Source organism: Rhinopithecus bieti, unplaced genomic scaffold (assembly GCF_001698545.2).
Source record: "Rhinopithecus bieti isolate Rb0 unplaced genomic scaffold, ASM169854v2 scaffold_6933, whole genome shotgun sequence".
In the NCBI taxonomy this organism is placed as follows: domain Eukaryota; kingdom Metazoa; phylum Chordata; class Mammalia; order Primates; family Cercopithecidae; genus Rhinopithecus; species Rhinopithecus bieti.
In genome coordinates, this window is record NW_016805426.1 from 1,677,335 (window position 1) to 1,741,438 (window position 64,104).

The 64,104-nt window shown below is 41.8% G+C and overlaps 1 long non-coding RNA gene across 1 annotated transcript; it reads left to right on the top strand.

Moving 5' to 3' along the window:
• The first annotated feature begins 30,530 nt into the window (after positions 1 to 30,530).
• On the top strand, positions 30,531 to 50,290 carry LOC108529911 (uncharacterized). Its single transcript, XR_001885714.1, has 4 exons — positions 30,531 to 30,610; positions 30,695 to 31,055; positions 48,445 to 48,676; positions 49,075 to 50,290. It is a non-coding gene; the product is annotated as an uncharacterized LOC108529911 (long non-coding RNA).
• Positions 50,291 to 64,104: the final 13,814 nt, after the last annotated feature.

A 64,104-nucleotide genomic window follows, 5' to 3' on the forward strand; every position in this document is an offset into this window, starting at 1 on the left:
CCGTCTCTACAAAAAATATGAAAATTAGCCAGGCGTGGTGGCGGCCGCCTGTAGTCCCAGCTACTAGGGAGGCTGAGGCAGGAGAATGGCGTGAACCCGGGAGGCGGAGGTTGTCGTGAGCTGAGACCGCGCCACTGCACTCCAGCCTGGCGACAGAGGAGACTCCATCTAAAAAAAAACAAAACAAAACAAACAAAACAAAAAAACCACACACGGCTCATGGCAACCACATTAGGTAGTGTGCAGCTAGACATTTTCCCAATTTTCATTTGTATTTCTCCTTTTATCCAAGAATTACCCAAGAGATGGGGCTTTTTTTTTTTTTAAGCATGTCACTGATTAGGAGACAGAGTTTATATATATATGAAAGGTTGAAAGAACTTTTAGTTATCCAATTTCATTAACTATTACAGAACGCTGCCTGTATTCTTGTTTTTGTTTTTTTTTGAGACGGAGTCTCGCTCTGTCGCCCGGGCTGGAGTGCAGTGGCGCCATCTTGCCTCACTGCAAGCTCCGCCTCCCGGGTTCCCGCCATTCTCCTGCCTCAGCCTCCCGAGTAGCTGGGACTACAGGCGCCACCACCACGCCTGGCTAATTTTTTGTATTTTTGGAAGAGACGGGGTTTCACCGTGGTCTCGATCTCCTGACCTCGTGATCTGCCTGCCTCGGCCTCCCAAAGTGCTGGGATTACAGGCGTGAGCCACCGCGCCCGGTCGCCTGTACTCTTTGTGGTTTGGGGGCATTATTTAGGATATCTCTGTGACCCAATGTATACTGTATGTGGGTGTACAATGTGTACTGAGAGTGCTGGGACCACTTTGAAAAGGCTTATTCAGTATCTTCAGGATAGAATGTTAGATGCAGATCCATCAATCATGTAATGTTATTTAGAACTACTGTATCCATATATTTTTTTGTACTTGATCTGTCATGACTGACAGAGATAAATTAAGATTTCCTGCTACCAGTTCGCTTCGATTTCTTGTGTCTCCTTTAATCCCTGCTTCATGACTGTGGCTGTTATTTTATATTTAGCGCAGGGCTAATGTGTTTTCATTATGACTCACACAAGTTGGCATTACAAAGCGCCCTTGTCCGTCTTGTTCTGGCCTGAACTCCACGTTGACTGATATTAAAGTTTGTGATCGTTTTCTTTAATTGCATTTGACTAGCATATCTCTATCTGTTATTTTATATTTATATACTTGTATTTCCATGATTTTTGAAGCTCTGTTTTAGGACTGCTGCTTTCATTTAGCAACGAGTTGTGTTTGGTTTTGATTCAACCTGAAGTCTGTTTGTATTAATAGATAAGTTAAACTCATTTAACTTGTTAGTGTGATAGATATGTCAAGCTTCAGTTCTACCTATTGTTTTATGTTTATGTGTTCATGATATCTTAAAGGTCTTTTACTATGCACTCCATGAATAGTACTTTCATCACAGAGTTAAAAAAATATTTTTGTTTAATGGTTGATTACCCTTATAATTGCAAATTTATGCATTATCACCAGCACCCTCTTTAGTTCATAGCAATTATCTCCTCCTCCCTACTCTCCATGACTCATTTTCATTTAATAATATTACCTTTTTTGGTACCTAACTATGTAGTATTAAATATACTACTGCTTCTATTTACTGGTTTGTGAGTTTAAAATGATACCTTTGATATCTAACTTTATAGATGAAGCAATTAGCAAACCTATCTACTTACACGCTTTCTCTCTTCCTCTCCCACTTTTGTCACTCATAGCATTTATATCTTGTTTGGGCATATACCATTTATATTTTATCCTGTCCCACTGATCCCCCACCATTTCAATCTTATTTGTACAATTGAAATATTCATGCACTACTATTAGTCCTTTTGCTATACTTTTCTCAGTCATCTCTTAGTTGAATAAAGCCCATTCTTTAGCAATTACCCCAACATAGGCTTATAGGAACAATATAATTTGAGTTTTGCAGGATCAAAACTGTTTTTCTGCATTGCCGCCTAAGGAGAGCTTGGCCTCATGAAAATCCTTGGGCCACAATTTATTTCCATCTATGTCTTATAAGCATTGTTTCCCGGTCTTCATGTTACTCTGGAAACATCTAAAGCCAGCCCTATTTGTTCCCTTATTTTAGTGACAGTATTTTTACCTGGCTTCCCAAAGATGTCTCCTTTCATTTTTCTAGTTCAACAATTTCACAAAATTATATTTTGATACTGACAATTTGTGGTGAGTATTTTCTGGCTCACAGTATGCCCATTCAGCATGCAGATTTGTTTCATTTTATTTAATTTATGCCTTTGCCTATTTGTTCTATTTCACTCATCTTTGAAAATTCTGGCCGGGGCAGTGGCTCACACTTGTAATCTCAGCAATTTGGGGGGCCAAGGAGGGCAGATCACTTGAAGTCGGGCATTTCAGACCAGCCTGGCCAACATGTCAAAACCCCATCTCTACTAAAAATATAAAAATTAGCTGGGTGTGGTGGCACGCACCTGTAATCCCAGCTACTTAGGAGGCTGAGTCAGGAGAATCACTTGAACCCAGGGGGCAGAGGTTGCAGTGAGCTAAGATGGCGCCACTGTACTCCAGCCTGGGTGACAGACCAAGACTCTGTGTCAAAAAAAAAAAAGAGAGAAAATTCCAGTGACATTTATTTTACAGCTATCATTTTCTTTCTGGGGCTTTTTCACTATGTGTTACTATATTACTTTATTTGATTTTTCTCATTTCTATCCTTCAGGACCCTTCGTCTTTTAATCCCACCGTCGATTCTCTCTTATGACCACTGGATTTCCTTTCCGTTTCTATGATGGTTTTGCTTTTTCTTCCATTGATTTTCTGAGTTCTCCTCACTCCTGTCTTCTAACCTGCAGTTGCCTCTCGGCATTCTCCTGGAATTATTACATTTCCACTTTGTGGCATTCTTTCTTAGAAGCAACTGCTCCATTACACTCCTTAAAATCATGGCAAACTGTTTGGTCGCAGTTCATCTTTTCTCAGTGACACTGTTTTTAGGAGAATAATCTGTATCCATTGGAAAGCTTTGCAGATCTTTTCCACATACTTATTCACAATAAATTTTCTTACTGTTTATCATTGAAAACTTGGTTTTTCATGACCCAGCTGTTAGCAGACAAGTCCTATAGACAGAGACGAAGGAGGGCAGCCCTGGCTTCACAGCAAAGGGCTTGTTCCTTCACTGCCACAGAACCAGAATGCTCACTGTGAATATTGCTCTTCTGTGTGAGACTGGATTTCCATTTCTGGGGCCGTCGTAACTTCTGCCACCAACTTTCCTTGTCCTGGCACAAGACATCCACTGTTGCAAACAAGAAATACAGCTCTTGTACTGCCCGACCATCAATACTTGCATGTTTATGGATCTTCCTGAATTTTCCTTCTTATGATTCCACTCATTACTCTCTGAGCTTCTGATTTTTCCTACTCTTTCCTACTGCTCTTCCTCCCATCTGCTTCTGCCTTGTTTGGGGTTTTTGAACGTCCCTACAGGTATTTTGAAGTCAGCATATCATCTGATTTCTAAATTTCATGGACAGTTGAATTTGCAGGACTTAGCAAATTCTTCTAGTTTTTTGTTTGTTTGTTTGTCTGCTTGCTTCTTCTTCAGAAGAAGAAGAAGATACAGTCATGTTCATAAGAAGATCTCTTCCAAGTGTTTGATGGAACCTCTGCTTCCACCATCCCATCTTCTCCTTCTGAAAACCACTGTCATTTGTGCACACCAATTTCATTATCAAACTTGAAAATGTATCCCTCTTATCCATTTCCTTACTTTATCAAAAACTTTGGAAATGCATAACATAATGGAATGTACATTAACTTAGTTACCATCATTTTAGTTGTCCATTACCAGTACCTAATCATGATGGTTAGTTCAGGGATAAATTTTCAACAGATACTCCTGCAGCAATGCTAGGGGTGTCAATGATGGTTCCTTGACTTAAAGGAAGCGTATGATCTACTTAAATCACCTGCCTTTTTCTATCATCGACTAATTTAAATTTAAAAATGAAATAAAAAATAATAGCAGGGAGCCTTGATGGTAGGTTGAAAACTGTCTACCAAGTGAGTAGCTATTTTTATCCAAACAGACAAGAAGACAGCAAGCCCCTCGACTTGTGATTTCCGTTCTCTCGTTTCCTGTGTGCACCCACATGAACCATCTGCCCTCCCTGACTCCCTGCCTCCACGTCTAGAGAAGGAGGGGCGGATCTTCTCCAATTCCCCTGGTGTGCTTGACTTGTTCCCCACCACCCAAGGGCTGAGGCTTAGGCACTGTGTTGAAAACTTCAGCACAGCAGGGAACCTCAGCCACTCTGTCTTCTATCCGTCCTCCTTCATGTCTTCTCTGCACTCCTGTCTCTATCTGTTGGCACCTGGGCCTCTGCCTGCCTTCACCTCCTTGTGTCCATCCTTGCAATGAATGCCATAGTAAGGCCACCTCTCCTTCTCCAGTGTAACTTCACTCTGGCACTATTTTCTGAAATTTGTGGACCCTCCATGCTGCAGCTACCCTAAACCCACTCTCCTGAGAAGCCCTAGTTCCCAGAACTGAAGTCCAGGGCAGCCCTCGGTCCCCACACTTCTCTACTTAAACAGCAGCTGCCTAAGAGTCTGTGAACCTGCACAATTTTCACTAGCAGTGTCTCAACAATTAGCCAGTGCCTCACAAGTGTGGCAGATGGTATAGCCAGGAATGAGAATTTCATGTTTCTTCTGATTCAAATGCATTCCTATCTAAAGGCTGTTTCCTTTTAGAGACAAACTAATTTCTTCTCTTTCGTCCTTTGCCTGGGTTTTATGTTTACTTCTACAGACTGGCACTTCCAGTGGTTTCTAGAGAGCTCATTGGTGCGCGCGCTCTCTCTCTCTCTCTCTCTCTCACACACACACACACACACACACACACACACTATGTACACACCTCACAGGAAATGGAAACTTGTTTCCATTATGGGTCCTGAAACAAAGCTCTGTGGATATGCATGTGCTACTCAGATTTTCTATCCCAGGAAATGAGTGTAAATATCTACCTCCCCAAGAAATTTTCTTTTCAGAGATGACAGACCTTGGAAGTGGAAGTCAAAACCCTCCTTGAATGTGGTTCTTGGGAGTTGGAAATCTCCATTGCTGTTGCTTCCCCATGGAAGGCTTTGCAGTGCTAAGTGGCTTATCTCCATGACAACCAGAAGAGCTGTTTTTTTTTTTTTTTTTTTCTGCTGGACATTTTCTTCTAGATTTTACTTCATATTTAAAATAATTAAAAGTGTTTATCTCAGTACACCACAACCAGTCATTTACTGGGCCAATGTCAGGAGGCAGCTCACATCTGTTTGGGGGCCACTCATGCTGTCGGTCCTCAAAGTTTCCAAGAGGTTTGGTTTCTTTTTGAAATCTGGCTTCTCACTTGCTCACTGTATAACTTTTAAACAGATTAATTTTTTTAGTTCCTTATATATGTTTTTTGCATGTAAAAATTTGAGATAATTTTATGTCAAGAAGAGCAGAGAAGATGTATTAGATAATGTGTGAGAGACTGCCTGACAGAGCTGAACACATGGGAAGCATACAAACTATTCATCTCTCTGCTTATTCTTTTCCTTAGCAGAATATCTGGCTACAGCTTGCTGCAGCCATCCCGTCATCAGTTCCCAAATGGGAGGAATGCCATGGTCTCTTGACAGAGGCTCTCTTGCATTGTTGGTGGCAAGGGTCTGCTGTCCTGTCAAGTTGGCCCATTTATCCAGTTACTCGTGAAATATCTCATTCTCTCAGAGAATCAACTGGCGGCTGTGTGCTGACTTCACAAAGAAAAATCCATTCTTTCACCAAGTAGTTGTCAAGCATAATAAAGAAAAACTGGCAGAATAATTGTGGTGGTTGCTGAGTCTAACTCAACATCGTGTGAAATAAAATATATGGAACAATAGTCTTTAAAGAGAACTGCACACCTCTGTTTGTACGACAGGCTCAAACACAGCCAATCAGACGTATGTAGAGTCAAAGTGAGGAAGTGGAGGTCATTCAGACTACTAGTAGACCCAGAATTCGAGCCAAAACAGAAGTAGAAAACAGAAATAGATGCTTGAGGATCTGCCCCTCTGCCAAGCCAACCCAGCAATTCTCATCAGAAACCCCAACAAACAATTGGAACAGAAACAGGTAGAAATTGTGGTTCAATTTTAAGGTATCATTGTGTTTATTTCGAAACATTTTTTTCTTCAAAATGGAAATCATTTTATTGTCTTATTTATAAACGTGATGAATGCTTGTTGCAAAAACAATCAGAGGAAACAGTTTTATTGTTTTATTTAGTTAAAATATGATGCAAAAACAGAGGCTACAAAAAATAGAAAAAAGAAAAGAGAAAAAAGATGAAAGAAGGAAAAGAATGAAAGAAAGGAAGAAAAAGATGAGAAGAAAACACGTGAAAGGGATCAGAGTATGCCACCCCAAAATATATTATTTTGAGATATTGACTATTTTGAGCTGAAGACAATTGAGAAAGAGCAGATCCAGGAAGATTATTTTGAGCTCAAGATGATTGAGAAACAGCAGATCCAGGAAGAGCTGTCTTCCCACTTTCTATGTATATAAAAGCAGGGCATACATTTTCTGTAAGAAAAGTACCCTCCAGGTACCAGGAAGAGGAGAGAATTTTTGTTGTCAGAGATGGGGAGTCGAAGCTGAGATGAATCCATACAAACAAGCCTACTAAAATTATATTTGCCTTCCATGAATTTTCCCTATGTATTTCTTAGTCACTGTCCCATAATTTGCCTCCCCAAACCGAAATCCCTTTCTCCCTTGACTATCCATGTCTCCACAACTTATTATTTTCTGTTAAAATGATATATAGGTTCTTGGGCCTTTTCACCTCTTTGAATTCTCATTTCTTACATATGAAAGGCCCCATATACACATAAACACATTAGTATCAAATAATATTCGTATGCTTTTCCTCCTATTAACCTGTCTTTTGTCTATTTAATTCTCAGGACCAGCCACAGAACCTAACAGGATAGAGAAAAAGTCTTTCCTTCCCTATGGAAGGAAGCAAGGAGAATAAAAATAAAGCATGATTGGTAATACAGCCACCCAAGATAAACACTGTCCATTGGCTTTTGATTACTGACCACAGTAATTTATATTCTCAAAAAAAAAAAAAAAAAAAAAAAACTAGTGAATTTGGTCAGCAATTAGCATTTTGGTGAGGGCATGGAGAGTCATGAGAGCTTGCTGTTTGTACGAAACAGTCTTTAAGTAGAACTACTGCATAGCATATAAAAGGAAAATTGTTCCTAGAAGTTAGGTCAGAAGATAGAAGTGAAGGGACAAGATAATAAAGGAATTTATCATCCTAAAGCTTTTTATTTTCTTTCCTCATCTGCTGGATGACACATAATGTAGAACTGGAATGTTCTAGAATGTTCAGAATTTAGAATGGTTCCAAGTTGTCAACCCAATTCTATAAAGACATGTGAGATACATAAGGGTACAGGAATAGATACCTGTTTTCACTGGCACTGTATTATGTTAAAGTGTGGAAGAAGCTCCAGTTTTTGTACTTGAGTCACTGTTCAGATAGACCTGTCCATTGATATTCTGAGGAAAATGTTACCAATGTGGGAGAAGGGGCTCTGCTATAACAGAAGGAGACAACATGGCATGATGGTTAAGAATTGGACCTGGGCGGGGCGTGGTAGTTCACACCTGTAATCCCAGCACCTTGGGGGCCAAGGGGGGCAGATCACCTGAGGCCGGGAGTTTGAGACCAGCCTGGCCAACATGGTGAAAACTCGTCTCTACTAAAAACACAAAAAATTAGCCGAGCGTGGTGGCGGGTGCCTATAGTCCCAGCTACTTGGGAAGCTGAGCCATGAGAATCGCTTGAACCTGGGAGGTGGAGGTTGCAGTGAGCCAAGATCATGCCACGGCACCCCCGTCTGGGCAACAAGAGCGAGACTCCATCTCGACGACGACGACAACAACAACAACAACAGCAACAACAACAACAACAGAGAATTAAACTCGAGCCAGATTGCTCAGGTTTATCCTAGCTCTGCCACAACAACAACAACAACAACAACAACAACAACAGAGAATTAAACTGGAGCCAGATTGCTCAGGTTTATCCTACCTCTGCCACAACAACAACAACAACAACAACAACAACAGAGAATTAAACTCGAGCCAGATTGCTCAGGTTTATCCTAGCTCTGCCACTAGGCTCTGTGACCTTCAGGAAAAGATAGCCTTCTAATTTATCAGTTTGGGCAAACGTAAAATAGGGAAAATCGCAATCCATCCCTTTTAATATTAGAAGGTGGTGGCTGTGCAGTGGCTCACACCTGTAATCCCAGCACTTTAGGAGGCTGAGATGGGAGGGCTGCTTGAGCTCAGGAGTTCAAGACCAGCCTGGACAACAAAGTGAGACCTTGTCTCTACAAAAAAAATTTAAAAATTAACCAGGTGTGGTGGTACATGCCTGTGGTCCCAGCTACATGGGAGGCTGAGACAGGAGGATTGCTTGAGCCCTAAAGGTCAAGGCTGCAGGGAGCCATGATCAAGCCATTGCACTCTAGCTTGGGCAACAGAGTGAGACCCTGTCTTTTAAAAAAAAAGAATATGGTGTAAGTAAATTAACATAAAACACTCAAAACCATGCCTGGCACATGTTAAGTTCCATATAAATGTTAGTTATTCTTAACTCTCTCCTCACCATCTTTGCATCAAGGTTGGAAGAATTCTTAACCACTTTCTGTCTCACTAAGCACATTTTACATGCTGGCATGCAAGGATATGGTAAATATCCATTCGTCTGGAATAATTTAGAACTAGATGCAACTTTGCTTATAAAATCAAATTGCGCTGGGCATGGTGGCTCACGCTTGTAATGTTAGCACTTTGGAGGCCGAGGTGGGTGGGTCACCTGAGGTGAGGAGTTCAACACCAGCCTTTCCAACATGGTGAAACCCCATCTCTACTAAAAATACAACAACAACAACAACAACAACAATTCGCTGGGTGTGGTGGTGCATGCCTGTAATCCCAGCTACTCTGAAGCCTGAGGCAGGTGAATTGCTTGAACCCGGAAAGTGGAGGTTGCAGTGAGGTGAGATTGCGCCATTGCACCCCAGCCTGGGCGACAGAGCGAGACTCCGTCTCAAAAAAAAAAAAAAAAAAAAAAAATCAGAAATTGGTCAAATATCTTCAGAGTTCCTAAAATTGAATGATGCCATTGCATTTATTCCTACAGATGCTTATACTCTAAACTCAATATTTTTCTCTTTGCTAATGTTTAGAAACAATAGTTCTCTCTCAGGCATTCCTCAGCTATCCCAGTGTTTTCTCCATTTTGAATTTTTTTTTTTTTTCCCAGATGGAGTCTGGCTCTGTCACCAGGCTGGAGTGCAGCGTCGCAATCTCGGCTCCCTGCAACCTCCGCCTCCTGGGTTCAAGTGATTCTCCTGCCTCAGCCTCCTGAGTAGCTGGGGACTACAGACGCGTGCCACCACACCCGGCTAATTTTTGTATTTTTAGCACAGACGGGGTTTCACCATGTTGGCCAGGATGGTCTTGATCTCTTGACCTCGTGATCCACCCGCCTTGGCCTCTCAAAGTGTTGGGATTATAGGCATGAGACACCGCGCCCAGCCGTGAAGCACTTTTACAGAAGATAGCTCCATGGCTCCAGGACCCCTTTTATAAACTCTGACTGCATCCCCTTTCATCCATGAAGTGCTTGCTCCATGTTTCCTCTTGTCCAGTCCCTTGCAACCATAGTATGCAAGGTAGAAACTGTCCGCGTTAAATCTCACCTGCCGTGTGTCAGCCTACTTAGATTAATTGCTGATCTGAATCTTTGTTCACTTGTGCCTGAGCAACACAGCATATTTTTCTCTTTTTTTATTATGTTTCTTTTTTTAAAAAATGCAGAATCTATGAACATTAAAATAGATTTGTAATAGCCATAGCCATGCACTGACCATTGCTACAAAAGTGTACTTTGCGCCGGGCGCGGTGGCTCAAGCCTGTAATCCCAGCACTTTGGGAGGCCGAGACGGGTGGATCACGAGGTCAGGAGATCAAGACCATCCTGGCTAACACGGTGAAACCCCGTCTCTACTAAAAAAAATACAAAAACACTAGCCGGGCGACCTGGCGGGCGCTCTGTAGTCCCAGCTACTAGGGAGGCTGGAGGCAGGAGAATGGCTGTGAACCCGGGAGGCGGAAGCTTGCAGTGGCCGAGATCTGGCCACTGCACTCCAGCCTTTTGTGGGCGACAAAGCGCAGACTCCGTCTCAAAAAAAAAAACAAAAAAAAAAGTGTACTTTGCACCCTCAGGCTCTTCACACTGAAGAGTCTTTCTCGTGACTCTTATGCTGGGTCTTCCTAATGCTCTTCCCTACCCCAGCCCCCGTAGTGTTCAGATCAAATCATGCTTTATTAGGTGAAACTCTATTGGACTGTGAAACTTTCAAGCCCATTTAGCGTCCTTTACCACACCTCGTCTGTGTCTGAGGTTACCGAGAAAATTGTCTTTTCCTTTCTCATGGCTATGTTGCTTTTTCTTAAGTGTTTTTTTCCCAAAATTTGAGAGCCAAAATTTGAGAGCCACACTATATCCTAAATTTGTATCAACAAAGAAACTACTGCTGAACTATCAATTAAAGTTAATAAAAACAGCCATGCAATTTAAAAAAAAAAATCAAAATTGCCAGTAACATTTCTTTTTTAATACCTCTTTCAGGTAAAAATGTGGCAATCTCTTTATTTGAATTCCATAGCAAGTCTCAGTTCAGATGCTCCTCCACTCACCATGGGACTTCGAGATGGTTTGGATCGTCTGTCCTGTCCAAATCTCATGTTGAAATGTGACTCCCAGCATTGGAAGTGGGACCTGGTAAGAAAGGTTTCTGACATGGAGGTGGATCCCTCATGGTGCCATCCTCATGCTAATGAGTAAGTTCTTACTGTGTTAGTTAATGTGAGAGCTGATTGTTACAAAGAGCCTGGCACCTCCTCTTCCCTCTCTGGCTCCCTCTCTAACCATGTGATAGGCTGGCTCCCTGTTTACCTTCTGCTATGATTGGAAGCTTCCTGAGGCTTCACCAGGAGCAGATGCTGGTGCCATGCTTCCTGTACATCCTGCAGAGCCATGAGCCAAAATAAACTTCTATTCTTTATAAATTGCCCAGCATCAGATATTACTTTATAGCAATACAAATGGACAAAGAAAGGCTATGTCCCAATGAACCCATCTGAAGTTGAAAATATCATCACTTGAAAATGCACTTAATATGTCTACCCTATCAAATATCATAGCTTAACCTAACTTACCTTAAATGTGCTTGGCACATTTACATTAGCCTACAGTTCAGCAAAATCATCCAACATAATGCCTATTTTTATAATAAAGCATTGAATATTTCATGTTATTTATTAAACACTGTAGCAAAACTGAAAAACAAAATGATCACCTGGGTACTCACCATTAACATACACAGCTGAAAGCACACTTGGCCTGAAGAATGTTTGAAGCACTGAACTAAGATGCAGGATGATGGGATACTGCAGCTACAGGGTTGCCAATCTCTCTTTTCTAATGAGGCTTGAGAATGGCTCATGGAAGGCACTGGGGCATCCACACTGGATGGTTTAGCAGGCATGATGTTCTTTAAGAAGATGTCAAGTATCAGTATTTTACCCTCATGATCCAGTGGTTGACTGGGAGCTGCAGCTCAGCATTGAGAGAACGCACAGTGCTACAGCTACATATCACTACCCTGAAAAAAGACCAAAATTCAAAGTTTTAAATATGTTTTCTACTGAATGGTCTTTTTCATACCATCATAAAGTCAAAAAATCTAAGTTGAACCATTATTAGTCAGGGGTCATCTGTGTGTTCAGCTGACCCTCAGTGTCCATGGGTTCCACATTCATGGATTCAACCAACTGTGGATGGAAAATATTCAAAACCTCCAAAACAGTAAAAAACAACAATAAAACAATAATACAAACAAAATACAGTATAACAACATATCTATAGTATTTACATTGTATCAGATACTATAAGTAACCTAGAGATGATTTAAAATGTGCAGGAGGATGTGCATAGATTATATGCATTTTCTTTTTTTTTTTTTTTTTTTTGAGACAGAGTCTTGCTCTGTCACCCAGGCTGGAGTGCAGTGGCCGGATCTCAGCTCACTGCAACCTCCGCCTCCCGGGTTCACGCCATTCTCCCGCCTCAGCCTCCTGAGTAGCTGGGACCACAGGCGCCCGCCACCTCGCCCGGCTAACTTTTTGTATTTTTAGTAGAGACGGGGTTTCACCGTGTTAGCAGGATGGTCTCGATCTCCTGACCTCGTGATCCGCCCGTCTCAGCCTCCCAAAGTGCTGGGATTACAGGCTTGAGCCACCGCGCCCGGCTTGATTATATGCATTTTCTACACAAAATTTTATTTCAGGGATTTGAGCAACCACAGATTTTAGTGTTCACAGGAGTCCTGGAACCAATTCTCCACTGATACTGAAGGATGACTGTATCTGTTCAGTGGGTAAATATTACTCAACTCAATTCTTTTCTTGTGGCTTTGCAGAATGACAAATATAATAAAATGCATTCTTTGTCCCTTCTGCAGTGGGCATGCTTAAATTTTTGTGCTATTATGCACAACATACATTTTTATCCATCAGCTAGAGAATCAAGCTTCACAATTTTTAGAAGACCATAATCAATGCCAACTTCCACTCATCTTTTAAATTTCAGCTTACTATGTCACTTTTTCAGCAAAACTTCCCTAACCCAAGGTTAGGTTATGTCGCTTAATTGCAATCCTACAAAACCCCACCTTTCTTCTTTGTGCATAATTAAATTTTTAATTAAATACTTCAAGTCTTTACTTGTCTAGCTCTCTTCTAGATGGTAAGCTCCATGAATGCACAGTCCCACTCATCAGTGCTTAGTAGAGGGCAAAGTCTTTTTAGGTCATCTTTAAGCCTTGGTTGAAAAGACACAGGCATTCATGAATGAATAGATGGATGAATGAATGGTAACAACAGATCTGCAGTAGAATTTTCAGAATCATCCCTGGATCATTATTTGGAAAGCATAATGGCTACAGTTTGAATGTTTGTCCCCTCTGAAACTTAATGCCCAATGTAATAGTACTAAGAGGCAGGGCCTTTAAGAGGTAGTTAATAGATTAATCTATTCATGGATTAATAGGTTATCACAGGACTGGGTTCGTTGTCACCAGAGTGAGTCTGTTGTCTGTTATAAAAGCCAGTTTTGCTCCCTCTCCTGCATGCCCTATTGCCCTGTGATGCCTTCTGCCATGTTATGATGCAGCCTGAAACCCTCACCAGAATGTGCTGCCTGACCTTGGACTTCCCAGCCTTCAGAACTGAAAGAAATACATTTATTTTCTTTATAAATTACCCAGTCTGTGATATTCTGTTATAGCAACAGTAATGGGCAAATACAATAACTGATTATCTTCTCAGAGAGATGCATTATCAATCTTTAAACTCTTCTAGTTTTCAGAGTTCCTAATTAGGATGAAGAATTTTGAACTTCTAGCTCAATTAATTAAACAGTTCCACATACCTTTCTCTCTCTTCCCAGAGAAGGATTAAAGGGGAACACACAAATGGCGCCTGAGGAATTCTCTTCTAGTATCACGTTCCCAAAACAGTATCCTTCCCACTAAGCCAGCAGAAGTCTTGTAGAATGTAACATACTTTTGAAAAATGCTGTAAGCCTCCTGAGAATTGACTTTATTGACTTAATTGGCTCCACTGACTTAGAATGACAAACTCAGAAGTCTCACGTCAATCAGATCCTAACCGACTCCCAGGAAGCCTAGGTTCTTATTCTTCAGGATACAAATGATAATGACAGCAATAACACTACTCTCTCAGGCCCTGGTAAACACAGCTATTCATACTCCAGGCACTTTCTATTTAGAGAGAGAGAGAGAGAGAGAGAGAGAGAGAGATAGTGTGTGTGTCTGTGTGAGAGAGAAATATGCCACATGGTAACAAATGTGATGGAGATATATGAGGGTGACCAGGGAGGTTATATTGATAAGTGACACGTAGAGACTTGAAGAACCTGGAAGAAGGAACCATGCAGATACCTAACTAAAAGAATTATGTAAACAGCCCAAGCCTGGTCTCCTTGAAACAGCAATAGGGGGAAGAGCATGGCTGTTCCCAAATAGTGCTGGAGGTATCCCACTAAACTCTGCCTTATCTCCCAGAAGATCAAAAAGGTTAATTCCGTTTCTCCATCTTTTGGGTTTATACCCTAGGGACTGTAGAAAGAGGCCCATCTTCTTGGCTCTAGGGAAGGGCAGGGCAGTGCAGATCTGTACATTTGCTGCACACTGGAATATTCTGCAAGCCTTTAAAACTCTGATGCCCAGGTTGCACCCCATACTAATTAAGGCAGTTAATCACCCTCTGAGGGTGAGACCCAGAAATCAGTGTTTTTGAAACGTTACCGGAAGAATCCAAAGTCAAGTGGACATGCTGGAGCCAACTTACACCAGCTCCCGAGGGCAAATAATGTGCACTCCTTCAGGGGTAGAATAAGGATACCTGGTTCCTGACACACAGCTTCAAAAACAATTGGAATTTCCTGAGTGACAGGCAAGTCTTTTGTTATTCATAATAAGCCCCTTTAGACCATACCTGAGTTTATGCTAACGAGGCAACTCCTGGTGGGTTCTTACACGGTTGGGAGGCAAGGGGGCAGTTGGGGGGTAGGGGAGTTGTGAGGGGCAAACCAGAAAGACCTCAAATGTGATTGGAGGGTTGGAACTTTCAGCCAAACCTATGACTTCTGGTGAGGGGAGAGGAACTGGAAATTGCATTTCATCAAATGGCTAATGATGTAATCAGTCATGCATATGTAATGACACCCCATATGAAAACTCTGGATACCAAAGACCAGGGGGGCTTTCTGACGGGTGAACATATATCTAGGGAGAGCAGCACACTTCAACTGCATGGGAGCAGAAACTTCAGCGCTTGGGATCGTCCTTGACTTTGGGCTTTGTACCTGTTTACCTGGCTGTTCATTTGTGCTCTCCATAATAAAACAGCGGTCATCAGTACAGAGCTTTCCTCAGTTATGCAGGTCATTCTCATAAATTATCACACCTGGGAAGGAATGAAAAGTTCCACATTTGCAGTCAGCTGAGCAGAAATGCAAGTGGTTTGGAGATGGCTGAAATGTACATCTGCCTTCTGAAGTGGGGCACTTGTGAAGTGAAGTGAAGAACTTTGTGAAGAACCTTGTGAAGAACTTTGCCCTCAACACGTGGGGTTTGCATGAACTCCAGGAAGTCAGTGTCAGAACCGAATCAAATTTCAAGACACTCAGTACTAGAGAGTTGGCTCTGGAATATGCTTCCCAGCTCTGTGTTCAGTGATCTCATGTTAGCAGTTGAAGTCAGCCAGGGTGAGAATATGTACACCATGGAAATTGGCAAATGCTACAAATCAAGGCTTCTTGTCCTTCTGCCCCAAGAACTGGTTATTAAACGTTTAGCAACACACTGCTATTTTAGAACCAATGGCCTATGCCATTAGGTGCTGATTAGGAAAGGCTAGAAAGATCTCAGGAGGGACAGTCTGAACACACTGAGAACTCCTTCTATTGCATACCCACGCAGAGTAGGCTGAGCCCATCCTGTGAGTGAGTGGAACTCCTTCCCTTCTGAAATCCCTCCACACATTCCCACTTCCACATAAGCCGTGTCCAACCTATATATTGCAGTAACCTGCCACTAGGTAAAATTCTTCTTAAGGAAGAAGACAACCTGGTCACTTAACGAATCAGGGGGAAGCCATGCCTACTTCTTTATGTTAATTCCTTGTGTTCATTTTTCATAGGCCTCTCTTGTTCCTCTTGAATTATTAAATTTATTGCATATTTTTAGTAATAGATGGGTACTCTTCACATATTAGCCTCAGGTTGAGTCAAATCCCTTTCTGGGAACTCACAGAGAAGTTCCTGTTTCTTCAGTCTTCAGGAAATTCACTTAAATGTTATGAGTTTTCTGAGATAATTAATCCACCAGTACAATTCCCACCTGAAACTCTCTCCTTCCCCTCTATCCCCTCTTCAAATTTGGTTCTAATTTGGTTAATATTTCTGCCTTCCTGACCCATAATTCACATAAGAGTGTGAACACACATGCGTTATCCCAGGAAACCACTGTGTGGGAATTCACTGACCCTTTCAAATCCATGTTTTCACTCTTCATTTAAAATGGAGGTTCAGCTGTTCCCCTGCTGTTAGAATTTAGGATTTAGTTGCGTGCTTAAGGGATGTAGTTGAAATCCTTGCAATATATTTGCAGGAATTGACTCGCCTGAAATAATGAATCACACTAAGCATTTAATTAGGACCTTGAGGATGGAGAATCAGGAACAGGAGTGAGAGACATGCAGGCTTAGAAAGTCAGTTCAGGCCAGGCACGGTGGCTCATGCCTGTAATCTCAGCACTTTGGGAGGCCGAGGTGGGTGGATCACAAGGTCAGGAGATCGAGACCATCCTGGCTAACACGACGAAACCCCGTCTCTACTAAAAATACAAAAAATTAGCCGGGTGAGGTGGCGGCACCTGTAGTCTCGGCTACTCGGGAGACTGAGGCAGGAGAATGGCGTGAACCCAGGAGGCGGAGGTTGCAGTGAGCCGAGATCGCGCCACTGCACTGCAGCCTGGGCGACAGAGCGACGCTCCGTCTCAAAAAAAAAAAAAAAAAGAAAAAAAGAAAGTCAGTTCAAATCAGGCACTGTGGCACATGCTTGTGGTCCCTGTGACTCGGGCAGCTGAGGTGGGAGGATCACTTGAGCCCAAGAGTTCAAGGCTGCAGGGAGCTCTGACTGCACCACTGAACTCTGGCCTGGGCGACAGAGCAAGACCCTGTTTCTAAAAAACAATTTTAAAAAGTTTACTTGAAGGTAACATGTGACAAAGGAATATCCCCCTTATACACATACACACACACAGACACACACACATGCACATATTCTCTCTCTCTCCCTCTCTCTCTCTCTCTCTCCTCTTCTTGCAATTCATTGTGGGAGTAAGCTCAACTATACCTAGCACATAACCCTCCCAGTCCATGTCTTAAAATTTTACTCCATATTCAATTTGGTTCTAGCCTCTGCATCTTCTTCCTCTTTGAGTTTCACTGTGAGAGTAAATCAAATCTAACCTTAAGTAACATCATCCAATAGTACTTTCTGTGAAGATGGGAATGTTCTAAATCTGTGCTGTCCAGTGGAGTAGCCACTAGCCACATGGGGCTACTGAGTCTATTCCATATAACTAGTGCAACTGAATTTCTAATTTTACTTAATGCTAATTAACTTAAATTTACATAGTGTAATTGATGGCTACTGTATTAGACAGCTCAGCTGCAGATTAACAAACATGAATAAGGATTCAAGGGAAAAAAGCTGAGAATTGGCACCTGTATTAATTGGCCAAGGCTGCCCTAACAAACTGCCACAGACTGGGTGGCTTAAACAGCTGACGTTTATAGTCTCACAATTGTGGAGGCTGGAAGTCCAAGATGAAGGTGTCAACAGGGTGGGTTCCTTCAGAAGCACCTCTCATTGGCTTGTGGATGTCTGTCTTCTCCCTGTATCTTCCTGCTGTCTTCCCTCTGGAGGTGTCTGTGCCCACATGTCCTGTTCTCATAAGGACACCAGTCATTTTGGATTAGAGTCCACCCTAATAATCTCATTTTAATTTAATTACCTCTGTAAATACACTATGTCCAAATAGACACATCTTAGGGTACTAGAGGTTAGGGCTTCAATGTGTGACCGTAGATGAGTCAGGTGACACATCTCACTCCATAACAGCTCTTTCACTGACCTCCAGCAGGACTGCTTTCCGATTACACACCGAGACGAGCCATACCAGCATGATTATCTCTTTCAGAGATTCAAATGCAATTGAAAGACAAGGACAATTTCGTATCTTTAAAACTCCTTAATGAAGACAAGCTAGTCATGTTGTTACTGTTGTATTATGTTCCTTCCTGATTCCTCCTCTCGGAATGTAACAGGAGATCCACCTGAAGGTCTGTCTCACACAACTCCCAAGCCTCTTGCAGACATTGGTGATTCTGACCCCTTTTGTTTCCTTTTCCAGGAACCTGTTCTGAGAGCCTGCTTTCCCTTTCTCAACCTTTCATCAGCCAGGGGTAAAATGACACGTTTACAGCTATGGCTAAATTTAAAGACTCCATTCTGGGAGCCAGTGCAGGAGGTGCCTGGTGAGACCATCACGTTTCATCCTTTTTTTTTTTTGAGACGGAGTCTCACTCTACTGCCCAGGCTGGAGTGCAGTGGTGCTATCTCGGCTCACTGCAACCTCTGCCTCCTGGGTTCAAGTGATTCTCGTGTCTCAGCCTCCCAAGTAGCTGGGATTACAGGCACATGCCACCACACCTGGCTAATTTTTGTATTTTTAGTAGAGACAGGGTTTTGCCATGTTGGCCAGGCTGGTCTCAAACTACTGACCTCAGGTGATCTGCCCGCCTCAGCCTCCCAAAGTGCTGCGATTACAGGCATGAGCCACCGTGCCCAGCCCCATCCTTTTTATTGGTGAATTTGGAACCAACCTTTTGGGCTCAGTTGTTTTATAACCCTGCTGAGCTTGATTCCTATGTTGCCCCCTCTCTGTTAAATTCCCATCACGTTTGTTGAAATTGTTTAACAGAAAAACTAAAATTAAATTAATTAGATGAGAGAACACATCAGGTAGTCATGTGACTCAGACGCTGGAATCAGACATATGCCCACCTATCACTTCCCTACAGGTATGAAACTCTGTGCAACTGACACTTTATCTACAACACAAAGATAAAAAAGAGACTTCTTTTGCATATTTGCTAAGATAAGGCATGTAAGATGCTCAGCCCAGTGCCTGGCACATAAAGCACTATTTACATGTTAGCTACAGTTATTATTTGTATTAGAAATATTATTGTCAAGCACAGTTTGTGGAGGGAAACAGCATAGCAGAGTTGGATGCACCCAGAGAGAAATGGAAACAGATCGTCTCTAAGATCTCTTCCCATTGTAAAGTTCTATAAGGCATGACGTCTTTTTTAAAAAAAGAACAAAATTGTTTCACCTCACCGTTGGCTGGGTTATGATAGAATAATGGCACCGAACTACCTTGCCCATTTGAAGTACGGGAACTCCTAAACACATTTAATTTCTAAGTAGGCATGTTTTCAAGGAGAACTCTCAAAGCACCTGTAGTATTAAGCACTTCTCTTTCAGGAGAGCAGCATGGCACATCCTTTGGCATCACACATTGCCATGGTGATTTCTCCCTGATCCCAACATGTGTTCTTACATCGTGTTTAATTTAGGAAGATTAGAACCGGTGATCAACCCCAGCTCCCACCTGGATTCCTTCTCATCTGCATTGCTGCATCAACCTTTTGATGTTTTTGTACTTTAGATTTTAAAAAGTATTTCTGAATACCATGTATGGTTCACAGAGGTCGAGGATCACTCACTTTCAAAATCTTCCTCTTATCCTAAATTGTACCTAACCTCCCATGAAATTACTTTTAACATCTATTTCCCTAATAGACATAAGCTATGCAAAGTCAAATTTGAGTTTGTGTTGTTTGCCACTGTTCCCCCAGCAGCCAACACAAGCCCACCTAGCTCAGACCAGGCACTTGCTGTTTGTTAAATGGTTTGTTTTTTTCCTACGCCATTGACTAAAACCTGAGTTAAAAATCACAGGGCCTGGGCACTGTGGCTCACACCTGTAATCCCAGCACTTTCCGGAGCTGACACGGGCAGATCACTTGAGGTCAGGAGTTCGAGACCAGCCTGGCCAACATGATGAAAACCCATCTCTACTAAAAATACAAAAATCAGCTGGGCGTGGTGGCACATGCCTGTAATTCCATCTACTTGGGAGGCTGAGGTAGGAGAATTGCTTGAACCTGAGTGGCAGATGTTGCTGTGAGCCAACATTGCACCACTGTACCCCAGCCTGGGTAACAGAGCGAGACTCTGTCAAAAATAAAAATTTAAAAAAGTCACAGGGGCCAGACGCAGTGGCTCACACCTGTAATCCCAACATTTTGGGATGCTGACATGGGCAGACCACTTAGGGTCAGGAGTTCGAGACCAGCGTGGCCAACACGGTGAAACCCCATCTCTACTAAAAACACAAAAATTAGCCGGGTGTGGTGGCAGATGCCTGTAATTCCAGCTACTCGGGAGACTGAGGCAGGAGAATCACTTGAACACGGGAGGTGGAGGTTGCAGTGAGCCAGGACTGCGCCACTGCACTCTACCCTGAGCAACAAAGCAAGACCCGGTCTCAAAAAAAATAAAAAGAAAAGTCACAGTGAAAGAGCCAATAAAGAAAGACAAAGAACATCCCTGTTCTGCCACATGCAATATTTTGCAGCCTAGAAGATGCTACTTGTACACAGCATTGCTTCTCCCCACAACGACCTGCAATCACTATAGGACAGGCTTTAAACATCTTCAAAGAAAGCGGAAATGTCTTGTTTCTTAGGCTGGGAATAGAGTTTGAAGAATTAGAATGATTCTCTTCTTCATTAAGAGGCTGCTCTCAGTCATCTCTTCCCTGGCCCATCTCAGGAGAATGGAGAAGAACAAAGAAAGAAGCAAGCTTGGCCGGGCGCGGTGGCTCAAGCCTGTAATCCCAGCACTTTGGGAGGCCGAGACGGGCGGATCACGAGGTCAGGAGATCGAGACCATCCTGGCTAACATGGTGAAACCCTGTCTCTACTAAAAAATACAAGAAACTAGCCGGGTGAGGTGGCGGCACCTGTAGTCCCAGCTACTCGGGAGGCTGAGGCAGGAGAATGGCGTGAACCCGGGAGGCGGAGCTTGCAGTGAGCTGAGATCCGGCCACTGCACTCCAGCCTGGGCGGCAGAGCAAGACTCCGTCTCAAAAAAAAAAAAAGAAAAGAAAAGAAAGAAGCAAGCTCAAAACGATTCCTACAGGACGGACAACCTTTCACCCACTTAAACATGAAAGGCAATGAAAGCCCTCAGAGAAAGAGAAAGATCACTTCTTCAACCTAACACCCCACCCTAAGCTCTCACCTGCATATACAGGTGCAAGCTGATGGATGGGACTATTAGCAATGAGAACTTATTTATTGTTCATGTTGTTCACCCTGGGGGAGGAGCAAGGAGCAAAAAGTGACAGTAGAAAGGGCTTATTACCTCCCCTTGGTAATTAAGCATCACACAGAAAGAAAACTGCCCTCACCCTAATCTTACCTTTTCAGGGGCAGTATTTAAATTTTTATTTTTAATTGAAGAGAATGCTTGGGTTTCTCCTAAAGGGAGAGTTACAGAGACTTATGAGTTTTGATATATGTAAATGTACTGGAGTTTCAGAAAAAATTCAAGATCCCAGTAGAATTCTGAGAGTTGCCAGTAATCATTTTGTCTTGAAGAATGACCATGACTGAGCAAATCAAGATGGGCAAAACTAATGGGAAAATGAACTCTTTCCAAAAGGATTAACAAACCCCCGATTCCCATGGAAGGAAGAACCCTGAAGGGGAGCCATCAAATGAAGGCATCAAATCTTGGATCCCCAGCCAAAGACATAATGTCAGAGGCATTTGAACCAGAGTGACTCCCTTTTGAGTGGTGCTGGAAAATGAGGGTGGGACTTGCTTCTTGGACTGCATTATCAGAAAGTACAGCCTTCCTAGCTTCTACAGATGTTTATGGCCAAGGGAACAAATTAATATTGCTTACTAAACAGATCCAGACTTGGGAGTGTCCAGATATCCCACTATCTTGAGAACAAAGGCATTCCTAATTTTGCTTTAAAGATAATAATATTGATTCTTACAAAATATAGTAATTAAGAAAATCAGTCCTTTATCACAAACCCTTGTAGCAGAACACATCTCCCCATATATACCAGCATTGTACTTACGGTGGATGCGCTCCTCCTCTTACTTTCAGGAACGTCCTACTCTGTCTATGGCATAGCTGTCCTTTCACCTCTTTGCTTTCTTAATAAACTTGCTTTTGCTTTGTACTGTGGGCTCACCCTGAATTCTTCCTTGAATGAGACCCAAGAACCTTCTCTTGGGGTCTGGATCGGGACCCCTTTCCTGTAACAATAAGATCTGACAGGCTGATAAGTTGCATGTTGAGAAATTCAGACCCCATGTCCTCTCTCGGATTTCACACTGAAGCATCAGAGAACTTGATTCTGCCCAATTACAGCCACGACACCAGGAGTTACGAAAATGTATTTTCCACGGCTTCTCTTCCTTTTCTGCTTCTCCCTCCCTTGTTCCCAATCCCACCCTCCCACCCTCCTTTGCTCTCTCTAAATGTGCACAATAACCCCAATTATTTAAGTCCAAAATATTTCTTCTAAACTTAAAAAAAAAAAACCTCTAAGAAAATGTAATGCCTTCTCTGTTTATTACAAAATTTGCAGTTGTGTGAAAACAGATTATATGGGTAAATAGAGTTTTTACTTTATAAATATCAATTAGTAGTCCAGTGGGTAGCATTTTCCTTTATTTAGGGTTTCAACAAAAGCAAAGATGACTTTGTCTTAGAAACATTATATGTGGGAGAAGGCTGCTGAAGTTACTGGGTTAGGGAGAATCTTTGGAAATGTGTGTTCTAGATCGAGTTTGCCCAAGATATTTTGGCAGCCCTGGAAAATGACACCCACCCCAAGCCCATCCCCCCTTGCCTACCAAGAGCCTCAGCTCCCTCATTGCCCATTGAAGATATTGAGCCATGGGTTTCCAACTGCTCCCTAGGGATTTGCAGATCTCCCTTCAGGGGCTGTGATGGAGAAGTGGGCAAGGAAGAGTACAAATGTCCTGTTTCATTCTGAGTGATTTATTTTTGGTATTTCTGTTTACATTTTTATTTGAACAAAAGATATCTCCATCACAAAGAAGTTTGAAAACTACTAGCTTAACTGATCATGAAATCAGTATCCTCCACCTCTAAAACTCTGAGATCAATGTGTCATTAAAAAAAGGCTATGGCCAAAACCAAGACATCCAGGTTTAAATCCTTGCCCATTATTTTCTAGTTGTGTGACTTCAGGACAGTTGTCCACCTATACAATGGATAACAATGTTATGTAAACCACATAAGGATGGAGGCTGAACAAATTCTTGACATTCCATCCCAACTTTATTCCTTGATGATTCTATGGTACTTGGTGCTTTTATTACAGCCAGTATTTCTGGTCTCTCTTTAGGCTCCTGCCATTGGAATGCAAACAAGTATAAAGCTTGTTCCCAGCAACCAAAATGTGCCCAGATGCCCCACAGACAAATGCATCTGCAATGCTGCAGTCTTTGGTTTAACAAAGTATGTAAAATACTGGTTTATTGGTAAAGAGAAAGTCAAACTGTCACTATTTGCTGACGATATGATCATTTACATTGAAATCCTTAAGGACTCCTCTAGAAAGTTCCCAGAACTGATGAAAGAATTCAGCAAAGTTTCTAGATACAAGATTAGTAACTCTTAGTTAGTACACAAATTAGTAACTCTTCTATACACCAACAATGACCAAGCAGAGAATCAAATGAAGAACTCAACCCCCTTTACAATGGCTGCAAAAATAGATAGATAGATAGATAGATAGATAGATAGATAGATAGATAGATAGATAAATAAATAAATAAAACATTTAGGAATATACCTAACACAGGAGTCAAAATACCTCTACAAGGAAAGCTATAAAACACTGCTGAAAGAAATCATAGATGACACAAACAAGTGGAAACACATCCCATGCTCATGGATGAATAGAATCAATATTGTGAAAATGATCATACTGCCAAAAGCAATCTACAAATTCAATGCAATGCCCATCAGAATACCACAATCATGCCTCACAGAATTAGAAAAAAACAATTCTAAAATTCATATGGAACCAAAAAAGAACCTGTATAGCCAAAGCGACACTAAGCAAAAAGAACAAATCTGGAGGTATCACACTTTCTGATTCCAAACTATATGGTAAGGCCATAGTCACCAAAACAGCATGGTATTGCTTTAAAAATAGGCACATAGACCAGTGGAACAGAATAGAGAACCCAGAAATAAACCCAAATACAGCCAACTGATCTTCAACAAAGCAAACAGAAACATAAAGTGGTGAAAGGACACCCTTTTCAACAAATGGTGCTGAGATAATTGGCTAGCCATATGCAGGAGAATGAAACTGGATCCTCATCTCTCATCTTATACAAAAATCAACTCAAGATGGATTAAGGACTTAAACCTAAGGCCTGACACTATAAAAATTCTAGAAGATAATGCTGGAAAAACCCTTCTAGACATTGACTTAGGCAAGGATTTCAAGACCAACAACCCAAAAGCAAACGCAACAAAAACAAAGATAGATAGCTGGGCCCTAATTAAACTACAGAACTTTTGCACGGCAAAAGGAACAGTCAGCAGAGTAAACAGACAACCCACAGCGTGGGAGAAAATCTTCACAATCTATACATCTGACAAAGGACTTAGATTCAGAATCTACAACAAACTCAAACAAATTAACAAGAAAAAAAACAAACAATTCCATCAAAAAGTGGGGCTAAGGACATGAATAGACATTCTAAAAGAAGATATACAAATGGCCAAAACATGAAAAAAAAATGCTCAATATCACTAATGATCAGGGAAGTGCAAATGAAAACCACACTGAGATACCACCTTACTCCTGCAAGGATGGCCATAATCAAAAACTCAAAAAACGGTAGATGCTGGTGTGGATGCAGTGAACAGTGAACACTTCTACATTGCTGGTGGGAATCTAAACTAGTACAGCCACTACGGAAAACAGTGTGGAGATTCCTTAAAGAACTAAAAGTAGAACTACCTTTTGATCCAGGAACCCCGCTACTGGGTATCTACCCAGAGGAAAATAAGTCATTATTCGAAAAAGATACTTGCACATGCATGTTTATAGCAGCACAATTCACAATTGCAAGATCGTGTAACCAACTCAAATGCCCATCTGCAATTGACAACTGCAAGATCGTGGAACCAACCCAAATGTCCATCAATTAATCAGTGGATAAAGAAACTGTGCCCTGGATAAGACTGGAGACTAATGTTCTAAGTGATGTAACTCAGGAATGGAAAACCAAACATCGTATGTTCTCACTGATATGTGGAAGTTAAGCTATGCAGATGAAAAGGCCTAAGAATGATACAATGGACTTTTGGGGACTTGGGGGGAAGAATGAGGGGATGAGGGATAAAAGACTATAAATATGGTGCAGTGTATACTGCTCAAGTGATGGGTGCACCAAAATCTCACAAATCACCACTAAAGAACTTACTCATGTAACCAAATACCACCTGTACCCCAACAACTTACGGAAAAATAAAAATAAATACAACACTGGTTGCTCCTCAAAAATTAAAACTAGAATTGCCATACGATCCAACAATTTTGTTTCTGGGTTTATTCTCAAAAGAATTGAAAACAGAGTCTCAAAGAGATATTTATGAACCCATGTCCATAGCACTATTATTCACAATAGCCAAAAGGGAGAAACAACCCAGTGTCCATTGATAGATGAGTGGATAAACAAAATGTGGCCTCTCTATACAATGCAATATTATTCAGCCTGAGAAAGGAAGGAAATTCTGATACATGCTATTAACACAACTTGGATAAACTCTGAAGACAGGATGCTGAGTGAGATAAGCCCATTAGAAAAAGATGTACTGTGTGGTTCCAATCACATGAGGTCCCCAGATTCACAGAGACAGAAAATAGAATGGTGGCTGCCAGGGGCTGATGGGAGAGGAAATGGGGAATAATTGTTTAATAGGCATAGAGTTTCTGTTCAACAAGATGAAAATAGTAATGAAGATGGATGGTTGCGTAACATTGTGAATATATTTAATATCACTGAATTGTACACCTAAAAATGATTACAATGGTAAATTCTATGTTCCAAATATTTTACTACCATTTTTGAAAATGCTATTTTCAGTTGTTCTTATTTATAAGGTACATTAGCATTTCTGTAATACATAATTACATCTTAATTATCAAACGTTACCAATCATTTTCCCAATGTTCCTCAATTCACTGAGAGTATCATCTCTTGTACCCTTGGGGAAGTCTGTTTAGAACCAAGGTAATGGATACGTTGCCTATGTTAGTCAGCTCAGGCTGCTATAACAGAATGCCACAGACTGGGTGGCTTAAACAACAGACATTTATTTCTCCCAGTTCTGGAAGCTGGAAGTCCAAGGTCAAGCTGTTAGCTGGCTCATTTCCTGATGAGGGCTCTCTTCCTGGTTTGCAGATGGCCACCTTCTTGCTGTGTCCTCACACAGTTGAGAGACAGAGCGAGAGCTCTGGTGTCCCCTCCCTGCCTTCTTCTCCTCTTCCTTCTCCTCTTCCTGCTTCTTCTTTTCCTCTCTTGTTCTTTATTTTCTAAGGACATTTATCCAATCTTGGGAGCCCCATCCTTATGACCTCATCTAAACTTAATCACCTCCCAAAGGCCCTATCTCTAAATACATCACATTGCAGGTTAGGGCTTCCACATAAGAATTTTGGGGAAACACAAACATTCAGTCCATAATATTGGCTAAATTTGCAATTTAGGTTACAGAGGCAGTAAAAGTCTGCAAATCTTAGAAAGAAAATATGTCGAAGCACCCCAATATCTAAAGCCAAGATTGTTCTTTGCTTGCAAAGTCAACCTCACCATAGTTCCAGGGACCCGCATGACATTAGTAAACATGAGTAGTGGTCTTAACAAAAATATACCTGGATTATTAAAAGAAATCAATCAGATAACCCTTGGTCATTATCCAGATTTCCACAAAGAATCCTTTATTTCTCAAGTTTAAGTTTTAGGCCCCAAGAAATTAGAACTATAGAAATGAGGGGAATGATGCTTTAAATGCTCATTAGTAATTCTGACACTTCTTCATAACCAGGTCCCATTGACCAACGCGTGGGTAAAGAAAATGTGGTACATATACACCATGGAATACTACTCATTCATAAAAAGGAATGAAATAATGTTTCTTGTAGCAACTTGGATGGAGCTGGAGGCGATTATTCTAAGTAAAGTAACTCAAGAATGAAAAACCAAATATCGTATCTTCTCACTTATAAGTAGGAGCTAAGCTACAAGGACATGTATTAATCTGTTCTTATGCTGCTGGTAAAGACATACCTGAGACTGGGTAATTTATACAGGAAAGAGGCTTTATTGACTCACACTTCCACATGGCTGGGGGGGTCTCACAATCATGGTGGAAGGTAAAGGAGGAGCAAAGTCACATCTTACATGGTGGCAGGCAAGAGAGAGCTTGTGCAGAGGAACTGCCCTTTTTAAAACCAGACCTCATGAGACTTACTCATTATCAGGAGAACAGCACAGGAAAGACCTGCCCCCATGATTCAATTACCTCCCACCGGGTCCCTCCCATGACATGTGGGAATTATGGGAGCTACAATTCAACATGAGATTTGGGTGGGGACACAGTGAAACCATATCAGGACACAAAGGCACAAGAATAACATAAAGGACTCTGTGGACTCAGTGGGGGAAGAGAGGGATAGAGGTGAGGGATAAAAGTGTACACTGCTCAGGTGACGGGTGCACCAACATCTAAGAAACCACCACGAAAGAACGTATCCATTTAATCAAAACCCACCTGCATCCCCAAAACTAGTGAAATAAAACTTTTAATGAGAAAAAAAATCAGACCCTCTCTCCTTGCTTCTTCGGGGAGGTGTTGAGAGGGTTCAACAGGAAGAAAAAGTAAAGAGAACACTGGTGCCTGAGAGGCAAGGAGGAAGGAGAGCAGCCCTGTGGGCAGGGAGGGAGCTGGGACAGAGAAGTGTGCTGGGAGGCTACACACTCACGGCTAAATTCACACTTTATGCCAGGGTTGGCCTAATAGTAATTCGTTGTAGATGTACCTTCCAACAATAAAATGATCTCTGAATCAAGACCGCTGAAGTTTATTTCACTAAGCATTGGAGAGTTTCTTTCCATCTTGAAGCTTAAAATGAGTCCTGAAGAGTAGTCCAGATGCATCCAGAATTTCAACTCCTTTTCCATGACATTTGGTTACTGTTTGGTGCCTTTAAACACACACGCACGCACACACACATGCTTGCACATGCCAGTGCATATACATGCACCGGCTCACACACAGATATTCAGCCAAGTCTGTTGTTAGAGGGTTGCTTGCTGAGTTCTCTGGATTTTCACAGCATCACATCACGTTATTCATGAACATAATAAAACAAAGATTAAGTGGGAATTTTAAGCTTTGTAGGGTGAATGTGTTTCCATGAGGACAGGCAAATCTTGTAACAGAAAGTAACCAGAGCGTGGGAAGAACCTGACTTCTGGAATCCAAGCAAATCCTTTTATCCTCAGCCTAAGATGCTGGAAGTCAAGGCATCATCATAAAGTTACGTTTTAGTAAAGTCGCACTATCAGCAATAACAGTTTTCAATTACAAGCAGCTATTTCCAGAGTTCTAATGTTTTGCATTTGCCTTTTAGAGAGATTCTCTGGACCTTTAGACCAGTAAAAATCTAATCATCATCCATTGTTCCATGTTGGGGCCAGGACAATGGCTCTCATGATGCCCAGGCTTAGAGACTTTGGGATGGTGTTATCTTGATTGCTTATGGGAACCTTACTGCAGAAGTATAATTTCATTTATTAGGAGCAGACAGCTTATAAAGTCCTGTGAAACAACAGGGGCCAGAAGGAAAGCCAGATGCTCTAACGAGCACTGGAAACTAGCTCTGGAGAAAGCAGAGATGCAATTGACGCCGTTTGCATTTATCTTTAGACACAAATCAATCGAATCCTTCCAACCAGATTATCTCACCATGCTACTGCAAACAGTTTTCATCTACAGTTATTGATGGTTTTGTTCCTAACCAAGAAAAAAAAAATGGAATGGAGAAAAATCATGGATAGTGCAAAGTCTTAGAACAGGCGCGTATATATGGAGTAGTTTAAAGGAAAAATAAATAATCAGAATACACTTGGTGACACTTCATTTGGTTTCTTGGAAAATAAAATGTTACATATAATGAAATTTTCCATATAAGAGAAGGTCATCGATTCAAACTTACAACCCTAAAAATTGTATAGAAGTTGTGTGCTTGAGGAAAACTACAAAGTCATCTATGCTAAGGGAGATAACCTCTAAAAAATTAGAAGTACATTTGAAATCATATTCAGCACATCTTACACCCTATAATGATAAGGGTGTTTAATATTAAAAGAGGCAATACCTACTTAGTAAACAGTTAACAAGCTTAATTAAATAATTCATGGAATGTACCAATACATTGAAAATTTTATTGGATACTACTTTAATTACCATATTATTGCATTTCATTCATACCCATGGACATGGTATTTCTATTCCTAGGCAAGTAGAAGTAGTCCTTTTAATTCCCATGAATAAAAATTACTATATTTTAAAAAATTATGTAGAAGGGCAAGTAATAAGCATAAGAAAATGTATGTACATTCTTATAGAAGGATGAACACAATGAACTTCATATATGCTTCTTGCTCTACTCTTGAAAAGAAAGCATCTTCCAGTCCAGGAAACATGGCAAAACCCTGTCTCTACAAAAACAAAACTACCAAAATTAGCCAGGCGTGGTGGCAGGACCCTGTGGGTCCAGCTACTCAGGAGGCTGAGGTGTGAGGAGCACTTGAGCCCAGGAGGTCAAGGCTGTGGTGAGCTGAGATCGTATCTTTGCACTCCAGCCATGGCAAGAGAGTGAGGCCCTGTCTCAAAAAAAAAAAAAAAAAAAAAAAAAAAAAAAAAAAAAAAAAAAAAAAAGCAAGCATCTTAAAAAACAACTTTCTTAATTACATACATATACGTTACATAATATGTCATTATTACAAAAATTTATTTGTATTTCCCACAGTTTGTGTCTGCACAGTTTGTGTTTCCTCTTTCTAGAGGAGACAGAATGTTCTATTCCTTTCTAGGATCCACTGGTAATCTCTTACGGGTAGAAGATCTAGTTTGTTAAGAATTTGTTGTAAATTAGAGTTGACATCCCTGTGTGAGACACTAATGGACAAAGTATAATGAGTTCACTGTAGGAGCTTTATTTCTTGAGTTTAGGTCTGGGACTATGTTTTAGAAAGTTAAAATTTGGGGAAATTTGACTTCTAGTTCACTAGACTGTTACTTAATGCGTTTTTTTTTTTTTAATTTTTAATTTTAATATCTTTGTGCCACTGAACTATGCCTATGAGATCACAAATATCTTTTCTGTCTTGTGACCCTTGACTGGAATCAGACAACCTGCTGAGATTGGACAATTGCTAAGAACAGCGGGGAAAGGAAAACAGATCTGCGTCCCATCAACTTCACAGTTAAGGCCAAGCATTCTGGGATTTTTCTGGCGTGGCTTGCTGAACTCTGACCAGAATAAAGTCCCGTGGGATTGTGCCAGACATAGTCAGGACCAACAGTCACTTCGACCTCTGTAAGCACCAGTGTTTGGGGGCAGCTGAGGCCTGGGGGCGTGGACGTCACTATTATGATACTATCCAAGTGCTTTTGGTTTTAGGAATGCTGGGATAGTGGATGTGTGGCTCTGGGATCATTTTACCCAAACAGAGATGTCATCACTGTGTCTTCTAAACAATCCTATCCCTGGAGCCTTTGGGATCTGAGCCAAAGCAGTTCTAACAGTCATAACCGCCAACACCAGCCACAGGGCAGCCAAGCTGGACCTCAGTCCAGAGGAATAATTTACTGTAAGTATACATCGGGAACCTTCCAGCAACAGTCATGGTGAAGGTAGAGGTTGGAGTGATGCTTCCACAAGCCAAAGTATACCAAAGATTTCCAGGACAGATTCTCCTCCACAGCCTCCAAAGGAGCCAACTCTGCCAACTCCGGATCTAGGACTTCTGGTTTTCAGAACTGTGAGTTGAGATATTTTCATTCATAAATCACCTTGTCTGTGGTATTTTGCTCCAGTAACCCGAGCAAACTAACACAGCAACTGGTTGGTTTAACAAAAAAAAAAAAAGAGTCAGAATTATATCCCAGGTTGTATACTAGAATTACTGGGGGAAATGTGAAGCTTGTTGAAAAAATGGGAACACCAAGAGACTGAGCCAGTCTGGAGAGATTGATGAAGTCAGTCTTGACATGCTGAGTTCAGCAGTGAAAATAAGTCCATGGCAATTTCCAGTAAAAACCTGAAGATATAAAGCTTCAGTTCTAAAAAAGATTTTTTTTCCTGGATACTCAGATAGCAAAGATGTGTAGTCTTTGGTTGTAGTTGAAATCAAGGCAGTAGGTAAAATCTCCAAGGAAGAGTAGAGCAAGAAAATGAAAGGGCCACATGCTGCCCTTCTTGGTATCTCATCTATGAACAGACTTGGGAGAAAGACTGTGGCTTCTCAGTGCTGTTTCCCACTCCTTGTCCTCAAAGCAGCTGCTGAGCCACCCCTTCCATGGCACCATGAGTATCCATGCAGGGACAGGAAGCAGAGAGGCCACTGGGGGTGACTCTGTCCTTGGAGTTCACACCTGAGCTCCTTCTCCTCTAGCAAGTGATGAAAATGTCCAGGACTGAGTCAGGCATGGACACAAGAGAACACCCCTGAGAATTCTCAGAAGATCTGGGGAGAGGAACGTGAAACTCTGCTGAATTTCCTACCAGTGGAGCCGTGGAAGATCAGAGCAGCAGGATTTTAATCTTAACCTAGGTGGAATCTCATTTGTACTCAAAGGAGGAGCTAGCCTGGGGCATTGCAGTCACCATGTCCAGTATTAATATAAATATGGGATGAGAATACAAAGCAATGAAGAAGGTCACACAATGAAACAATTTTTAATCAACTCAAGCACTGTGAAAATACCCCAGACCCACAAGCCCGAAGGCCTGGATTCTGGCAAGATGAGACCCCCTCAGCAGTGTGGCATTGACAAATCATCTCAAAGCAACAGATTAACTCCACTAGCAATGGAAGGACTCACCGAGACCAGGAGTGCCAAGCCTAAAGCCTGCAGCAGAACCAGCCCATAGACCTGAGCTCTGCAGCTGGCATGGTGGTCAACATGCTTTTCAATTTGAAGGCTCTTCAGCAGACTTCTGACAGGTCACTGCAGTCCCTACAACTACTGCATTCCCATCCTGCATGGCTTACTAACGGTCCCTACTGACAGGCAGAATTCTAAAAGGGAACCTCTCCTTGCCCTGGTTGTTTAATCAAAGGCTACTCTACTACCACTGTGAAAGGGTTTTGCAGATGAAATTAAAGTCCCAAGTCAACTGACTGAAGATGATCAGATAGATGGACCCGATATGATCACATGAACCTTTTATGGTGAAAAGGACTCCAAGCATCACTGTTAGTTAATGGAGCTCCGTGGGAAGGGATGTGGGCGGCGGATGGGAGCTCAGGGCAGCCCCAGGTTGACAGCCAGCAGGGAGACAGGGACCTCAGTCTCACAGCCACAGGGAACTGAATCCTGCTGCAACCACATAAGCTGGGAGGAGGACCGCACACCTCCAGAGGAGAGCCGTGCCTGGTTGCCGTCTTGATCCAACTGGAGGCCTGAAGAAGGAGCCCAGCTCAGCCCTGCCGAAGACCACCCTGGGGAACCGCGTGCTCGGACATCATGTTGCTGGACGCTGCCACAATGATGATCCTCTATTGTGCAGAACAGAAAACTAACAGCTCCCTTAGCGTTTCTCATCTGAAACACTTGGATCTTTGAATCTTGAGATCATAAGAAACCACCACCAAACAAACCTACAAAGCCCAGATCTCCCAGGTGCCAAGGCTTATTCATTTTCACCTTGTTTGCTCACACATTCATTCACTCAACAAATACTTTTTGCAAACAGACTATGTGCAGATCCCTGTTATGCGAGGACTGCGAGGATGGGCATAGCAAGGTCAAGGTCACATGGCACCATCAGCTCTATCACACAGACTGCAGTGAGTTTAAGGTCTTTATCTTCTGCCCGTCCATCAGAGCCCTGAATTCTCATATTTACTGTTGTTCTCATAAAATCCAAGTACTGCGAGGCTAAAAGAAGCCACCATAAAGTTTTAAACGATCACACATGCCATGTTTTGATTAAAATCAGTGTTTTTTTGTGGGAAGAAGAGTACAGGTTTCTGAAATAATAAAGTCCCCAAATGTATATCATTCCGAGGATCATACTCAAGCTGCATTCTGTATCCTCTTCTTATCTATGAGACACCGGAATATCCAACAGTGTCTTATATTTACTTAAGTGACCCAGATATGAAGCATGTTTTTTAATTCCTCTTTACTATTCGACTGTAGACGTGTCTATGCTGATTTCACATCTACGTTTTTTAAAGGAGCCAGGGAGCAGGGAAGCAATTCCATATTAACAGCACTTGGAGTGGTGTCATCCCCACCAAAGCTCTTATTCTATTAAATTACACCAAAAAGATAAAAAATATTTATTCTGTTTTGCTGACACCCATATCAGATGTGATCAGCTTTCAAGTCAAAACATTATGTTTCTAATTATACTACAAATGGCCTGAGCTGGGAGAATCAACATGTTTCCTTTTCACTCTGCACCTCCTTCTCCTAAAACAAAGTGGCCGCAGCCAGGATTCAGCTGGCAGATGGGAGAATGATTCATAAGGTAGAGTGGGATTCAACTTGGCTTTTCCACGGACTGTCTGCACAGAGCCAAAAGGAGCCAAAATGGGTTTGTTTCCACAATACAAGCAGTTTTCACAAAATGGTACACGGGGAACAGATACAAGGAGGAAGATGGCCTGATACTTTCTCTGCAACATGGCCTGTTTCTTCAATAGACAGACGCTATCTATAGTCAATAACCATTCCACACAAGATCAAGGAAGTTCCACACCCGAGCCTGGAAAAGCTGCCAAGAGTCATCATTGTTGCTTAAGAGCCCAGAATTCAGAGCAAGGCCCTACAGAGTCCGGTTGAGAGAATCCTGCGATTGAACTCATCTGCAGTCACTGAATCTGTTTTTAGAAAAGAAGTATTCAGTTTTGCCCATGGTTTTGATAAAAATTCCTCCAAGACCATGCTTGCATTACACAAAAATGACCAGCTATGTTCCTCCTACAGGACAGAGTGAACAGAATCACAGGAACCTGTGGGCGTCTTGCAGACAGGTTGGTGACAGGGACTCCCCGCTGCCTGGAGTTGAACATGCCCATCTGCCCTAGATATGGGGGTAACTGCCTCATTTTTAGAGACTTCCCGTAAGGTCTATGCCAGGTCCTAATCATATTCACACCATAAAAAAAATGTTTCCTTGTGATTAATAGCCATTTCTCTGAAGGAGGTTTATTTCTTTAATTGCTACAAGTAACAGCTGGCCTTTTCATATCACACCTTGCAATTAAAAACTTCCTCTTCAGGGCCAAGTGTGGTGGCTCATACCTGTAATCCCACGGAAGCCAAGATGAGGGGGATATCATGAGGCCAGGAGTTCCGAGACCAGCCTGGGCCACGTAATGAGACCCCCATCTCAACAAAATAATTGTTTTAAAACTCATCCAGGTGTGGCGGTGCACACCTGCAGTCCCAGCAACTCAGGAGGCTGGAGGGGATCGCTTGAGCCCAGACCCCCATCTCTAAATAATAAATAAAAAATCTTCTTTGAACTTTCATGTTTTCAGGTTAGGTATTCCTAGTGAAATAAAATCCTCCTTTTCAGGATAACGTTGTCTTCCTATCTAGCTCACAAGTTTCAAGATAGCTGGGATGGTGTGGGTCTTAGTCATTGCGATAATTCTATGTTCAGCACAAGGTCTGCCATGCAACAAAGGTTTACTGAAATTAATATTTTGAATTCTCCAATTATTGGCAATGTTCATTTCTGGACGTGTTCTTTTTACCCATTGCATCATCAAGACTACCTATCAGTACAGCTGTGATGGCGGTTACAGTATTAAAACACTTCCCAACCCCATGGTCCCACTCACAGGTACCCTGGTCACCTGATAGGATGATCCCAACTATCATCCTCTGGACCTTCCAGAACTTTCCACCATCCAGCAACTAAAGGGTTAACACCCACTGCATGTGGGAGCTTCCAGGATCCTGCTGATTGGCCAGTGCCTGGTGGTCTACCTTGAAACAGCTTTGAAGTATTGTAAATATAGTCCTGACTCCAGTGTTATTAATACATGAAAGAGAATAACAGTTTAAGGGAGATCAATTTAAATAATAAACCACAAGTGTTATCAAACGCTTCTCCCTTTCATCTGTAATATCTGAATCGACAATTGCTGTGCTGTGGCCAGAGGTGGCACTTCAGGACAAAGGTGTAAGATACGTCAGAGAACAGGCAGAGGAAGCAGCCACAGTCCTGGGATGGGGAGGTGATAAAGGAGCCATCAAGGCTAAAAGTCAGCCTGTTCTGCTAAGGAGACTGCAAGAATAGTATCACACTCTTAAAATCTCCCTTATGTACCAAGTTTATAGAAATGAAATCAGACAGCCCCCTTAAAACTTTGAGTAGATACTCACTTGCTGAATAATTCAGGAAGCTTTTTAGAGCTGATTTTGTTTGGGCGTCTTTATTGTTGTATTCTGTTTCATTGTATTTTTAGTTTATGTTCTGGGATAGCAGGAAAGGCCCTGGAAAAGGAACTGAGGATGGAACAAGAAAATATCTTCCTATCATTGCCTCCTTTCTTTCCTCTCCATAGAAGAGCATAGAAAATAAGTCCTTTGCACATTATGGGCACCTGGAGAGGTGTTTGTTTTGTGGTTTGCAAAGGAAATGTTCTGAATTGTTGCTTGAGAGACAAAATTTCTAGCAGTAACCCTCAAAGTTATAGGTGTTAGGCAAGTCTTTTTTGGCAAGACATAATGGTAGGAGACATATATATTTTCCATGACCTGACTTAGCAAATTTAAATAAAGGATAAGAAACAACAAAAGGGATCTTTCTATTTTAGTGCATACACTTTGCTGCTTGATAATCCATTTTATGTGTATCACAATTAATTAGACTGATCTGCAGTTGAACATTTGGGTGGTTTCAAGTCTTTTGCTCTTTGAGTCAATGAATTGGACAATGGACTTTTTGCATATATATCTGCATATGTTTAATTGATGAGTCAAAGGTTATGTGTATGTTTTTAATGAGAAAGACAAGTTGTAGAACACGATCTGTCATAGAAGTCTGTGTTTTATTTTCAGTGTGTGTTTATATGTTCATCAATGTATAAGTGTATAAAGAAATCATGTATTTCTGGAAGGTAAGGTAAGAAATTGCTAAATTTCCTAGAGGTGAGACACTTTTATCAAGATTCTCATTACTTTTATAATAATTATTAATAAAATGATGCATGAGTTAGACCAAGAGAAAAAGCTGACTTATGAGCCAATAAGGATGTTTTGTATATGATTAGCACATTTCAAAGCAGTTTGTATTTCATGGAAAAAAAATCCAGAAATCCAGATAAAAAGTCAGAGTTACCTTGAATTGGGATTGAAATAAGCATAGGTAGCACTCCTACACTTTTCAAGCTTAATTGAAGGGAGGAGTGCTACCTATGCTTATTTCAATCCCAATAGGAATTAAGCACTGAGGAGTCAGAATCCAATTTTCTAGGACTGAAATCTCCCATGCTATTAACAAGCCTCGAAACAAGCTGAGTAAGTTACTTTCTCTTTCTTGGTCTCAGTTTCCCCACTGAAATATGAGAAAAAAAGAGTACTTTTTACCTCATTGAGTAACTGTGAGGGTTAAAGAGATAATTCATGCAGCACTAAGCACTGAGTCTGAAGTAAGTCCTCAATAAATGTTCATTATGTTTACTATTATTAGAAAAGCAGCACATCTGAAAACAATAATTTATCAATTCATGTTTACTGCACTAAGATAAACACAATATTCAAATAAAATTTCCCCAGTCTAAGAAAAAAATCAGTATTAACAGTTGTAGAAATATTTAGGCTTCCCTAAGATGATGACTTCCATCAAAGCAGGTTGAGGTACATTGTTTTCAATTATTTATCACAGCAAGTTACCATCGCAAATCAATTGTGTCAAGAAGCTATATTTAGGTTCTGTGGGTCAGCATCTCCCAAATTCAGCATGATTTTGCATTCAAAGAGAAAAAGGTATCTGTGTAATGTTTTGGCTGCTCTCAGAAAACATCAGCATCTGCTGTGAATGAGAAGGCCCTGTGCCCGCCACCCTCTGTCTCTTTTGTCTCTCGTTTCATCTGCCAGCATGTTGGATGCTCTTGGATCTGCCTCTGCTCCTGGGACCGAGCCAGTCCCCAGAGAAGGCGGCAGCACTGACCCCATCTGGCAAGGAGGGTGGAGACAGACGATAAGGAAGAATGCCATTCTTGATAGAGGGTGGTGGTCCCAGAGGGCCTCTCAGAAGAGGTGTGATTTAAGTTATTATGGATGGCAGCTCAGCCAGCAAAGGACTCAGGAAGGGCACCCAGGGGAGGACTCAGGCAAAGGTGGGGAAAGTGTGTGGTACTCAAGCATCAGAAGAGCCATCCGTGTGCCTGGAAGCTCAGTGGGGAAGGGAACAAGGTAACAAGAGATAACAATGGAAGGAATCAGTGTCCAGACCGTTTGGTGCCTGGGAGACCCCATTCAGGAGTCACTTGGGGTGTAATTCCAGAACAACAGGAAACTGCTAGAGAGAATTCACACAGTTAGACTCCTGTTTTTAGGAGCTCACACTGGCTGCTCCTGCTGAGAATGAACTTTAGGGAGACAAAGTGGACGTAAGCAGCCCACTTAATAAGTTGCCCTAGTCCAGGAAGAAAAGGATGAAACCCTGAGGGGAAGGGGCAGGCGGCCCCTGATGGGAGACTCTAACGCTGGTACTGAGGGCCGGATGACTGGCTTGGGGTTTTAAACCTTTAAACAATCCTTTGATTTGGGGGCTGGAGAATCTTCTGCAACATTCACAGTGTGTGTTTCTTCTTGGATGATGTGATGACCTTTGGGTTGAAGCATTTACCTTGCCTTGGCTATGAAAATCTGCAACCACTGTTATAACCAATCACTTGCTTTCTGCAGCCCTGGGGCGTGCATTTGTCACTAAGTCATAAGGCTTTGGTGAACACTCAAAAGCCCCTATAATGCATATCAGGGCAGTGCCCCAAGTAGATCTATCAGAACAGGTCCAAGAAAGGATCCCGACAGCTTCCCCTACAGCCAGGTGGGAACTGATCCAGGGGTTTAGACGCTCCCTGTGCAAAGCACCCCCAGCAGAAGCACTCCTGCCCTGCCCGTGCCCTATCCATCCTACCTTGCCCAACCACAGTGACTGCATTCCTTGGGCACCTGGCCCTGTATTGTGGTGAATCCTCGCTGAAACGACCTGGCTGCTAGAGGGAGACCTATAAACCTGCCAGCTTCGGATTACGGTCACAGCACACCCCAAGTATCAGGAGATAGAGAGAAGTGCATGGATGGATGGAGTCAACATTCACAGATTTTGGAGTCAGACTTGCCCCTGCCCCAGGTATACAGAACCGTATTGAAACACAGCCCATTCTACTATACTTGGTTTTGAAAATGCAAATTTGTTCTAATGGGATTGAGATATTAAGGGAATAATCTAAATGTAACATGAATGTGCTGTTTTCTTATGTGTGACTTCATCCGAAAAGCACTAGCCAAACGCAGCTGCACAGAACAGCCTAGGAATCCGCAAAATGCACCCACCACCACCTCAAAGGACAGCTGGCTACCTCAGCGCACCATGTCTGGGCCACACCTGTCCACACCAGGCGTCCATCCTTCCCTCCATCTCACATAACCCCCTTCACGGTCTCATAGTAAGGCAGGAGCTACAATCCTTCCACAGGCAAACTTCAAGGCTTTTCCAAGAAAGAGTGCTTATGTATTGCAGTATTTATGTGTCTCTTACCCACGTACTATATGTAAAACTGTGCTGCCCTTTGTACTATGTTCCTGTCTTTGTTTTTAATGTGTCCCTGATGCAAGGTTAGACTGCTTGCCCCAACCTCATTATCCTCATGAGCCCCATGGTTTGGGTGCTGTTGCATAGTAAGGAAGAAATAGGTCACCTTACAGCAACACCTACATCTACACCCACATAGGTAACTTTGTCCAACCCACATGAAGTACCTTTGTCAGGCAAGGTGCGGTGGCTCATGCCTGTAATCCCAGCATTTTAGGAGGTCAAGGCAGGTGGATCACTTGAGGCCAAGAGTTCAAGATCAGCCTGGCCAACATGACAAAACCCCGGTTCTACTGAAAAAAAAAAAAATACAAAAATTAGCTGGGCCTGGTGGCGCACATCTTTAATCCCAACTACTTGAGAGGCTAAGGCATGAGAATCACTTGAACCCAGGAGGCAGAGGTTGCAGTGAGCCAAGATGGCAACACTGCACTCCAGCCTGGGCCACAGAGCAAGACTCTTTTAAGAAAAAAAGAAAGGAAGGAAGGAAGGAAGGAAGGAAGGAAGGAAGGAAGGAAGGAAGGAAGGAAGGAAGGAAGGGGAGAGAGAGAAAGAAAGAAAGAAGAAACGTACTTGTTTAGCAACTTGCTTCACTTGCTTTCCTCACTTAACAGGTTGTGAATGTCTATGTTACTATACAGAAATCTAAAAACACATTTATGTGTCATATATAGGTCTCCATACAAACAAGATCTACACAGATTTTAAGAAACACACCTTCCTCTGTGTGCATGTGGTATGAAGGACATTTAGGTGGCTTATGGTTTTTGTTGATGTTGTTATAAATGTTGCCAAAGAGACCACTCCTATAAGAATGTCTTTGTGCACCTGGACGGTATGGTTGTAAGAAAAATCCCTACAAGTGGAATTGCTGTGTTAAAGACACGCATGCTTATGTTTTCATAGATTCTGTCAAATTGCTCTCCAAGGAAGTTGTATCAATGAATAACCATATAACCAACTATATATAACCGTTCCTATTCTGCTGTCATTGGAGATTGCCATTTTTTTGAAGTTCATGAATCATAGAAATACATACTCTAAATACACAATAGACTGAAATTAATAAATTATTGCTAGAGTCTGAATGTCTGTGTTCCCCTCAAATTAATATGTTGATATTCTCACCCCCAAGTGGATGGTGTTAGGAGGTGGGGCCTCTGGGATGTGGTTAGGTCATGGGGGCAGAGCCCTCATTTATATGGTTCGGTTGTGTCCCTCTCAAACCTCATCTTGAATTGTATGTAGCTCCCACAGTTCCCGCATGTCATGGGATGGAACCTGAGGGAAGTAAGTGAATCAGCGGGGTGAGTCTTTCTCATGCTGTTCTCATGATAGTGAATAAGTTTCATGAGATCTGATGGTTTTATAAGGAGCAGTTTCCCTGCACAAGTTCTCTCTTGTCTGCCACCATGTAAGAGGTACCTTTCACCTTCCGCCATGATTGTGAGGCCTCCCCAGCCATGTGGAATTGTGAGTGCATTAAATTTCTTTTTCCTTACAAATTACCCAGTCTTGGGCATGTCTTTATCAACAGCATGAAAACAGACTAGTACACTCATAAATGGAATTAATGCCCTTACAAAAGTGACTCCATTGAGCTTCCCTGCCCCTTTCATCATGTGAGGATGCAGCAAGGTGGCTCCATCTGTGACTAAGGAAGTGAACCCTCAGCAGACATTGAATTGTCACAGCCATTCCCCTGGACCCCAGCCTCTAGAGCTGTGAAAAATAAATAGTTGCTGTGTATAAGACACTGAGGGCATAGTATTTTATTATAGCAGCCTGAGCAGACTAAGGTAATGGAGCATCAATATCAGTCCACTAGTCTGATGTCATATGTTAATCACAGAGCAGCCTGGGCATGAGAAGTGTGAGAACTACAGTATCTTCTCAATTGTCCTATAAATTAAAACTGTTACTAAAAGTCTGTTAAAACACATATATTGTCTTACATTAGTTGTGTCTATTCATGAAAATTAACATCTTTTCACAAGCGTATAAGTCATTTGTATTTTAATTTTTGTTAATTCCTTGTTTATGTTCTATCTCCAGCTTTCTATTAGATTATCTTTTTTTCCCAGAATTTAAAAACTTCCAAAAAAGTTCCAAGTTTTGAAATAATATTATTTATCTTTTGCTATATATGAAATGTGGCCAAATCTGTCAAATTTTATAACCTTTGGGGCTTCATGGCTTTTTTAGAAAATACCAACTTAACCTACCATTGCATTTAGAATAACTTTATCCACAATAAAATAAACCTAAAATATTTACTTATCAGTTAATTAGTAAACCAACTGCATTAGTCTCCTTAAGCTGCTATAACAAATACCACACACTGGGTGGCTTAAGCAACAGGCATTTATTTTCTCACAGTTCTGGAGGCTGGAAAGTCCAAGATCAAGTTGGCAGAAGGGTTGGTTTCTGATGAGGCCTCTTTCCTTGGTTTGTAGAAGGCCACTTTCTCATTGTGTCTTTATATGACCTCCTCTGTGTGTGTGGAGAGAGACAGAGATATTGTGTCTCTGTCTCTGGGACACTAATCCTATCAGATTACACATCGTTATGACTTCATTTAACCTTAGTTACCTTCCTAAAGTCCATTTCTCTGAATATAGGCACAATGGGGAGCAGTGCTTCCACATGTGTTTGACGGGGGGACACACGGGGGACACAATTCAGTCCTTAACATCATTCAACCAATATTTATTGATAGTGGATTACTCTACACTGTGCTTGCTAATCGAGAGAATACAAAGGCATGGCCCCTGACATCCACAAGTTTACAATCTACTCTTACAGGCATGAAATAATATTTACAATAATTATAATTTGGCAGATTTAAGTGCTTCCCCTGAGGGGAAAAAAAAAACAGTGTAATGTCTAGACTGTAAAAGTGGCTGCAGACTTGTTTCCCTGCACCTCTCAGAACAGAGGTGCATCATAAAATTAAACATATCAATCTCTAGTCAAAAGTGACTTGTGACGTGGATGTGAAGGTGAAGTTATAGAATGTGGCAGAGAAAGAGGAAGAAATACAGCAAGATACTGAAAAAAGTGTACAAACAAGAAACAAAGTGTACAAACAAGAAACCAAACCACAGGGATCTGAGGCTACTGCAAACTACACACTCTGGAGTGGCAGGAATAACAGCTTAAAGTATATGATGCATTTTTTTCCTCTGAAATCCTCAAAACTCTTCTCAAGTATTTATTATCCTCTCATAATCACACTAAGGTAGAAAATAAATATGTTTTCTAGGCTTTTTAAATTTTAATTTCACATAGTTATAGATAAATACAGGGATCTCACTATAATGAATCTGATTATTAAATATTTTGCTGAAAACGTATTTTGCATAAGGTTGCTTTAGACCCTGTGGGTGTGTAATAAGGGCTAGGACATAGTACCTGTGTTGGAAAACACTGAAGTCTTACAGTTAGAAGGAAACAAGAGTTCCCCAATTTAGGAAAAGATTCACCCCCTCCCTCCGCTTTGGCAACCATGGAGGGCATCATTATTTGACCCCTGACTCATTGCAACTAATATCCTCAGAAGTACCCTCAGGATATTTCCCAGAGCTCTGCAAGAAGCCACTCACCACCAGCAGAACCAGGTGGGCACAGGAGTCAACATCTGTCCCTTGCACTATTCTATGCTGCCCCCCTTTAACAGTTTAACAACCTAAAAACCCATAGGGTTTTCCTGTGCCACTTTGATCCCATGCTTTATTTCCGTTGGATTCTCCATAGAATTCAAGAACGAGATGGCAGACCAATTGCTAAACTCAAGAAAACTAACACTTTTTACCTGACTTGTTGAGCCTAATTCCAATATCTGCCTTCATTTGACAGTGAATATTCACAAAAGGATTTAAAAAAATACAAAACAAACACACAAAATCCAGTCGATGTGGAAAACACACATGCCTACTTTGACTTTCCTGGGTCAGAAATGGAAGTGAAAGCAGGCACTTCTCCAACTACCATTCTGCAGGAAAAGATGAGTGCAACAAAGAAACCGCAAATGGCATTCATTACGGCTACAGAACCAAACTAAAGAATGTGAGATCAGACAGCTGCCAGGGATCTTTACTGCGTATAAATATGGTATCTGAGTGCCTAAGAATGGCAGACAATGCCTGCTGGCATTGGTGAAGATGAGGATTCCGAAGAGAAGTGAAGGAAGGAGGGTCAGGAGGCCCCGGGAATATTTTTTCATAGAGAATTCCCCAATACCAACATTTTCCCCTTTCTTTGGGGCTGCGGGGTAATAATGAAACACATTCTGTGTTAGGGTTTCTTTGACACAGTGGCTACAGTTTGGTAATGATGACTGTCCTTGCCATTATGATTATGGCATTTATTTTATTGTGATTATTTAATCCATTCAACACTATGCTGTGAACTTTTAACAGCGTATTTCAGGTAATGATCTTAACAGCTCTGCTAAGTTAATATTATTGTTCCCATTTTTAAAATGAGGAAATTTAAAATTCTAAAGGATTCCGAAAATTATCCAGGGAGTGACAAAGCCAGGCAGGATGCAAACCCATGTCTGCTCCAAGAGAAAGAAATAAAGGGCATCCAAATTGGCAAAGAGGAAGTCAAACTGTTGCTGTTCACTGATGATATGATCGTATACCAAGGAAACCCTAAAAACTCATCCCAAAGCATCTAAAACTGGTAAATGAATTCAGCAAAGTTTCAGGATACAAAATTAATGTACACAAATCAGTAGCACAGCTATTGCAACCCCTTTCACAATAGCTGTGAAAACACACACACACACACACACACACACACAAACTCAGGAATATACCTAACCAAGGAAGTGAAAGACCTCTACAAAGAAAACTGCAAAACACTGGTGAAAGAAGTCATACCTGACACAAACAAATGGAAACACATCCCATGAACATGTATGGATAGAATCAATATTGTGAAAATGAACATATTGCCAAGAGCAATCTATTATTCAACGCAATTCACATCAAAATACCCCATCATTCTTCACAAAAGTGGAAAAAACAATCCTAAAATTCATATAGAACCAAAAAAGAGCCCGAATAGCCAAAGCAAGACTAAGCAAAAAGAACAAATCTGGAGGCATCACATTACCTGATTACAAACTACAGTATAAGGCCATAGTCACCGAAACAGCATGGTACTGGTATAAAAATAGGCACATAGGCCAATGGAACAGAATAGAGAACCCAGAAATAAAGCCAAATACTTATAGACAACTGATCCATAACAAAGCAAACAAAAACATAAAGTGGGGGAAAGGACACCCTATTCAACAAATGGTGCTGGAATAATTGGCAAGCCACACATGGAAGAATAAAACTGGATCCTCATCTCTCAACTCATATAAAATTCAACTCAAGCTTGTTCAAAGACCTAAATCTGAGACCTGAAACCATAACGATTCTAGAAGATAACATCGGAAATAACCTTCTAGACACTGGCTTAGGCAAAGACTTCATGATCCAAAACCCAAAAGCAAATGAAACAAATACTAAGATAAATAGATTGGACTTAATTAACTAAAAAGCTTCTGCACAGCAAAAGAAATCAGCAGAGTAAACAGACAACCCACAGAGGTGGAGAAAATCTCTGCAAACTGTGCATCCAACAAAAGATTAATAACTAGAAGCTACAAAGAACTCAAATAAATCAGCAAGACAAAAACAAACAATCCCATCAAAAAGTGGGCTAAGGATGTGAATAGACAATTCTCAAAAGAAGACATACAAATATATGAAAAATATGCTCCACATCACAGATTATTAGGAAAATGCAAATCAAAACCACAATGTGTTACCACTTTACTCCTGCAAGAATGTCCAAAAGATAATAATAATAATAGATGTTGGTGTGGATGCGGAGAAAAGGGAACACTTTTACACTGCTGGTGCAAACGTAAACTAGTACAACCACTGTGGAAAATAGTGTGGAGATTTCTTTAAAAACTAAAAGTAGAACTATCATTCAATTCAGCAATCCCACTACTGGGTATCTACCCAGAGAAAAAGAAGTCATTATACAAAAAAGATACTTGCACACACATGTTTGTAGCAGCACAATTCACAACTGCAAAAATTTGAAACCAGCCCAAATGCCCATCAATCAATGAGTAAAGAGAACATTATATATATGTGTGTGTATATACATATACATATATATACATATACATACATATATATACATACATATACATATATACACATATACACATATATACACATACAGACACACCATGGAATACTACTCACCCATAAAACAGAACAAAATAATGCACTTGTAGCAACCTGGATGGAATTGGAGACCATTATTCTAAGTGAAGTAACTCAGGAATGGAAGGTATGTTCTCATTCATAAGTGGGGACTAAGCTATGAGGATGCAAAGGCATAAGAATGATACAGTGGACTTTGGGGCCTCAGGGGATAGGGTGGGAGGGGGTGAGGGATAAAAGACTACATATTGGGTACAATGTACGCTGCTCAGGTGATAGGCACACCAAAATCTCAGAAATAACCACTAAATAACTTATTCATGTAACTAAACACCACCTGTTCCCCCAAAACGATTGAAATAAATAGATACATAAATTGCTCAATAAAAAACTCCCACAAAACCATGCCCGCTCAACATGGGTAATCCTTCCCCTCTGACATCCTAATGTTCTCTCTTCATTCTAATGCTGTGGTAAGTATAGAAGACTAGGGGCGTAAATCCGCACTAGAGCTCACAACGTTTTTTCCTATAAAGAGCCAGAGAGTAAATTTCAGGCTTTGTGGGTCAGATGATCATAGCTGTTACTCAGCCATTGTAGCAAAAAAAGCAGCCTGAAACAACACAGAAACTAATGAGCGTGACTTTGTTCCAATACAACTTTATTTATAAAAACAGGTGGCGGGCCATATTTGGCCCTCAGGCTGTGGTTAGTCTACCTCAGTCCGCAAGAATGAGAGGTAGGAGATATGGTTGCAGGAGCTGGAAGAACATTGCAATGACCAATGAAAGACACCATCTTTAACCTCAGATACTTTAAAATCCAGCAATAAATGCCACAAAAAAACCCACCATTTTTTAAAAAAGAATAGATTCAGAGAAAGAAAACACATTGAAAAACACAGAACAAATATAGTACAAATTATGAAAGCAATTTCTAGGAACAAAAAGGAGTGACTGCTCAGGTATAGCTAAATCAGCTAAAATGTCTTAGACAACGGAGATTTAAAGCTGGGTTTTAGAGGCAGGATAGAGACTGAATGGGAACAGAGAAGAGAATACATCCCTCTCCACTTAGGCATCTGAAATTTACATGACATAGAAGGGATAAAGGAACTTGGGAAGCACCAGACAGCAATGGATAAACAACCAAAGGCATTTGTGTGCTTCAAAAAAAGTAGTAAAATCTCATGCCCTCCACCCAAGGAGTGCCCGTTAAAATAAATATCATCTGCCCAGAATAACAAACTGATAAGGCTGAATTAATTATTACTCTATGAAAGTTTTCATTTGAAGTGTTCTGTGGATTAATGCAATAATCAAATCCATTTCCCCAGTCTGTCCCCTGCTCTTCTCTCTCAGCTTCAATTTCAGCTCTGAATTGTAAAACAGAATGAGGTTTTACTGGAAGCCTCTCTCCCTCTACCTTCCGAGTGCTCTCTGCAGTCATCCTAAGTCAGGGCCTGAAAGCTGAGGGAATCAACAGGCCAAAAGGAGAACAGGCTCCATGCCACTTTCTGCAAAGCAATTTTCCAATGGAAATTGGATGCACTTGCATCATGGGGCTTAATTCCTGTGCTTGAAGCACAGGACTTAGCAGGCTGCAAATCCGCAGCTCCCATGCGACACAAACTCCTGTCAGGTGGCCAGGTTTGTTTCTCATGATGAATTTCCTCTTGCAGGAATATTGTGAGTTGGAGCCAGAGGAATATGGTGAGTTGCAGAGGTATGGAGGCATCCAATGACCTTGGCCCCCAGCTCACAGACGACCCAGACTTATACCCTAGCAAGGTCAGGGCACAATCTCCCCCAAAAGAAAATATGATTCATTCAGTTCTGAGTCAATGAGGCAGAAATGGTCTCCCTCTCCAGATTTACCGTTTCTCCTCTTGCATTCACACCCATCCTGGGTTTCCTCACTTCACCCCTAAGTTGTAACTGAAGCATTCACCCTTAAATCACATTGTCCTTGTCAATCAAATTTTACCTTAGAATCTTAACTTGCTCCGCTATAAAGCTCCAGGTCTAACTGTAGCAATGCTGAGCTCCCAGCATATTGCTTTAGAATCCCAGTCCCCACTTCTCCCTGTCTGGGAGCCACAGCAACGGCTCTGGTTTTCCTTGGATCCTTTAGACAAGACACTGAACAGAGAACACTGCCCATTACAGCAGTCACTGGCCACCCTCCAGAAGCACACCTGTGGTTTAACAAATTGGGTTGACTACTCATTGCAATGAGGGAGCACTCACACCATGGGAACCATGGGACACCTTCATAAGGGGATGCTAGAACCTATTATGGGATGAGGGCCTTGAATGGGTGATTTGGGGGAGAGTCTAAGGAAGCAGACATTTGCCCTAGAGTAGGTATCATCAGAAAATAGGGCAATTCTCTGAGTGGGTATCTCAATCAATCCCATCTAGAGGAAGGCCAGACTAGAGTGAGGAAAAGGCTGGAACTGATAATCATGTAGTAGTTAGTCAGTGAACGAGAGAAGGGGATGTCTGGGACTTTGTTGGTTGCACAGTGACCTGGTCTGCATCCATATCCTGCGATATTGTTTATGTCTAGCAGGAGAAAACGAGGATTAGCTGTGCCAGATCAGTTTGCAATAACGTTGAGACCAAGCTCTGAACATCAAATTCAGTTCCCAGGCATCAGGATTGCATTTATTTTCTTTTTCATACTGTTTTGTTAAATAAGGAAAAAAAAAATACCAAGGTGTGTTAGTTATGAAATTGTGTGATTATGGTGATTCTGCATTCGAGTTAAATGATATTTGCATTTAAAATTGGCATTGCACGGTATAAAGACAAACACTAAAATCCATGATAATCATTTTAATTTTAATTTTCTTTACTTCAATCAACATGGCAAATTTTAAAATGGCATGAATAGTTGAGAGAGAGAGGCTGTGAAAGAAGAGAAAAAGCTTTACATTTTAGTCCCACTAATGACCTTTTTTTCCTGCTTTTTGAACAAGGCGGTCCTCATTTTCATTTTGTGCTGTGTCCTCCACATGACATAGCTGTTTCTGTTCCCTGGTCTCTATTTCTTTTAACCTTTGACAGTATCCTAAAGAGATATTCTTAAATGTCGTAATTTTCCTTTGTTTTTCAGAGATCGCTAGCTGCCCTGTGTGCCCTAAGTCAGCGAATGCCATAGGGGTCAATTCCCTATGGATGCTTTCAGAGATGACACTTAGGTTAGATGGGGAGGAGTCAACCCAGCCTCCCGTTCTCTTGCTGGATCCTGGTCCTTCTTTTCACTGCGTAGAAGCAGGAAGAGAACAGAAGCTGTCGCAGATCAGTCCCCACTGAGAATTCAAAGCCATGTGTCCGGACTCCCATCGGTAAGACATGTTCTCCAGGCACTACAGTGCTTTTCTGGTGATTTTTGTTTGTTTGCTTTCTTTCATTTTCCTGGGTCAAAATATTAAAGTGTCCATTCACTCTTCTGATCAATATCTTATTTGTAAATAATTTTCCAGTTCTTATCGCAAGTTGCCCTAATGATCCCCTGGCAGCAACCTCAGCTCAGATTCGTCTCTGATATAAATGTACAGTGAATCTGTTTCCTAGAAAGGTCTTTCTCTATCCTTTACACAGAAATCACTTTTCAGTGTAATTTAGAGAAAGGGGTTTGAGAAGAGGTTTAAAGTGACTTCGTGGCAAACCAGTTAAGACCAAATGAACTGTGTATTTGAAAATTCAGAATTTTGACACATTCTTGCTTTCTTTTTCTTAACAGAAACGTCTGCTATGCTTACATTCAGATACCTGAAGGCCTCTGCCCTGAGGCACAGAATGTCAATAGAAGATTCCAGGAGTCCTTGCCCAAGTTTTTGGTAGCATATCTGCAAATAGCCCTGACCCATCCTTTTGGGTCAATACAGTTAGCAGGCTGAATAGGAGGCTCTGAATCAAAAGACAGCAGCCTATTTGGATGAAGTGGACATAGGAGGAAATAATGGCATCCATCACCACCACCCGCTCCCCGCAATCTCCATCCCAATCCTGGGGCTAGATTCTCCTGCCATCTGGACATCCTCTCGGAGTGATGTGTCTGGCAGCATAGGTGGTCTTGGTGGCTCTTCTTGGCTGCTGCTATTCAAAAGGAGGAAACCGGTTTTATTGAATCTCAACAAAACCTGCCTGCCCCTCACCAAACCACATCATTCTCATGTCTTATTCTTAAGCCTCAAACTTAAGCTTAAGCCTCAAGCACTGAAACCGATGAATTGGGCCTTGTTCTGTCAACTACATTAACTTACATGGTGAGAAGAAGTTTAGTAACAGCAGAAACTAAACCTTTGTTTGGTTTCTTAACATAGCACTTGCAGAATTTAAAAACTGACCCTAATTTCTTACAGATTATTATTATTATCACATTTAAATATATTGAGTGCTTAGGAAGTATTCTTCACTTCAAAAGCATCGTCTCATTGAATCCTTACAAACACTGAAATAAGTATTGTTATTATATATGTTTAACAGATAAAGAAACAGGTTTAGGAAAATTGAGAAAATAACCAAGGTAAAACAGCTAGCAAGTGGTTTGAACAGAATTCAAACCCAGGATGTCCAGCCCCAGTGAATTTGCTCTCAGCTATTATGGTATAAAGTATTTATACACAATACACATTTACTTCATATACCCAAACGTGTTCATTACAAAACTATAGAACGTATTCACTGCCCTGGAAATACTGCAGTTTGCATTTGGAATTTTGATTATTTACAACAAATCCCAAAGTTCATGATACATATTAGTTTGTCATTTTGCTGAGGCATGATCTCAATCTCGCTGACAAGATTTCAATCTTTTCCCGCCACAACATAAGCCCTTGAACTTCAGCCATAAAAATGAAAGACATCTACAGTTGAAGGCGTGAAGAACCTGACTGCACCTGGGGTGGAAAGCCTCGAGACAGTAACATAACAATGTACTTCTGCTCACCAATTCCTACAGGACTGCAGACAGCACAGTGAGAATGCAGGCCCCACAGTCTCTTCCTGAGGACTCGACCTCAGCAGCAAGTCAGATCTTGACAGCAGCTACCATCTTTCCGTTCTGCAGAAATGTCAACAACATCCACTCTGCCCATCCACTAAAGAACCCCTTGGGCTGTTTTCAAGATTCCAAGGAGCCACCCACCTGAAGGACAGGAGCCCTGGAGGGCCACATCTACTTGGGCAAAAAGGGGGGAAGCAATATGCTTTTGAGTGGAAACATGGTCTTTGTCAATTTCTCCTTCACCAGCCTGGCTAACTTTCCAATGGACAGTGGGGGTTTTTGTTTTTATTAGTGAGTGAGGTAGAATTCTTGAGAGAGTGAGAGACAGAGACATAGAGATAGGGACCAGGAGAAAATTAGCCTTAGAAATAACTGAATTCTAGCGGAAAGTGGCAGTCAGTGACACCCATGGCAGTGGAGTCGTGTATGGGATTCCCTTTCTCTCTATCTGCCCTTTTCCACTATAGAGGAACCCATTGCTCTAACTCCTTCATGGCATCTTCTTCACTGATAAAACCTGCAGGAGAAGAAACAATTGTTCTTGTGTGAGAGTTTGCCTTTTTCATAGAACATACCACAAACATTAGTTAAAAGAAGATCTGGATTTCAGCACTAGATCTATTTATTACAGGTCAGTTGTGTGATCTTACACAGGAGCCATTTTACCTCACTTAGCCTCAGTTTCCCCACCTGTATAATAAGAAAGTCAGAGAATTCCCTGAGGCTTCTTGCAGCTCTTCCCTTCTAAACTGTTTTGCAGAAACACAGTCACATAGCTGATTGCAGCTTATGTTTTCCAAAGTAATTCCTTATTTTGGCCCCTGGATTCACCTACTCATGGTCTGTTTGCCAGTGAATTATCCTTTGATTAATGGACAAGTTCTGTGTCTCTCTAAGCCTCAGTTTTCCCTTCAGTCACTATGCTAAACCCTGAGAGACAGCGAAGAAGGCACAGCCATGTCCTCAAGGAGCATGCTGTCCAGGAAGGCAGTGGGTCTGCCTAGACAATCTCTAAGGCTTGTTTCAGCTCTGCTGTCCTAGGATTCTATGATTGCAAGCATTTCAGGGGCCACCATCTCCACAACTAAGGTTGGTAATAAAGAAAATGATTTGTATTTCAGAAGCTCTCTTCAAAGATGCCAAACACCACAGTGACAACATCTGCCATCTTGTCCGGTGGAAGACTCTGAAACACCCAGCTGTGAACAGAGTCTTTTAAACTTCCTTTAGAAGACAGGTAGCAGAGAAGCAAGCTCAGGTGTCAGCTGCAAATGGCCTTTTTCTTCAAAGAGTTGTTTAGACTTGAGTTCTTTTCTGAAATTGGAGTGTAAAAGTTCAGAGTTCAACTATGATTCTCCAATCGTTCATCAGTATTCCTGGCCTGTCCTACAATTAGGAGTATTTGACTTTTCAGCTGTAATAACGCATTGTCCTGGGGACATGGATGCCCTCACACTCTTACTTCCTTCGATCAACACATGTATATGTGACAGAGGTCAGTAGAAAAAGGACTGGGCCAATGTAACGATCTCAAACAGGTTCAAACCTGCCCCCAAGGCTGTGTCAGCACCAAGCTCTAGGTTAAAGAGCAAAATTAGGTCATAAGCTAAGACAAAGAGCATAAAGTAGACAGGGACTCTCCGACTTCTCAGACTTTGCAATTCAGGATAGAAAATCAAAAGAGGTTGCCTTTTCTCACAACTCCCCCAAACACACACGCATGCACGCACCCACACACACACCACACACGCACACAAACCTGTGAGTTCCAAAGTGCAAAGGAATCCATCCAGAATAGCCTAAGGAAGAATGCTCATTCCACTCCTCTCCCTGGCATAACTACTGCCCAGCGGGGGAAATAGCCCTGCCCAGTGATCAGGCCTCAGGCTCTGTGGCCAGGCAGGATGCAAGCATCCAACTCTAGCACCCACTCATAGGATAACTGGGTTGGGATCTCTGAACCTTGACTTCCTCATCTAGACAATGGACACAAGAGTGTACTGGCTCAGAGGGCTGGTGGTGAGATTAAATAAGACAAGGTGATTCCAGGGAGCACCCCAGAGCAATGGCTCAGGGTGTGATACGGTTTGAATCTGTGCCCCCACCCAAATCTCATGTTCAAGTGTAATCCCCAGTGTTGGAGGTGGGGCCTGGTGGGAGGTGATTGGATCATGAGGGCTGTTTCTCATGAATGATTTAGCACCATCCCCTTGATGCTGTTCTCACAATATTGAGAGTTCTCATGATGAGATCTGCTTGTTTAAGAGTGCAGCACCTCCGCCCTGCCTCTCTTGCTCCTGCTTCTGCCATGTGAGACTCTCCTTCCACCATGACTGGAAGCTTCCTGAGGCCTCCCCAGAACCTGAGCAGATGCCAGCATCATGCTTCCTGTTACAGCCTGTGGAACCATGAGCCAATTAAACCTCACTTCTTTATAAATGACCCAGTCTCTGGCATTCCTTTATAGCAATTCAAAAACAGACTAATACAAGCTGTCAGCAGTTTCTTGTCCTCATGACTCAGACCCTGCCTGCATGGGATCAGGTATTCCAGAAAGCTTTGTCCTGGTGGTTATTTATTTTATAACTAACAAGGGCAAGCTTTTTCTAAAAATTTGCTTGGGAACTCTACCCTCTCTTGTTTATATTCATTTTTAATTATTCATAAATATGTGGTTAGTGTAGAAAATTCAAATACGTAGAGGTCCCTCTTTGAGATCTGTCTTTTCAAACTCTTTAGAATGTATCCACACGAACATACTCACTGGAGAAAGTACACACACACACACACACACACACACAGACATCATTTTTAACAAAAGTTGTACAGATATTGTATTGGCTCCTTTAGCTGCTTTTTCCAAGAGATGAGAGAACACAAAAAAATTAAAGGGAGACTTGCATATATCCAAATACAGGTTGTGCTGCTATTACTGGTCTCTTCTTCCCAGGAGTTCTAGAAGATGTTTTTAGGAGCAAATATTAGTGTGATATCTCTCCACAATTGATTACATTTCCATTAGTAATGATAATGTTATATAATAAAATATCCAGGAAGATAAAAATGATAATTGCTGAATCAAGGGCAAATATTTTGGAGCAAGGATAGATAAGAGGACAAAGCAGAAAGGCTTAAACTCTAACTCAGTAAATCTGTCATTATCCAGAAAAAAGTCTAGATGGTTTGTTTGGTTTCAACTTACTTATTGAGTCATATTAATGACTGCTACACATTCAGCTGGGGACCTTTTTCTGGAACCCGGTGTCCTCCACCAAAAAAAATCAAAAGTCACCTGAGGTGAGAGACTGTCAAACCCCACAGGATGCCAGTCTTGTCCAGAAACTCTCACTCCAGTGGCTTCTTTCTAAGCAGAGCTATACCCAGCCTAAAGTCTCCCCATGGACTGGAAGACCATCTAACAAAAACAATTGCTTCTTTCTGTCGCTTCAAACAAGAGGAAAAGACTCTGGTGTCATCAAAAATGAAATAATACCATGCTGAAGGGAAGGAACCCCTTGTAAAGGCCATTAAATAAAAATTGCCCTCCTTGTTGCTAATGGTTTCAATTAACACCAAAATGTGCCACCAGCTTAGCTGCAGCCTCTCCCTGAATCGACTGAATCATTGTTTGACTGTTTGTTCAAACACAGAGCTAGACAGTACAAATTTGTTAGCATAATACCATTTAATATGGTGACTACACATTCTCGCTAGCGGGAGCAAAGTGCATTTGTCAGAGCGATTGCATTGCTGGCATGAAACTCCACAATTCCAGCTCTTCTGAGCAATTCTAACTTCACATCTACTCAATGGCTCCGATCTCAGATCATCTTTTTCTAGGAAAACCTTCTTGGACCCTGCTTGTGTGGGTTAAGAAGACCAAACAGCACAGCGGCATCCCCCAGATTCCTTGGCTCTGTCCTAAGTTCTTTGTGATTCTGGGAGCAGGAGAGCAGGAGGAGACATCAGTGTGAACCATGGAATTTCTTTGCTTGAAGAGGGGGCTAATTTCTGTTAAAAGCAAGATTCAGATCTGAAAGAGCTCTGTGCTCTGCTGCAGGTCCCCAGAAAAGTAATCTTAATAAAATCTACTGCTGCCCCCTCTCGGTTCTGAGAGGGCAGGGATGGCACCATCTCATGCACCTGACTTTTCTCAACCTCATTGCCTGGCACATGCTGGACACATGTCGAACGAATGAATGAACAAATGAATGAACGAATGAATGAACCAATGAACGAACGAATGAACGAACAAACGAACGAACGAATGAATGTATGAGTTTCTGGGTGTGAAAGTAGGCAGTACAGGCAAACGGCAAAAGGAGGAGTGGCATGTGATTGTTTCTCCCAAATAAAACATTTTTAAAGTTGTGTCTGTCCATCCTTAATTTTCATTTCATTGATTCCATTTCATCTTTTCCTTGCCTCAAACTATGACTCAGATAGGTCCTTAGAAACCATTTCTTTCACTCTATAATTTTAGATAGAAGGAATGTGATGCCTGAAGAGGTAAAATTACTTATTCAGGAAAACATGCTAGTTCATTGTTATGGTATTTTACACCATTGTGAATTTTTTATAGATTGATCTTCTGTGAAAGCACGGAGTCCTCCTGTATCCTCCTGGTTGTCTCCAGTAACCAGAACATTAGAGCTTACAGAAAACAACCCTCCTTCCACTTCCAATACGTTAAAATGTGAAAAGAAATAGCTGGTAGAGCATTTATATACTAGGGTTTCATGAAATCTTACATCCCAATTAATTGTAAGGTGCACAATTATTTTACACACTGCTAAGAAAAAAATACCGCAAGCACGTTACTACTATTTAGAAGTTCTGTGTCATACCTACCAAAAGAGCTCTTTTAGACTTATTTATGCAATTTTAATTTATCCGTCTTGTTCACACCTTAAAAAGAAAATAGCAAAATGAGTTTGTTGTAGCATTTCTATAACTGCTTCGCGTTCAGGGAATGACACTTTTATGTTACTTTTTGGCTCCATTATTGATGGACAGTCTTTTTCACTGTTCCGTCATTTGTGCTATCAAAAGAGCTGATGAGACAGCTTTCTTTTAAACAAAAAACAATAGGGAGAGACAATCTCCCTATTGTCTCAGCTTCCTTTCCAAGCCACGGTTCGCCTCTCTGTGAGTTCTGCAGTTGGTGCTTACCTGCCTGGGTGGTGTGAAAGGTGTGATAGGTGATCTTTTGGCATTGTCTCAGAAGGCAGAGGGAGGCGTCCAGCTCTCCCTGCAGAAGCGTCCTTTTAGATTCCATGAAACACTTGGTTGCTGCTTTGCAAGAACATAAGGAATTGCTGTCATTCCTTTAATGACAAGTCATTGTTTCCCTAACACCAAATGTGTGCCCCACTTCTCTGCTTCCATGTCTTTCTTTGTACACAATAACTTTCTGTGTTAAAGCCAAATCATCGTGCAGTCTTCCCAAAGACATTTTAAGCGTCTGTTAAACTCCACACATATGGTTGCAGCAATGCACAGAACGCATTTGCATAGGACCAGATAGAGAGGGTGACAAACAAGTTTGCGTGTGTGCAGGGTAGCCTTATTAGGCTAGCCTTATTAGGGTAATTATTAGCCTAATAAGGGTAGCCTTATTAGGATGGCTACCTGGAGAACGCATTTGCATAGGACCAGATAGAGAGGGTGACAAACAAGTTTGCGTGTGTGCAGGGTAGCCTTATTAGGCTAGCCTTATTAGGGTAATTATTAGCCTAATAAGGGTAGCCTTATTAGGATGGCTACCTGGCCCACAGTAATGAAACAATGGTATTACTGTAAGATGCATGCTGACTTCTAATATGTTAAAATGTGAAAAAAAAATGCACACCATAGAAATGAGGAAATAGAAGCAGTTTAAGCCTGTGTCAGAATTTATTCTGGGGAATCCTTTTGTTCTAGCTTAGTATGGTAGATTTTGATGTTTTCATTAACATTTCAAAAGTGCCTAAAATACCTCACAAAGAAAAGGTAACAAAGGCTTCTTTGTTTTGTTTTGTTTTCCAGAGACAGGGTTTCACTTTGTAACACAGGCTAGAGTACAGTGGTGCCACCATACCTATTACTGCAGACTCAAACTCCTGGGCTCAAGTGATCCTCTCACTTCAGCCTCCCAAATCCCTGAGATTACAGGACTGAGCCACTGCACCTGGGCAATGCAAAATTTTAAAAGATATCTGCAAGTCAACGCAAGCAGCATTTCTCAACACCAGCTGTGCATTAGATGCAACTGAGAAATTAAACTAACAAACCAAAAACCAATGTTGGCCCCAGATTGAATCTCTAGGAGTGGGGCCCAGGAACCAGGTAATTTTGGAAAACACTCTAGGAGGTTCTAGTGCAAGCCTAGTCTGAGAACCCCTGACTAATATATGAGGAATCTTCTGGATTTCTAGAAAGCAAACTCCTAGTGCTTTCTATGTGGAATGAAGAGAGTTCACCTTCCTTGGGAACATCCACATGAAGCAGCAGGTGGCTCCAGGCTTCTTTCATGTGGGCGGTCCATGGTGCCAGCACCTCTTCCCCCCTCCTTTTTCTTTCCTCTTTTTTTCCCCTCTCCCTGTTTCATGCTGGCTTGGCGACCTTGCTGCCCAGATCTATTTTTAGCGCAGCTCTTCACTGGGCTTTTAAGTCTTTTAAACTGTGTTATTCAAAACCGTGCGTGCCCTATCACGCATGCAGAACTGACTTTCTAGGATTCTCTGAACTCAGGTGCTGGCTGCGGTGTTTTCGGCATCCTCACTGTCCCTTTTGTCCGTGGGGCTGGCTGGTCCCACCTCTGCCTCCCCTAGGTCCTTGTGAAGTGGTCCCACCTTGCCTGACTCCGTGGTGCTTGGGAAATGAATGAACAGAAGCCCCAGAGGTTGCGCTAGATTCCAGCAGCTGCTTTAGTCTTCTCTCTTGTTAGCTGCAGACAACGTGCACAGATGAAAACAGAGGGTGCCGGGTTCCGGGGCCCGAGAAAACCCCTCTGCAGTTTTTCTCAGTCTCATGTGGGCGGTACATGGTGCCAGTACCTCTTCCCCCCTCCTTTTTCTTTCCTCTTTCTTTCCCCTCTCCCTGTTTCCTGCTGGCTTGGCGACATTGCTCATGTACCTTAGCTCATGTTGTTTAAATACTGACATTTGTGTACCACATGTTTGGGGGTTCCAATCACAAAATGAAAAAATTTCTTTTTAGAAATTGAGATGTAATAGTTGTACATACTTTGGAGGTACATGTGACACTTTGATACCCGTATACAATGCGTCATGATCAAATCAGGGTAATTTGGATATCTATCACTTCAAACATTTATCTTTTCTTTGTGTTGGCAAAGTTACAGTTTCTCTTTTAGTTATTTTTCAATATCCAATGAATTACTGTTAGCTGTAATTTCTCCACTACGCTATTGACTGCTAGACCTTCTTCTTTCTATCTAACTATACTTTTTTGCCCCTTAACCAACTAAAATATCTCATGTTCCTATTCTTATGTGGGAGCTTACAAAGTGGATTCTGCTGGGCGCAGTGGCTCACGCCTGTAATCCCAGCACTTTGCGAAGCTGAGATGGGCAGATCACTTGAGGCCAGGAGTTTGAGACCAGCCTGGCCAACATGGCAAAATCCCATCTCTACTGAAAATACAAAAATCAGCTGGGTGTGGTGGCGGTTGCCAGTAATCCCAGCTACTTGGGAGGCTGAGGCATGAGAATCACTTGAACCTAGGAGGCAGAGGTTGCAGTGAACCGCGATTGCACCACTGCACTCCAGCCTGGGTGACAGAGCAAGACTCTGTCTAAAAAAAAGGAAAAAAAGAAACTGGATTTCATAGAGGTAGAGAGGATGGTAGTTTCCAGAGGCTGGGAAGAGAAGCAGGGAGTAGGAAAAAGAACTGCTTATTAAAAATTCCACAGCCTCCTCATCATACCTTTTACACTGCCATTTTGTCTCTGCTTTTGTTTGTTTTTTAAGCTTAAAAACCTGGCCTAATTAGGCAAGAGGAAACAATCCCACTGGGAGTCATTCTGCAATGGGAGCTCAAGCCTTGATATTGGGAGAATTATTTCAAATTCATTTTCCAAGTGCTATGCAGGTATTACAAAGAAAATAGATTACAGTGTGCCCTGTTCTTCACCCCTTTTCCCATTTAGGAAAAAAATAAGTACAGCTCACTGCTAGCGCTCATTTAATTTTACATAAACACACTCTGTGAGGCCGAAGCAAACCTACATGATTTTCAGTGTGAAAATAAAATATAAAAACTGTTCTTGGAGTTGTTTCTAAACAGAACTTGTCTCTAACCCTAATGGAACATCATGATGTTCCAAAAGTATTCTCAGGGCAAACGGGAAATGAGTTAAACTCCTATTGGGATTGTTCTGGAAGAGATGCTTCTGACTTCCTTGGGTATTTAACTCAGTTTGGACAATGTCATAGCCAAGTCATATAGCCAAGAAGGTTAAATAATTACATCCATCGAAGGTGACCCATTTCTGAATCTTTCCATGTGATCACAGTGAGTTTTCTTTTAGGACACATTTTTTTGTGTAACTTATTTTTCATATGACAAATAAACCAGACATCGTAGTATCTACCACAAACAAACAAACAAAGAACAATCTATTAATTGAAATCTCTTCTTACTCTTCTCTGCATTTGTAGGAATTTTCCTAACAACGCATGGCTTCCCTTGGAGACCACAGTTCATGTGAGTGAAACTTCGCGAGAGGTATTTTGTAATGAATTCTCAGCAATCTGTGGAGCTCTGCACAATGTTCTTTAGGTTAAAAAAGCCCTTTTAGGATATACGTTGCTGCCACTCATTGTATGAGATTGAGGACATTGCTTGCCTTCTTTAGGGCTCAGTTTTCTCACTTAAGAAAAGAAGGTATTTATAATATCTACCCCATAGGGTTTTTGTGAACATTAAAATCAATGAAAAGGATGTGGCTAATTGCTGGGCACATAGTTAAGTGCACAATAAATGGTAGGTAGATGTTGTTATTATTACATTTCTTTTTGTTAGCCAACAGTTTCTTTGTCTCCATCCATTTTTATCTGGACATGCTATATATAGCTAAAATGAAAGTTCAAAGAGTAGATTTTTTCCACCACTTGAAACTGACCTTCTCAACCTTTACGTGGTCTCCTAAACAGAGAGACAGAATTTATAAGGCACAATTAACCTGTCTTTGAAGATGAATCTTTCCTTGCGTACAAATTATCTGATTTGCTACAACACACCAAAGAATTCTGAAGGATTTGGAGGTTTTCCCCCTGGTAAGATCAATAGAGTCCTCTCCCAAATCCTATTCTTCATAATTCCTTAGTAGTGATTCTGCTTTACATTCTTATAGCAATTTGTGCTTTTCAAGCCTTATTACAGTATATGTGAACTCTACAACAGTTCAGCCAACAATGTATCAGAAATCTTACTGTCATGGAAGAAAGTTAAGAAACAGAGAGTTTAGGTAACTTGACCATTGACCCTCAGTTAGTGAGAAATTCAGGGAAGGTGCTAACTTTATCTGCCATGTTTTTGTCAACATAGGCTATTACTCCCATCTTTAGTGAGTTCAAAATAGTTCTGTTCATATTAAGAAGGACCTGGGCTGGTGGCTCAGGCCTGTAATCTCAACATTTTGGAAGCCCGAGTTGGGAGGCTCCCTTGAGCCCAGAGTTTAAGATCAGCCTGGCCAACATCTCTACAAAAAGTAAAAAAAAAAATTAGCTGGGTGTGTTGGCGAGTGCCTGCAGTCCCAACTACTTGAGAGACTGAAACGGGAGCATCACTTGAGCCCAGGAGGTGAAGGCTGCAGTGATCGCACCACCGCACTCCAGCCTGGGTGACAGAGTGAGACCTGCCTGAAAACACATGAGCAAAACCAAAAACAAATTTAAAAAATATTAAGAAGGAGGCACACAGCTGAGAAAGAATCACTAGATTTTCTCTTTCTCTTTCTTTCTTTCTTCCTTTCTTCCTTTCTCTCTTTCTCTTTTTCTTTTTCCTTCCTTCCTTCCTTCTTTCCTTCTTTCTTAATATTTAATTTTATTTCATTTTAAGTTCTGGGATACATGTGCAGGACCTGCAGATTTGTTACATAGGTAAATGTGTGCCATGGTGGTTTGCTGCACCCATCAACCCACCACCTTGGTATTAAGCCCCGTATGCATTAGCTATTTATCCTGATACTCTCCCTCCCCCAGCCCCCCAACAGGCCCCAGTGCGTGTTGTTCCCTTCCCAGTGTCCATGTGTTCTCATTGTTCAGCTCCCACTTACGAGTGAGAACATGCAGTGTTTGGTTTTCTGTTCCTGTGTTAGTTTGCTGACGATAATGGCTTCCAGCTCCATCCAGGTCCCTGCAAAGGACATGATCTCATTCCTCTTGATGGCTGCATAGTATTCCATGGTGCATATATACTACATTTTCTTTATCCACTCTATTGTTGTTGGGCATCTGGGCTCATTCCATGTCTTTGCTATTATGAATAGTGCTGCAACAAACATGCACACGCATGTATCTTTATACTAGAATGATTTCTATTCCTTTGGGTATACAACCAGTAAAGGGATTGCTGGGTCAAATGGTATTTCTGGTTCTTCACTAGGTGATTTTTCTTATCTTGAGTTTACTGCCTGTTTTTGCAGGGAGACAGCTGCCTTGCCACATCCTTTGCTGCTTAGGATATTTAAAAAAATTAAATCCAAGGAGCATTTCAATATCTGATTTAGTTCTTTTGTTTACCCATTTCCCATTTAGAAAAAAAAAAATGCATAGCTGGCTGCCAGCACTCATCTCCTGGGGCAAATGGGGAATGGATGAAATTTCTCCCAGCCACACCTGCAGGTATTCACCCGCTTATGACTATCAACGTGGACTTGCTTTTCTGTTTTGCCCTCCTTTTCTACTTGGCATCTCTTGAAACCAACAAAAAGCCAGGGGTAGCAAAAGGCAAGAGAATAAAAGGTGTGAGTGGAAGAGTTAAAAAGAGACCTGGCCCATTCACTCAAGTGATAACAGCTTCCTCACGACTAAGATCTTATATCTGATGGCAAGTCAGCTTTACGGTCTCCTGAACAGTTCACAGTGTGCCAAGCTTTGGGCAGAGCACCCTTTCCCTGGATGAAATAAATGTGGCTTCCAGTGGCCTGGTGACATCTGTTGTTCCTATTTAAAACCCAAGGGTATACCACCTTTTTCTGTCTGAGCTGTTAGCTTTTAAAAATACTTAAAAACCAATCAGCAACTAAATTGCATCTGAAGAGCTATTTCAATTATAGAATGGAGGCAGTTCCTCAGCAACCGAAGTATTTAAGAGCTGCGAAAATTAATGTGCATTTGAATGCTGATTTTCAGAGTATAATACACTTTGTAATTCATTTAAATGTATTCTGTGGGTTTTATTCTAGCTTAAGGCACAGCAGCAGTCCTTGACTCATCATAAAACTACATTTTGAAGGATTTTTTTATAGAAAAGTATTTAAAACCTAAGAAGATAAACTGAGTGAAGCATAATTGGTCAGAATCAGAATATAGATGGGTTCTTCTCCTTGAATAACATAACTTAAAAGCACTCCTGTGGGTGATCCTTGGTCCTTAAAGAGATAACCGGGAGTTTGGGTTTTATCAAATGAAAATCCCATCTAAAATTGCCTTTTCCTCAGTTGCCCGGCCACAGATGCAGCCTTCGTGCTTTCTAACTAGGAGCCATGCTATTTTTTGAAAGCTACTGACGTGACAGATAAATCCAGCAGAATTAGTGCCTCCGTGGTTGGGGTGTTTTAAATCTGAGTTAATCAAACATAAGCGTTTTGCCCCAAAGCCATTGCAAGCAGTACATATGTTGACAGCCCAAAGAAGGTAGAGTCAGCAAAGGAAACAGCTGCTTTTGCTCAGCAGTTGCTGAAACTAAGATTAAATGGATGTGCAAGGGAAAAAACAGCAAGCAGGAGGAGGTGCTCCGGGGGAGGGACGCTCCAGGCCCTGGGTCACCTTTCTGTAGCCTTTAGCAAGAAACCAGGGAAGGGCGGATTTGAACCAGAGACCACCGATGCTGGGAGAAACCTGTGCCCTCGCCTCATTCAAGCCCTCCCTCCTGTCGAATAGCAGATGAGAGACTGACTCCTGGACATGGAATGACAGTAGTCCCCCACAGTCTGAAAGTATTAAATGGAAATTTCCAGAAATAGCCAGTTCATAAGTTTTGTGTTTTGGTGGGGTTTTTTTTTTTTTTTTTGCTTGTTTGTTGTCTTGTTTTTTTTGTTTGTTTGTTATTTTTCTTGAGACAGAGTCTTGCTCTGTTGCCCAGAGTGCAGTGGTGCGATCTCGGCTCACTGCAACCTCCGCCTCCCGGGTTCACGCCATTCTCCTGCTTCAGCCCCCCAAGTAGCTGGGGCTACAAGCACCCGCCACCACACCGGGCTAATTTTTTGTATTTTTAGTAGAGACGGGGTTTCACCATGTTAGCCAGGCTGGTCTCAATCTCCTGACCTCGTGATCCACCCGCCTCGGCCTCCCAAAGTGCTGGGATTACAGGCGTAAGCCACCACGCCGGCCTGCCAATTCACAAGTTTTTAATGGCACCCTGTGCTGAGTAGAGTAACGAATTCCTACACTGTCCCAATCTGACCTGCCTGGGATGTGAACTCCCTTCATCCAGCTGTCTACACTATGCACCCACTGGTCACTTAGTAGCCACCTTGGTTATCAGATGGAGAAAACACCGTATATGAAGGGCGCGGTACTACCTGCAGTTCCAGACATCCGCTGGGAGTCTTGGAACAGAGCGCCTTTGGACCAGGGGTTGGTATGCTGCAGCCTCACACAAGGAGCCAGGCCTGGAACCCGCGTTTCCGGTCTCCCTAACCAGCCCCTAGAAGGATCCAGACATTTTCTTTCTCCACCTCTTCCGGCAGTCAAATGAAAAAAAAAAAAAAAGAAAACACACACACACACACACACACACACACACACACACACACACACATATGCTTCTGTACAACTTCAAGCATTGTCTGGGATTATTTCTGACTTTGATCAGTCCTAGGTTCAATATTATTTGTGTTTGATTTACTTGAATTGCATTTTAATCAATGAGTTGCCCGGAGCAATGCACAGAGGATATTCTCTGGTTTTCAGGAAGAACACCTCTTTCCTGAAGCTAATTCTCTCTGCTTGAAGTCAACGTGGCTATAAGTAGAGTCCCTTAATGCCCTTGAAGACAGAAGGAAGCTCCTTTCACAGCCTGCCCTGGAATTTCCACTGCACTCTTACGGAACAGAGGTTCAAAGGCACCTCCCTGGGCCCCATGCAGCCCAGTGAAGTGGCTGCTCCTCCGTTTAACAGGCAGGAAACCGGCACCTATGTGGAGTGCATTTCGTTAGCATTACAGGGAAATGAAGGAGAGAACCACACTCTCCGTGATCAGAGACGGCCAGGTCTGATGGATCAGAAATATTTGGGGACTCTGTATTGCCCACATAAAAATAAAGAGCCCCTGGGGCTTAGCAGAACGTTTATGGGATTTGGTTGAACTCAGTAGTCACAGGCGAAACGTAGTTTGGAAGATGCTAGGGGCACCTAGCTGGGACTGCCCATCCCAACCCTCCAAACTCAGGGAACCAACAGTTCAGGGATCTAAAGAAGCCTCAGGCTAATGCACAGGCTCGGTTGAGAGTGTGGCTTCCCTGAGCTCTGGGTCAACTTTCCTGACCTCTGCTGGGTAACTAAAATCTGTAGGATTTGCCTGCTGAGCCATGAC